We start from the raw sequence: 60,094 nt of genomic DNA, 5'->3' as shown, positions 1-60,094 counted from the left end.
AAAAGTTTTCTGCAGGTCAACTTGTCGAGGCCTGATTTCCATTAATTTGATGAAAAACCCTACTGTTTTCACCGCCAAATCTTCCAGGGGAGTCTTGGCAAAATTTTGGCACCATTTTTGAGGAAATTGGAGAACGTCAGATTTTTGGTGAAATTCTGACCGCGCGGGTTAGGGATTTTTTCAAAAAAAGTTTTTCCGCCGCTCAACTTGTCGAGTCCTGATTTCCATTAATTTGATGAAAAACCCTTCTGTTTTCACCGCCAAATCTTCCAGGGGAGTCTTGGCAAAATTTTGGCACCATTTTTGAGGAAATTGGAGAACGTCAGATTTTTGGTGAAATTCTGACCGCGCGGGTTAGGGATTTTTTCAAAGAAAGTTTTTCTGCAGGTCAACTTGTCGAGGCCTGATTTCCATTAATTTGATGAAAAACCCTTCTGTTTTCACTGCCAAATCTTCCAGGGGAGTCTTGGCAAAATTTTGGCACCATTTTTGAGGAAATTGGAGAACGTCAGATTTTTGGTGAAATTCTGACCGCGCGGGTTAGGGATTTTTTCAAAAAAAGTTTTTCTGCAGGTCAACTTGTCGAGTCCTGATTTCCATTAATCTGATGAAAAACCCTTCTGTTTTCACTGCCAAATCTTCCAGGGGAGTCTTGGCAAAATTTTGGCACCATTTTTGAGGAAATTGGAGAACGTCAGATTTTTGGTGAAATTCTGACCGCGCGGGTTAGGGATTTTTTCAAAAAAAGTTTTTCTGCAGGTCAACTTGTCGAGGCCTGATTTCCATTAATTTGATGAAAAACCCTACTGTTTGCACCGCCAAATCTTCCAGGGGAGTCTTGGCAAAATTTTGGCACCATTTTTGAGGAAATTGGAGAACGTCAGATTTTTGGTGAAATTCTGACCGCGCGGGTTAGGGATTTTTTCAAAAAAAGTTTTTCCGCCGCTCAACTTGTCGAGTCCTGATTTCCATTAATTTGATGAAAAACCCTTCTGTTTTCACCGCCAAATCTTCCAGGGGAGTCTTGGCAAAATTTTGGCACCATTTTTGAGGAAATTGGAGAACGTCAGATTTTTGGTGAAATTCTGACCGCGCGGGTTAGGGATTTTTTCAAAAAAAGTTTTTCTGCAAGTCGACGTCTCGAGGCCTGATTTCCTTTAATTTGATGAAATACTGTTCTGTTTTCACTGCCAAATATTCCTTTGGAGTCTTGGCAAAATTTTGGCACCATTTTTGAGGAAATTGGAGAACGTCAGATTTTTGGTGAACTTCTGACCGCGCGGGTTAGGGATTTTTTCAAAAAAAGTTTTTCTGCAGGTCAACTTGTCGAGGCCTGATTTCCATTAATTTGATGAAAAACCCTACTGTTTTCACCGCCAAATCTTCCAGGGGAGTCTTGGCAAAATTTTGGCACCATTTTTGAGGAAATTGGAGAACGTCAGATTTTTGGTGAAATTCTGACCGCGCGGGTTAGGGATTTTTTCAAAAAAAGTTTTTCTGCAGGTCAACTTGTCGAGGCCTGATTTCCATTAATTTGATGAAAAACCCTACTGTTTGCACCGCCAAATCTTCCAGGGGAGTCTTGGCAAAATTTTGGCACCATTTTTGAGGAAATTGGAGAACGTCAGATTTTTGGTGAAATTCTGACCGCGCGGGTTAGGGATTTTTTCAAAAAAAGTTTTTCTGCAAGTCGACGTCTCGAGGCCTGATTTCCTTTAATTTGATGAAATACTGTTCTGTTTTCACTGCCAAATATTCCTTTGGAGTCTTGGCAAAATTTTGGCACCATTTTTGAGGAAATTGGAGAACGTCAGATTTTTGGTGAACTTCTGACCGCGCGGGTTAGGGATTTTTTCAAAAAAAGTTTTTCTGCAGGTCAACTTGTCGAGGCCTGATTTCCATTAATTTGATGAAAAACCCTACTGTTTTCACCGCCAAATCTTCCAGGGGAGTCTTGGCAAAATTTTGGCACCATTTTTGAGGAAATTGGAGAACGTCAGATTTTTGGTGAAATTCTGACCGCGCGGGTTAGGGATTTTTTCAAAAAACGTTTTTCCGCCGCTCAACTTGTCGAGTCCTGATTTCCATTAATTTGATGAAAAACCCTTCTGTTTTCACCGCCAAATCTTCCAGGGGAGTCTTGGCAAAATTTTGGCACCATTTTTGAGGAAATTGGAGAACGTCAGATTTTTGGTGAAATTCTGACCGCGCGGGTTAGGGATTTTTTCAAAAAAAGTTTTTCTGCAGGTCAACTTGTCGAGGCCTGATTTCCATTAATTTGATGAAAAACCCTTCTGTTTTCACTGCCAAATCTTCCAGGGGAGTCTTGGCAAAATTTTGGCACCATTTTTGAGGAAATTGGAGAACGTCAGATTTTTGGTGAAATTCTGACCGCGCGGGTTAGGGATTTTTTAAAAAAAAGTTTTTCTGCAGGTCAACTTGTCGAGGCCTGATTTCCATTAATTTGATGAAAAACCCTTCTGTTTTCACTGCCAAATCTTCCAGGGGAGTCTTGGCAAAATTTTGGCACCATTTTTGAGGAAATTGGAGAACGTCAGATTTTTGGTGAAATTCTGACCGCGCGGGTTAGGGATTTTTTCAAAAAAAGTTTTTCTGCAGGTCAACTTGTCGAGGCCTGATTTCCATTAATTTGATGAAAAACCCTACTGTTTGCACCGCCAAATCTTCCAGGGGAGTCTTGGCAAAATTTTGGCACCATTTTTGAGGAAATTGGAGAACGTCAGATTTTTGGTGAAATTCTGACCGCGCGGGTTAGGGATTTTTTCAAAAAAAGTTTTTTCCGCCGCTCAACTTGTCGAGTCCTGATTTCCATTAATTTGATGAAAAACCCTTCTGTTTTCACCGCCAAATCTTCCAGGGGAGTCTTGGCAAAATTTTGGCACCATTTTTGAGGAAATTGGAGAACGTCAGATTTTTGGTGAAATTCTGACCGCGCGGGTTAGGGATTTTTTCAAAAAAAGTTTTTCTGCAAGTCGACGTCTCGAGGCCTGATTTCCTTTAATTTGATGAAATACTGTTCTGTTTTCACTGCCAAATATTCCTTTGGAGTCTTGGCAAAATTTTGGCACCATTTTTGAGGAAATTGGAGAACGTCAGATTTTTGGTGAACTTCTGACCGCGCGGGTTAGGGATTTTTTCAAAAAAAGTTTTTCTGCAGGTCAACTTGTCGAGGCCTGATTTCCATTAATTTGATGAAAAACCCTACTGTTTTCACCGCCAAATCTTCCAGGGGAGTCTTGGCAAAATTTTGGCACCATTTTTGAGGAAATTGGAGAACGTCAGATTTTTGGTGAAATTCTGACCGCGCGGGTTAGGGATTTTTTCAAAAAAAGTTTTTCTGCAGGTCAACTTGTCGAGGCCTGATTTCCATTAATTTGATGAAAAACCCTACTGTTTGCACCGCCAAATCTTCCAGGGGAGTCTTGGCAAAATTTTGGCACCATTTTTGAGGAAATTGGAGAACGTCAGATTTTTGGTGAAATTCTGACCGCGCGGGTTAGGGATTTTTTCAAAAAAAGTTTTTCTGCAAGTCGACGTCTCGAGGCCTGATTTCCTTTAATTTGATGAAATACTGTTCTGTTTTCACTGCCAAATATTCCTTTGGAGTCTTGGCAAAATTTTGGCACCATTTTTGAGGAAATTGGAGAACGTCAGATTTTTGGTGAACTTCTGACCGCGCGGGTTAGGGATTTTTTCAAAAAAAGTTTTTCTGCAGGTCAACTTGTCGAGGCCTGATTTCCATTAATTTGATGAAAAACCCTACTGTTTGCACCGCCAAATCTTCCAGGGGAGTCTTGGCAAAATTTTGGCACCATTTTTGAGGAAATTGGAGAACGTCAGATTTTTGGTGAAATTCTGACCGCGCGGGTTAGGGATTTTTTCAAAAAAAGTTTTTCCGCCGCTCAACTTGTCGAGTCCTGATTTCCATTAATTTGATGAAAAACCCTTCTGTTTTCACCGCCAAATCTTCCAGGGGAGTCTTGGCAAAATTTTGGCACCATTTTTGAGGAAATTGGAGAACGTCAGATTTTTGGTGAAATTCTGACCGCGCGGGTTAGGGATTTTTTCAAAAAAAGTTTTTCTGCAGGTCAACTTGTCGAGGCCTGATTTCTATTAATTTGATGAAAAACCCTTCTGTTTTCACTGCCAAATCTTCCAGGGGAGTCTTGGCAAAATTTTGGCACCATTTTTGAGGAAATTGGAGAACGTCAGATCTTTGGTGAAATTCTGACCGCGCGGGTTAGGGATTTTTTCAAAAAAAGTTTTTCTGCAGGTCAACTTGTCGAGGCCTGATTTCCATTAATTTGATGAAAAACCCTTCTGTTTTCACTGCCAAATCTTCCAGGGGAGTCTTGGCAAAATTTTGGCACCATTTTTGAGGAAATTGGAGAACGTCAGATTTTTGGTGAAATTCTGACCGCGCGGGTTAGGGATTTTTTCAAAAAAAGTTTTTCTGCAGGTCAACTTGTCGAGGCCTGATTTCCATTAATTTGATGAAAAACCCTACTGTTTGCACCGCCAAATCTTCCAGGGGAGTCTTGGCAAAATTTTGGCACCATTTTTGAGGAAATTGGAGAACGTCAGATTTTTGGTGAAATTCTGACCGCGCGGGTTAGGGATTTTTTCAAAAAAAGTTTTTCCGCCGCTCAACTTGTCGAGTCCTGATTTCCATTAATTTGATGAAAAACCCTTCTGTTTTCACCGCCAAATCTTCCAGGGGAGTCTTGGCAAAATTTTGGCACCATTTTTGAGGAAATTGGAGAACGTCAGATTTTTGGTGAAATTCTGACCGCGCGGGTTAGGGATTTTTTCAAAAAAAGTTTTTCTGCAAGTCGACGTCTCGAGGCCTGATTTCCTTTAATTTGATGAAATACTGTTCTGTTTTCACTGCCAAATATTCCTTTGGAGTCTTGGCAAAATTTTGGCACCATTTTTGAGGAAATTGGAGAACGTCAGATTTTTGGTGAACTTCTGACCGCGCGGGTTAGGGATTTTTTCAAAAAAAGTTTTTCTGCAGGTCAACTTGTCGAGGCCTGATTTCCATTAATTTGATGAAAAACCCTTCTGTTTTCACCGCCAAATCTTCCAGGGGAGTCTTGGCAAAATTTTGGCACCATTTTTGAGGAAATTGGAGAACGTCAGATTTTTGGTGAAATTCTGACCGCGCGGGTTAGGGATTTTTTCAAAAAAAGTTTTTCCGCCGCTCAACTTGTCGAGTCCTGATTTCCATTAATTTGATGAAAAACCCTTCTGTTTTCACCGCCAAATCTTCCAGGGGAGTCTTGGCAAAATTTTGGCACCATTTTTGAGGAAATTGGAGAACGTCAGATTTTTGGTGAAATTCTGACCGCGCGGGTTAGGGATTTTTTCAAAGAAAGTTTTTCTGCAGGTCAACTTGTCGAGGCCTGATTTCCATTAATTTGATGAAAAACCCTTCTGTTTTCACTGCCAAATCTTCCAGGGGAGTCTTGGCAAAATTTTGGCACCATTTTTGAGGAAATTGGAGAACGTCAGATTTTTGGTGAAATTCTGACCGCGCGGGTTAGGGATTTTTTCAAAAAAAGTTTTTCCGCCGCTCAACTTGTCGAGTCCTGATTTCCATTAATTTGATGAAAAACCCTTCTGTTTTCACCGCCAAATCTTCCAGGGGAGTCTTGGCAAAATTTTGGCACCATTTTTGAGGAAATTGGAGAACGTCAGATTTTTGGTGAAATTCTGACCGCGCGGGTTAGGGATTTTTTCAAAAAAAGTTTTTCCGCCGCTCAACTTGTCGAGTCCTGATTTCCATTAATTTGATGAAAAACCCTTCTGTTTTCACCGCCAAATCTTCCAGGGGAGTCTTGGCAAAATTTTGGCACCATTTTTGAGGAAATTGGAGAACGTCAGATTTTTGGTGAAATTCTGACCGCGCGGGTTAGGGATTTTTTCAAAAAAAGTTTTTCTGCAAGTCGACGTCTCGAGGCCTGATTTCCTTTAATTTGATGAAATACTGTTCTGTTTTCACTGCCAAATATTCCTTTGGAGTCTTGGCAAAATTTTGGCACCATTTTTGAGGAAATTGGAGAACGTCAGATTTTTGGTGAACTTCTGACCGCGCGGGTTAGGGATTTTTTCAAAAAAAGTTTTTCTGCAGGTCAACTTGTCGAGTCCTGATTTCCATTAATTTGATGAAAAACCCTACTGTTTTCACCGCCAAATCTTCCAGGGGAGTCTTGGCAAAATTTTGGCACCATTTTTGAGGAAATTGGAGAACGTCAGATTTTTGGTGAAATTCTGACCGCGCGGGTTAGGGATTTTTTCAAAAAAAGTTTTTCCGCCGCTCAACTTGTCGAGTCCTGATTTCCATTAATTTGATGAAAAACCCTTCTGTTTTCACCGCCAAATCTTCCAGGGGAGTCTTGGCAAAATTTTGGCACCATTTTTGAGGAAATTGGAGAACGTCAGATTTTTGGTGAAATTCTGACCGCGCGGGTTAGGGATTTTTTCAAAGAAAGTTTTTCTGCAGGTCAACTTGTCGAGGCCTGATTTCCATTAATTTGATGAAAAACCCTTCTGTTTTCACTGCCAAATCTTCCAGGGGAGTCTTGGCAAAATTTTGGCACCATTTTTGAGGAAATTGGAGAACGTCAGATTTTTGGTGAAATTCTGACCGCGCGGGTTAGGGATTTTTTCAAAAAAAGTTTTTCTGCAGGTCAACTTGTCGAGTCCTGATTTCCATTAATTTGATGAAAAACCCTTCTGTTTTCACTGCCAAATCTTCCAGGGGAGTCTTGGCAAAATTTTGGCACCATTTTTGAGGAAATTGGAGAACGTCAGATTTTTGGTGAAATTCTGACCGCGCGGGTTAGGGATTTTTTCAAAAAAAGTTTTTCTGCAGGTCAACTTGTCGAGGCCTGATTTCCATTAATTTGATGAAAAACCCTACTGTTTGCACCGCCAAATCTTCCAGGGGAGTCTTGGCAAAATTTTGGCACCATTTTTGAGGAAATTGGAGAACGTCAGATTTTTGGTGAAATTCTGACCGCGCGGGTTAGGGATTTTTTCAAAAAAAGTTTTTCCGCCGCTCAACTTGTCGAGTCCTGATTTCCATTAATTTGATGAAAAACCCTTCTGTTTTCACCGCCAAATCTTCCAGGGGAGTCTTGGCAAAATTTTGGCACCATTTTTGAGGAAATTGGAGAACGTCAGATTTTTGGTGAAATTCTGACCGCGCGGGTTAGGGATTTTTTCAAAAAAAGTTTTTCTGCAAGTCGACGTCTCGAGGCCTGATTTCCTTTAATTTGATGAAATACTGTTCTGTTTTCACTGCCAAATATTCCTTTGGAGTCTTGGCAAAATTTTGGCACCATTTTTGAGGAAATTGGAGAACGTCAGATTTTTGGTGAACTTCTGACCGCGCGGGTTAGGGATTTTTTCAAAAAAAGTTTTTCTGCAGGTCAACTTGTCGAGGCCTGATTTCCATTAATTTGATGAAAAACCCTACTGTTTGCACCGCCAAATCTTCCAGGGGAGTCTTGGCAAAATTTTGGCACCATTTTTGAGGAAATTGGAGAACGTCAGATTTTTGGTGAAATTCTGACCGCGCGGGTTAGGGATTTTTTCAAAAAAAGTTTTTTCCGCCGCTCAACTTGTCGAGTCCTGATTTCCATTAATTTGATGAAAAACCCTTCTGTTTTCACCGCCAAATCTTCCAGGGGAGTCTTGGCAAAATTTTGGCACCATTTTTGAGGAAATTGGAGAACGTCAGATTTTTGGTGAAATTCTGACCGCGCGGGTTAGGGATTTTTTCAAAAAAAGTTTTTCTGCAAGTCGACGTCTCGAGGCCTGATTTCCTTTAATTTGATGAAATACTGTTCTGTTTTCACTGCCAAATATTCCTTTGGAGTCTTGGCAAAATTTTGGCACCATTTTTGAGGAAATTGGAGAACGTCAGATTTTTGGTGAACTTCTGACCGCGCGGGTTAGGGATTTTTTCAAAAAAAGTTTTTCTGCAGGTCAACTTGTCGAGGCCTGATTTCCATTAATTTGATGAAAAACCCTACTGTTTTCACCGCCAAATCTTCCAGGGGAGTCTACAGCAAACCTTTTTAGAACTAAAATATCCACCTGATGAAGTTAAACAACAGATCGACAGAGCCGGACTGATACCCAGAGAGAACTTGCTGCAAGACAGACCCAAAAAAGAAAATAACAGAACACCACTAGTCATCACATACAGCTCCCAAGTTAAAACAGTACAACGCATCATCAGAGATCTACAACCTCTCCTAGACAATGACAGTTCTCTTTCTCAAGCTCTGGGAGGAAGACCCTTCATCGCATACAAACAGCCACCCAATCTCAAACAGCTCCTCACCCACAATAATTCAAAAACAGGACTCAACATGGACACTGGTACCAGAGCCTGCAATAAACCCAGATGCCAACTTTGCTGCCACATAAACCCGGATAACACCATTACTGGTCCCAACAACATCAAACACACCATCTCAGGACTATTTGATTGCTCATCTTCCAACATTGTGTATGCAATCAAATGCCAACAGTGCCCTTCAGCTCTCTATATTGGACAAACAGGCCAAACCCTACGCCAAAGGATAAATGGACATAAATCTGATATCAGGAATCACAAGACAGAGAAACCAGTAGGAGAACACTTCAATCTCCCAGGACATTCTATAAAAGATCTCAAAGTAGCTGTCTTAATACAAAGAAATTTCAGAAATAGACTGGAAAGAGAAGTGGCTGAATTGCAACTAATCACCAAACTTAAAACCATGGAGAAACCTGGTTTGAACAAAGACATTGGATTCTTATCTCATTATACATAACAAAGCCATCTTTAGCCATCTCACCCCTTGCCTTTCCCTGCGAGACTAATTGCAGCCGTTTAGAGTCGTCAACAGGTTTTCCACACTTATCAGCCTATCAGCCTATCACCCATTCCCACCACCCTTCTGAGTAATACCCCTCCCCACTCCCCCACTATATTTAAGGATCTGGTGACTTCTGTTTCAGTGTATCTGAAGAAGTGTGCATGCACACGAAAGCTCATACCAGGAAGAAACTCAGTTGGTCTCTAAGGTGCTACTAGAAAGAATTTTCGATTTTGTTTTGACTATGGCAGACCAACACGGCTACCCACCTGTAACTGGATTGAATGGTAAGCCATCTGCAAAACATCAGACCCTCTGCCCAGTGGCTACTGGAGCAGGATTACCATTGGCCTGATGTAAGCAACGGGGGCCTTTTGCAATTGGCTTGAGAAACAGAGGTTGCCAGGGTGATGGATTGGGGGATGCTGGAAGCGGAAGGGGAGGGCATAGCTGTCAACTTTCAGGTTTGAAAATAAGGGATCAGCAGTCTCACCTATCCCGGGGACAGTCACATGTCAGTGGTGGGTGGAGCCAGAAGCAAAAGTGGGCGGAGCAGCAATGTAAACTCCAAGCGGGCTCAGGCTTGGAGCGGAGCAAAGAGGAGGGCAGCCATGTGCTCCGTGCGATGGAGCCCCATTGTCTTCTTGTCTGATCCCATCGAAACAGGACAGGAAGCAGCAGCTGCTCAAAGGCAGCCAGGCTCCGCCCGCCAGCTAACCCTATTGGCCGGCTGAGGGGCTCGGCGGCAACGGATAGGGGCTGATGCAGGGGGAGGAATACACCCCCCCGTAAGCACGGGAAACGGTTCCCACTTGCTTTGAGGGCTGAGACTTTTCTCTCCAAGTAGGCGAGGTCTTCCCACCCAGTCCCTGGCCAACAGGGGAGGAGCTGCTTCCATTAAAAACGGGAAATTTAAGGGAAATAAAAAATAAGGGAGAGCAGCGGGAAACTGCTTGAAATAAGGGAGAATCCCGGGGAAAACGAGATACTTGACAGCACTGGGGGAGGGGTTTCCTGAAAATGATGCTGGGAAAGAAAAGGAGGAAGTGGGCAGAACTTCTATGGGGGATGGAAAGGCCAGGTAACCGCACAGGCTGGCTGGAGGGGCAATACAGAGAGACACGAGGATGGCGCTTAAGGTAAAGTGAAAGGACCCCTGGACAGATTAAGTCCAGTCAAAAGCTACTGTGGGGTTGCGGCACTCAACTAGCTTCCAGGCCAAGGGAGGCGGTGTTTGTCCACAGACAGCTTTCCGGGTCATGTGGCCAGCATGACGAAACCGCTTCTGGTGCGATGGGACAGCATGGTGGAAACCAGAGCGCACGGAAACACTGTTCACCTTCCCGCCACAGCGGTGCCTATTTATCTACTTGCACTGGCATGCTTTTGAACTGCTAGGTTGGCAGGAGCTGGGACAGACCAATGGGAGCTCACCCCGTTGCGGGGATTCAAACTGCCAACCTTCTGATCGGCAAGCCCAAGAGGTTTAGACCACAGCGCCACCTGCATCCCTACGAGGATGGTGCTTAGGCTGCCTCTGAATCCAATGCTGCTGGAGAAGACAAGCTGTAAAGAATTAAGTTTTTTTTTTTTTTTGGTAGAGTGACATTTCAAAACTTAAATAAAAATACAGTAGTCAAATGTATTTGACTATTAACACATTTATTGACTCATACAGCGGAATGTCATTCATGGTCACGTACATTAGAAAGAAAAGGTGCAAATTCTATGCTGGCAATTATTTTACATCCCCCTCCCTTTAATTTCTAAAAAAAGAAAATAAGAAAATAAGAGATTTTATTTTCACAGAAATGAAATACCAGAAACTAGCAGTGCTGCAAATCATTGCAGAAGTTTCAGGCAACCCATTTGGTTTATTAAGAAGCAGTATCAGAGCTATGGTAGTTCTTAAAATAGTGTACACTGAAACACTTAAGAAACAGGTGCTGCTACGCTTAACAAGTGCAGTCAAAAACTTACCATATATACTCGAGTATAAGTCGACCCAAATATAAGCCGAGGCACCTAATTTCCCTACAAAAACCTGGGAAAGCTTATTGACTCAAGTATAAGCCGGTTCACCTTTGCCACTGTGGTAGAGGAGGAACGAACAGCCCAAAGCAGCCCTTTGGGCTGCTCCTTCCTCTTCCTCCTTTGCTGCTGTGGAGCTTACCCCGTTGCAGGGTTTCGAACCGCCATTCTTCTGATCAGCAAGCCCTAGGGCTCTGTGGTTTAACCCACAGCGCAATGTTCCCTTGTGTTATTCAGAGAAGGCTGGGATCCTGTCCTGTTAAAGCAGGAGCCAGGGAAAGTGAGCACCTGTGGGGTTTTAATACTTCCTTAACTGATAGGCTTTCTGCCTTCTGGGGTCTAAAGTTTGCATTTATGTGAGCAGTTCAGGAATGGAACAAGCTGCCTGGGGAGAGTAAAGAACCACCGTTCTTGTACTCTTCTTAAGGAATGGTTGACTTGAGTATAAGCCGAGGGCAGCTTTTAAAGCACAAAAAGTGTGCTGAAAAACTAGGCTTATACTCAAGTATATACGGTACTCCGTCTCCAGGATGACTGTGGGTTTTTCAGCAGAGAGCAGCTGGCGGAAGTTTGGCTTTCAGCTGCAGAACCTGCCCAGAGCACTTTTACAAATGGATTTTGCTTTAAGAAACAGCAACAGGGTGACAAACAAATGGATAAACACATGCATGTTCATGTGTGGTACCTTTGTGGGTTTTAAAAAAACATCCCAATCCATTTATAAAATGCAAACTCATCTAGGACAGGGGAAGGAGGCGAGATCACAGCTAAAAGCCAATCAAAAGTTGTGCACGGTCAGCGGTGAGCCAATCAGCATTTTGGGCAACCTACATAAAGACTTGCAGAATTTGACAAAGCAAAAGGAAATCAGTATTTCCTTACTAATAGAAAACAATAAAAAACAAAAACATGGTGAGGTATGTACCTCTTCCAGATGAATGTGTTTAAAATTAAGGTGCAAGAGATTAAAAAAAAAATTCTCCCTGTAAAAAGATTGCTTTGACTAAAGACTTACAGACACGGAACACATTGGCCCAGCTCCACCAGATCCTAACGCACCAGCATGCACAGCCAGCTAGTTTGTTTACATTTACACTCCAAAACCTCCCATTAATGAAAACGCAAATTACCTTTCTCAAACTGCCAGGGGTTAAAAACATGGATAGCCTATTGGCAATTACACTGGAGTGCAACTATGAGCGAAAATGCACAGCGGGTGACCTTTTGTCTCTTGATTATATACATAATGTAGAACAAGTGGGACTAACTTAAATATGGTGGGGCCACAATCCAGAAAACCGCATGCACAACTGAATCCCACTGTCAGGCGCAGGCAGTGATGGCTGCCAATTTGGATGATGATTAGACATGGCGGCTATCCTCTGCCTCCACAATCAGACAGGATGCTTTGGTGCTGGGAACCACAGGATGGGATGGTGCTCTTGGGCTTTGGGGTCCAACTTGTGGGTTTCCCACAGGCATCTGGTTGGCCACTGTGAGAACCGGATGTTGGGACTACATGGGACATTGGCCTGATCCAGCAGACTCTTCTTAGGTTCTTAGACAGAAAGGCAAAGAAACTCAAACCGAGCCTGGCTCTGTTTCTCAATAAAGCTATTGAATCTTGATCACCGGGCATGAATGGCAGTCTTTGGTACCTGCTGCCCAGAAATTGGATGAGATTGAGGGTTAGGTTGCAGCTTCTCATACAGTGCAATGGGTACAGGAATAGTGAGTGTGGCAGCACACTCCTGTTTTAGAAGGAAACGAGAAAATCCTATAGTTTCCTATCTTTCTGCAGGTAATAGCACTGACCTAGGGATAATTTAAGATCTGGTGCATCAAAAGATTTCCCTTCTTTCCAAAAACTTCCCATCCATTTCAGCTACCCTCCCCCCCAATCCATGCACACAATGGCAGATGCTTGCTAACGAGCTATTTAAACGAAGGAGGCGTTTCAAAAGTGAGAGATTTACATGCGCCTCTAAATGGAGGGTGGTTTCCAGATTAGGGCAGATACGTTTCAGATCAAGTTGCTAGTAGGCTAACATTTAAAACATTCTTAGTTCTCTAATTTTTAAAAACAATATTTCAGAACCCCAGAATTGTTGCTCAATCTGTTTTAGGAATCTCTGTTCATAATAAAACGACATGCTGTAAATATGTAGATGTCGGGTGGTTTCCAACTAAGTCTTGTTCGGAGTAGAGCCACTGAAATTAATGAACCTAAGTTAGTCAAGTCCTTTAACTTCAGTGGGTCTACTCTGAGTAGGACTAGTATTAAATACCACCAATTATTCCTAAACTTTACACACACACAACCACACCCAAAAGGTACTGGTTTTTAAGTACTGCAAAATTAAACATTACAAAAAAGCTGGTCCAAAGGAGAAGTTTGATTTAGTATGTTACAAAATCTGATGACGAAGGCTAGCCAGGAGCAGAAAGCACTGTAAAGGGGGTGGTTCAGAAAAGCCTTTGTGTGCTCTCACACTTCTGCACAACACCAGAGAAAGAGGAGCATGTGGGCTCCTCTTTTGCTAGAATTCTTACAAGGAATCAGGATGACCAAGTGATATTCCCCTGGTGGGACTCAACTATGTAAACGTGAATAATAGTGGCTACCCCAATGTAAAATGTGCAAAGCCCGCCTTACTAGCACATAGACAAATTTCCACTACACACATTTAAATCACAGGATGCTCTCCAGATGCAAACTAGTAAACTACGACTGGTTGTGCTAAGCATACCCCGAATCACTTGCTTTTCGACCCGCCACATGTTAATGCAAAGCTACCTGTATATCTGCAGCTTTTAAAAACCCTGTAAAAGTAAATTGTTCAAAGGATGTCTGTTTGAAATACAACACTGAACATTTATGTCGATGAGTTCAGGAAACACACCCAAGTCAGCTTCTGGGAAAATTCATATGTTTTTGGGGCTGGTTTTTTTCTGATCGCTTCTGAGCGTGTTGATTTTCTTGGGACTAGTGAGCGCTGGGTTGGTGTTCTTCAGGTTTTGCTTTGGCATCCCGCTGCGCCCGGCGTTTCTAGCATTCTGGTTTTTATTTGGACCTGCCCGTTGCTTCTGTTCTTGGAGTCGCTGTTCCCATCTCTAGGAAAACGTAAATTAAGAAAGCGGGTTAGGAGGAGTCGGAGTCACATATGTATATCCTAATTTAGAGGTAGAAGTGAAAATTCAGGCTGACTTTCAGAAAGAAAGCCATCCTGTAAACATTGTAAACGGGACACGGGTGGCGCTGTGGGTTAAACCACAGAGCCTAGGGCTTGCTGATCAGAAGGTTGGCGGTTCAAATCCCTGTGACGGGGTGAGTTCCCGTTGCTCGGTCCCTGCTCCTGCCCACCTAGCAGTTCGAAAGCACGTCAAAGTGCAAGTAGATAAATAGGTACCACTCCAGCAGGAAGGTAAATGGCATTTCCGTGCGCTGCTCTGGTTCGCCAGAAGCGGCTTAGCCATGCTGGCCACATGACCCAGAAGCTGTATGCCGGCTCCCTCGGCCAGTAACGTGAGATGAGCGCCGCAACCCCAGAGTCGGACACGACTGGACCTAATGGTCAGGGGTCCCTTTACCTTTACCTTTAAACATTGTAAGAAATTTTGTATTAAGGCTGGTCTCCATCTAGCATGAGGGGGAAAGAGCCATGCTAGGGACAGAAATGCAGTACATACTTATTTCTAAAAGATTATCTCTCCACTAGAAGCCAACTTGGCTCCCCCCCCCCTCATGTTTTGTGAAGTGCAAGGAAAGAAGTCTCAGAGGGAATTTCCAGCAAGGCAAACAGTGGAAGACCAAAATTCCCTGGAACAGTTTGGAAAAGGGTTTTGACAAGACTGCCAAGGAAGTGGTCATTGCAATACAATAATATCCTCCTGAAATCTTGCGGTGCAGAAGGGGAAACTGCAGGGTTGGGTTCATACCATAGCAACTTGTTTATATACAGACAGGGTTTATGTTAATATGCTTCTTGATGCAGCTTCTTGTATATATGTTCTTAATTGTACCATCCACAGCAATAGCTGCATCCAATGATGAAAATGGGCACATGGTTCCCCCCCCTAAAATCCCCATATTTTATTTTATTTTTGATACTCTAAGCTCACTGAGGAAGATGGACAAAATGTTTTATTGAGACTATAAAGGTAAAAAGGTAAAGGGACCCCTGACCGTTAGGTCCAGTTGCGGATGACTCTGGGGTTGCGGCACTCATCTCACTTTATTGGCTGATGGAGCTGGCATACAGCTTCCGGGTCATGTGGCCAGCATGACCAAGCCACTTCTGGCGAACCAGAGCAGTGCAATTTACCTTCCCGCTAGAGTGGTACCTATTTATCTACTTGCACTTTGACGTGCTTTTGAACTGCTAGGTTGGCAGGAGCTGGGACCGAGCAACGGGAGCTCATCCCATCACAGGGATTCGAACTGCCGACCTTCTGATCGGCAAGTCCTAAGCTCTGTGGTTTAGACCACAGCGCCACCCGTGAGACTGTATACCCCCGTAATACATATACCTCTCCATACCAGCCCACTTTCCTAATGACTGCTGGCCACAGTTTTTAGAACATAGCTGTTGAAGAGTGGAGTGAGGCAATGCATCCTATTTTTTGAAGATAAAATATTGAGAAGTCTCAGGTGGTCTTACCTTAAATCGTTTACTCAGCGGATCCTTCCATTTTTCAACTGAGCAGCCATCAAGAAGCATTAACCTGAAACGTTAATTGTAGAATCAAGAAGAGCACAATAGAAATTTCATTTCCTGAATGTAGAATAAAACATTTAAAAAATGGTGGACTCATTTGAGTCAAAATCAAGCACTTCTAAGTTTCGTATATTTCTGTAGGGAAGATGTGCTTAAGGCTGAAATCCAACACCCTCCTACCTGGGAGGAAGCCCGACTGAACTCAGTGGGTCCAGTTTCTTCACAGAAATCAATGGATGGATTTCAACTGATTTTTACTTACGGTAAATCTATTGAATTTAATGGACCAAATGTAGCTACTGTATTTCCATGGGTCTGCTCTGAGTAAAACATAGCTGGCTACCACCCAGAAGAATTTATAGTGCAATTCCTTGTCTATCTACTAAAAGGTAAGTCCCTTTGAGTTCAGTGAGGACTTGTTCACATCAAACATGTCTAGGTCTGCAGTTCATATGCATTCTTAACTTTTCTGGACTTTGCCCACAATATTTGATTTAGTTTCCTTTTATCAATATTCTCATTAACAAATACAATGTAGACGAAAAGGTGGGGTTGAATAAAAATACTGATGGTTGTCTAAATTAACTGCTACAAGATAAAAGTCTCTTTATTTTGTTATTAATTCCAGAAGAATCTTACAGATTATTTGATATCATTGTGTTTATAGTAACATATAAAATACATTGCTTTGCTGTAAGGCTAGGCAACTTCCTCACAAATCTATTCCAGAAATGGTCTGAAGGAAGCTTATTTCTTTTAAGATTAAGGCCACATTAAGCTCTGGATAGGGCCCGGTCTGGTGCAATGACTCTGGAGATTCATTTTGGACTGGACTATACAAACAATAGAAGAGTCAGACTTGAAATGAATCTCAAGAATCTAGACAAAGTATCCAGGTTTCCTTCAGGATGGTTATGGATGACTTCTCCTTCTATGCAGTAAAAGAGAGTCAGTGCCAATTTTGTGTGTGTGGTGTTAAAACAGAGGGCACGATCAACAGGAAGTAATCTTATGACACAAGATCTATCTGGGCTTGCAGAGCGGCTGTTTAAAAGATGCAAGATATGAATCGCACAGCCTTTGCGCTGGCATATGTCAGTTCATTTTTAGATGAAATGTTTTGTTTTAGAATTATTATTATTATTATTTTTTGCTCCGCAACACATGTGGTAGACACCCTTTCACCCTGTACTGTATGAGTCTGAGCGTTTGTGATGAGTTTTGCTGTTGTGACTCCAGTCGAATGTGAGACTTCTGCGTCTTTGAATCCAAATACTGTATAATCAGAAAAGGGGAAAACTGCTAGAAACAAGAATGTGGTATTTCCTTCAGCACTTTTCCAAGCAAGAGACTGTTACTTCTAACATTTTTAAGAAGCCACTGTAACTCAAACCCTGTTTACATATGGCTAAGTTCAAATGAGAAACACAATATTTTGTTTTTGCTTTCTTTTTCAGATCCTTTAACAAAGCATATAAAACTAAAACCTCAGTGACCTTTAAAAACATCGCTGGCAAACTTGTTCCATGAAAAACAGAATTCTTTCTAATCTTTTCCTATTCCTCAGCTTAATTTCGAAAGCCTTCACACTGATGGGTTGGCATTCTCAGATAACTCAAGATTAGTCAAGAGCAGGGCCTTTTTTTCCCTAGAAAAAGAGGTGTCGGGGACTCACCATGAAGTTGTTACAGTAAAAGTACCGGTAAGTGCCACACTTTTTAACAACAACAAAGATAGGTATGTACCCTTAAGCACCCCCTGAGAAAAGGCACTGGTCATTCCCACCACCATCTCCAGAATCAAAACATACCGGTAGCAAGTCTTCCTTTGCTTAAGGGTTTTCTGTCCATCTTCTCTGGCTTCCTATCCCAGTGTTTTGCAAAGCTAAGCAGGGTCCAGTATGGTTTCAAACTGGATGGGGGACTGAGTGCTGAGATTTTTGCATGGCAGGGAGCTGCACTAGATGACCCTCGGGGTCCCCCTTCCAAATCTAGAATTCTGTGAAATCTTTAATAGAATCCCTCCTATGTATACAAGAATTCAGATTTGGAATCAAAGAATCACAGAGTTGGAAGGGACCCCAAGGGTCATCTAGTCCAACCCCCTGCAATACAGGATTTTTTTTTGCCCAACACGGGGCTTGAACCCACAACCCTGCGGTTAAGAGTCTCGTGCTCCACCGACTGAGCTATCTCTCCATATTATTACTAATTCTATTTCTATCCCACCCTTCCCTTGAGAAGTTCAGTGCATCATGCAACCCTACTCACTGGTAGGATAAAGTGGATTTTAGTCATTGGCTCAGGACCAGCCCTAGTGTAAAGGTAAATAACTCCTGACAGTTAAGTCCGGTCGTGAACAACTCTGGGGTTGCAGCGCTCATCTCAGTTTACTGGCCGAGGGAGCCGGCGTTTGTCTGCAGACAGCTTCCGGGTCATGTGGCCAGCATGACTAAGCCGCTTCTGGCGAACCAGAGCAGCGCACGGAAACGTCGTTTACCTTCCCGCCAGAGCGGTACCTATTTATCTACTTGCACTTTGACGTGCTTTCGAACTGCTAGGTTGGCAGCAGGTGGGACTGAGCAACGGGAGCTCACCCCGTTGCGGGGATTCGAACCGCCAACCTTCCGATCAGCAAGCCCTAGGCTCAGCGCTTTAGACCACAGCGCCATCTGCGTCCCTCCAAGGCCAGCCTACCATAAGGCAAAATGAGGCAGCTGCCTCAGGCAGCACATGCTGGAGGGTGACAGTACCAACCCCCTAGACCAGTGGTGGCTAAACTTGGCCCTCCAGATGACTACAACTCCCATCATCCCTAGCTAACAGGACCAGTGGTCAGGGATGATGGGAACTGTAGCCCCAAAACAGCCAGAGGGCCAAGTTTGGCGACCACTTCCCTAGGCATTCTTTGGTAGTGTTGCAAGGCAGCATCACTGCTGCTTACCTGACAAAGGAGGAGGTGGTGGCCGCAGCGGGTGATGTGGCCGGGCTGAGCATTTTGCTGGCAGGACCGCCACCAAACCAAGTCCACCACTTCAGCCATGGCACCCAAAGGCTCTCGGGTGCATCTGTGGAGCTGCCCTGCCCTCAGGGGCATTCTTACGTTTTTCAAGGGATGGGGCAGCTCCATGCATGTCAAAGGGTGTTGTTTGCTGGGTTTGCCAAAAATGCAAATAACAGCAGGCATCTTGGCCGCAGTTTCTTGCCCCCTGATCTTTGCTTACCTTGAGCGCCACTCATAACACATAATGAGGACATCTTGCTTTGGCAGAAGAGGGGGACATTGGCAGGAGGAATTTGTATGCAGAGGCACGAGAGAATGGGGAACAGGAGTTGAAGATTTCAATACGTCTTTCACGTCAACCATTGTGGTTATTTCATTGCAGCCTCCTCTCTCTACGCTCTTGACTTTAGCATGAATAACTGCAACACATAAAGCAAAGGTAAACCACAATGCCGCTTAACCAACAGCCGATACTATATATGGTTACTCAGAATCCAGTCTCGCTAAGTTCCACTGCAAGCGGCACATTTGCTACAGAGTAAGTCCCACTGAATTGTGAGACTTGTTCCTGATTCAACAGACTTCGGATCTCTCGCTGCAAGCCTGCAAGTACCATCTCTGAATTTATAAAACCTTTTAAAAAACATCTCTAAAATATGAAACAGGAAGGGATATTTTTTGCTTTAGGCAAAAGCTGGTGGAAGTTGAGACGACACTTTATTTAGGCACATAAACACACACACACACACACACTTATTTTAATTTTCTTGCTTGCTTCTGCCCACAGCTCATTCTACTGATTTCAAATGATTACACCAATGAGAAAGAATAGGAGACTGATGTGCAAATGACTGGTTTTCAGTTCCTAAATGCCCTGTGCCTAGAATATTTGAGGGCTGCCTGCCTGAGTAGGATTCCTACCTTCCCTGAGAGCTGAGATCAAGCACTGAAGCCCTATTGTGAATCCCATTACCTAGGGAGACAAGGTTATCGTCAACCAGGAACAGGGCTTTCTCAGTGGTGGCTTCTCCTTTGTGGAATTGCCTTTGAAAAGAAGCCTACGAAATCCATTCTCAGGGATCTTTTAGAAGGTCAGCTTAAACACTGGGCTTTTATCTGGCCTTCTGTGCTCCATCCTGTCTCATGCTCGCCGTGCATTTACGGGTGGCATTGTACCAGAATGTGGAGATCCATGTTCATTCAAATCAATAGCAGCGTCTACCTTTGAGACATACATTCTGATGCATGCTTGGAGAAACACCAGACCTCCGGCCACCATTCCTGATCCAATAAGTGAGACATGTGATGAAGCCTGCTTACTCTTTGGAATCATCAAATCATAACACTGTAGATTTGGAAGGGACCATGTGGGTCATCTAGTCCAACCCCCTGAAATGCAGGAATATTTTGCTCACCATAGGGCTTGAACCTGTGACCCTGAGATTGAGAGTCTCTTGCTCTACTGACTGAGCTATCTGGGGCTCTTGAAGCTCTCCGTCACTGCATCAGGTAGCTGATGCTTTAGTATTCTATTCAGAATTACTGATAACCACTTTGGCGACCAACTGTGCAATCCTATACAGACCTTCCCAGGAGTGGGTCTCATTGGGCTTATTTTGAGTAGGCATACATAGGATTGCTCTTAATTGTTGAAAAGTGCCACAGGTATAGGAACAACAAATGATATAATTTTGTTAATCCAGTCCTTGCAATATCTCCTTTCTCATCCCATTCCTGTGCTTCCACAAAGAGTGTAAACACAAAGGCAGGTGATTTTTTTATTTTCCCACAGAACCTTGTATTCTGGATATTGTCAAAAACAATGGCTTTAAAAATCTGGATATTGGCACTAGTTTTGCATTGAAACACATTCCATTTACATTTCACAGGATCAATTTATAAGAGATTTCTAGCAAAACTTAAGATTTATCCAGTGTGTTTGTCCTGTGTATGGATTCATTTATTTTTACCCTCCGTAAAATAATGCCCTGCTAACTTAATCATCTGAATTTATAAAGCTGGTATTTGGCATTTTAACACAGGGGTTGCTTTTATCCTGCTGTTGATTTCAGCAGAACTCAGCTGAGTTTTCATCTATGCAAGATCATATCTGGACATAAGAGATATGATTATATTTTGGGTGGGGTGGGGTGGGGAGGTGGATTCTGCTGTCCTCAAACAACTTGCTTGAGAGTAAGCTCCAATCAATACTTTTTGCCCACAATTCTATGCATATTTTTTAGAAAGCTAATGTTTATTAAACATAGTTGCTATTGAGTTTTTTATTCCCTTCAAGGTGATGGGACTTACACCTTGAATCCGTGCATGTTTACTCAGAAGTAAATACCATTGAGTTCAGTGGGGCATACTCCCAACCACTGAGTTTTCCAGTATTAAACATGGAGCTGTAAAACGCATGGATTTCACTGGCACCTAGCTTATTCAGGAATGCACCCAAATAACGTTTCTCTTAGGTATTAAATCAGAAGTATTACTACTATTTGAGAAACATAGTGCCTTCTCCGGTTGTTGTTTTTAAAGCAATACTTTTGTCTCTTGTCCAACAGAGACCCTAAAGTCTGTTTCGTGGCAATCCCAAGTGATTCGGGTCTAAGAAATAAGTTATTTCATTCTCTCTCCTTTTTTCCCCTTTAAGAAGAAATAACATGCATTTCAGTAAATCTCAGTGTCTCCGAAAACCACTGAAGGCTGGTTCTGATGTGGGAGAAAACCCAAAGTTCTGGAGGAAAGAAGCAACGGTAAAATCCGCTGCCAGATTCGTTTTGAATCGTGTCTTATTTATATGTATATTTTCTGTGAACTCGGATAATTAAAGGGATCAGATTTCCCGAAGAACCGAAGTCCGCTGAACGAAAAGGACAAAAAAAAGGAGATCCCGATGATACGAAACCAGCCACGAGATGGGAGAGAGGATAACGCAGCAATTTTTCACTTTTTAAATAGAAATAAAGTGTTGCCGACTGACTCACCGTAAGAGTAGTTTTTGGACAGATACGTCGCCAGAGTGGGCTTGACCTTCTTGCACTTGCAGCGCTCTGCATTGAAAGCAAAACAGAAATATATATATATATAATGGAAATACACATATTCCGGCGAGCTGATCGTGCCCGGTCTTAGAAAGAGGCGCTCACCGTGGCTTGAGGTCTTGCACTCGGGAAACAGAGGCTTTTCGTGGACCATCACGTCGTCAGATAAATCGATCCACTTCACGTCTTCTTCAGGAGGGAACACACAAAATGAAAAATGAAAAAAAAAAAAAACAGAAAAAAATTTGAAATTTGATGGGGGGGAAAGGAGAGGGATTTCCCTTTAATTTTTAGAAAATATATCCTCATCGGAAAAAGATGGTCTGACAACTTCTCAAACCCCAGAAGAGCGCGCCCGTTGGCAAGCTGAACCCCAGCGCAGTTACTCTCAAGTCAGCCCCTTCGCTTTCCATGGGATTTACCCTCCGAGCAAATGCGCTCAGTCCACGGGTCGCACTGCGCAGAGCCAGCTCGCTTGAAGGGTTTCCTTGGGAAAAAATTCCTCTGAAACTGTAGTTACTTCTTGTATGTTTTTAATAGATCTTTTATATATACATATAGTTTTAATTCTATTAGTTTAATTGTTTGTTTTTAGCTGCACTTTTTAGCTGTTCTTATTTAATCTGTAAGCCGCCTTGAGTCTCTGTCGGGGGAAAAGACGGGGCATAAATAAATATTAGGCTATTAATAATAATGGCGCGCACCTGCTGCCCTTGTTTCCGAGGGAGGTTGAACTTGCGTCCAGGTGGGACCCCTTTGGCAAGGCGTCCAAACGTCGAGGGAAGAGCTGACCTGCCTCGTTTCCTCCTCTGCGGGGAGGCTTGCTTCCGAGGAAAGCTACCCAGGATCAGGCCGCCAAGGGGAAAGGCAAGTCCCACCGAAATCGCGGGGGCACCTTTCTTCGGCAAATAGGTTGGGGTGCGCGCCAGCCTCATTTGGGGGGTTTGCCTGGGGGTCTCACAGACCTAAGTGCCATCGAACGCACTCCCAGGTAGATTGTATATATACAATCGTAGAATGGTAGAGCGAGACGGGACCCCCGAGGCTCATCTAGCCCACCCCCCGCCCTGCAGAAATCTCGACTGAAGCATCCCTGGCAGACGGCTATCCAGCCTCTGCCTCAAAACCTCCAATGGACTCGTCCTTGTCCGGGGCGCAGAAGGGCGCCCCGGTGCCCTCCTGCCCGCCCCGCCCCTTGTAGCTCTCTTCTGCTCTCCTCACCTTCCGGCAGATCCGTGACGATGGCCTCGGGGGCGATGCAGACCCCTCGGTCGTAGACGGGCAAGTCTTGGCAGGCCAGGGCTTCGGGCCAGCTGTGGTTGTACCTCTTCATGAGGGGCTCGCAGCCGTCTCGGGCGCGCTCACACAGCGCCTTGCAGGGCTTGATGGGGTCGTGCAGGAACTCGACGGCGCAGATGGGCGCGTACATGGCGCACAGGAAGAAGCTGAGCACCGGGCTGCAGCCGGCGGCCACCAGCTCGTGGTACTGCTCGATGGCCAGCACGGCGTTCTCCTGGGTGCTGTGGTGCAAGTGGTTGGGCATTCGGGTCATGTTCCAGGGCATGTGGCGACACATGGGGATGCGCACCGGCTCGCAGGGAGAGCCGGGCAGCCCCGACGTGGCGCGCCCCAGCCACAGCCCGAGCCACGCCAAGAGGGTCACCGTCGCCATGACCGGAGAGCTTCGCGGAGGGCGCGCCGTCGGTTTTCCTCTGGAGAGGCAGCGAGAGAGAACCAAGTGCCTTTGCCCTGCGCGCAACTCGGAGCCAGGAGGTTGCAGGCAAAAGCAGACTTGGCGGGACCCTCTTTATAAGCGGTGCCGCCGATGACGCGCGAACGGGGTCGCTCGCTCGGGGCCGTCCGTCGGGCCGGGGGGGAGATGGGGGCGCGCGGGTGTGCGCGCTCTTCTCCCTAGGCACGCACGTTGACATCACTTTCCTCGGCTCACTTTAATCCCGGAGCGACATCATCGCCGGCTCCACGTTTCTCCCTGGGCGTCTCCAAGCGGCGATTTGTTTCACCCCAGCGAGAGGTTTGATGCGCGCAATAAATCCTGGAAAGAGATTTGGGGGAAAGGTGGGTGGCAGCAGGAAAGGGAGGAGGCGAGCTGGCTCTCTCCCTCTGAGCCACAGCCACAAATTCAGACGAAGGAGTCGTCGCGGAGCCCGACAAGAAGCTTAGCTACTGCTGCTGCTGCTGCTGCTTCTTATTCAAAGCCAGATTTAAATTTTCCCTCCTCCTGCGTTTGAAAGCCTCGAAATGTTACATTTCCCCATCCCATCGCCTATAGGGCGCTACGTGGTATAGAATCATAGTCTAGATGGAAGTGCAATGGAACTTACTCCCAGTTATAAATATATACGACCACACAATCAGAATTGTACAGTTGGAAGGGACCAGGAGGAATGCAGGAACCTTTTTCTTTGAACCCACAACCCTGAGATTAAGTCTCATGCTCCACCGACTGAGCTGTCCAGCCACAGCAAGTATATAGGGGAATGTACATACATTTATAGATAGGTATACCCCTAAGTATTCCTGCACTAATTATACACCATCGAGCACATTAGGTTGCCATGTGGCCTCTTTTTCCAGGACATGTCCTCTTTTTCATGAGTAGAGTCATAATAGCGACCCATAGTTAAAAGTAGAAGTTGGCAAATATGTCCTCTTTTTTGCTCTTCAAAATATGGCAACCCTAAGCACTTAAGCTGGATAATTCCTCATTTGAAATAGGATAGGGTGGAAGTGTTAACTGGCAGAAGGGAAGCATATTTTGATACACCAATTACTACATATGCTAAAAGACCTCTCTTCAGCTTTGTGGAAGGCAGGAAGTCTCCTCAAATTGTTCATACCCACCACATTAAATAAAGGCAGTGCACCACATACTTTGGGAGATATAGGCCCTATGGACAAATTGAAAATTAAATCACAGGATCCAGAGGGTATCAACCTGAGAGTTCCTAAAGAACTCTAATGTGAAATTGCTACTCTTCTAACAAAACTATGTAATTTGCCCTAAGATCATCATCCATACTTGAGGACACGTTCTAAAAACAGGAAAGATCTGGGAAATTTCAGACTAGTTAGTTTAATATCTGTTTTAGGAAAACTGGCTGGAAGTATATTTAAAGCTAGAATTCCAAACACGCAGAAGAACAAGCCTTGCTGAAGGACCAGCATGGCTTCCACAAGGGTAAATCTTGTCTAACTAACCTTTTAGAGTTCACTGAATGTGTCAACAAGCATATAGATGGGGGCCATACAATGGGTATTATGTACTTAGACTTTCAGAAAACTTTTAAGGAAGTCCTCTACTAAAGTTGCCTAATAAGCTTGGCTAGTCCTCTTATTTGTTGTTGTTGTTTAGTCGTTTAGTCGTGTCTGACTCTTCGTGACCCCATGGACCAGAGCATGCCAGGCACTCCTGTCTTCCACTACCTCCTGCAGTTTGGTCCTCTTATAGTGATGAGCAAATGGTTAAAGAACAGGAAGCAGAGCAGGAATAAATGCACAGTTCTCATACAGAGATATAAGAGGTGGGGTTCCCCAAATATTCGTATTGGGACCAGTACTTTTAAACTTGTTTATAAATGATATGAGTTATGAGGATAAGTTTGCTGATGACACTCAATTGTTCAGAGTGGTAAGAACAAAAAAGTATCTCTCCAAACACCTGAGACCATCCAATAAAGCTGAATGTTGGAAGAATCAGGGCAAAATGAAGAATGTCATGCAGCGCATGTAGGGAGTATACTCAGGTCCTGTTTGTGGACTTCTCATAGACATCCAGCAGAACTCTTCTTGTGTTCTGATATGAGTGAACAGGGATTAACAGTCAACTATATAGCAAATTAAGGCAACCACCACCATTTCAAAACCCACCATCTTAGCGAGTTTCTCCTCTTAGGGTTCCAATTTTGATAGTCAAGATCCTTAAACAGAGGATTGCAGTGAATGAATGAACCTTGAACTTTCTACATGCAAAACATGCGCTGAGTTATGCACGTTCCTTTGCTAACTTACCTCCTCGATATGCAAGGAGAGGGATGTTGCGCCAGCAGTGAGCAAAATCTAATAGTAAAATCTGTTCGTTTTTTTGATATTTTGGAGACATGAGCCTGAACAGCACCAGTGCACTGACAAAAGAAAACTTCTCACAGATATGGAGATGGTAGGGTTATTATAGTGGTCCAAAGTACATGTAATCATTTTTTCCAGTCTCACTGTGATCATTAGTCAAACCAGTTCTGCATATTTTCCATCTAAGCAAAGTCTAAGCTGGAGTTCGTTGTCATGACTGTTCATATACATGTGCGTATGGCTACTAATTGGGTGATTTCAGTGATGAGGACCACACTCCATTCCCACTGAACCTGGAAAGTCTTGATCTGATTCAAGAGGTCAGTTCTTGTGTTCTTAATAGGTATGAGCACCAGAGCTGACCTTATGAATTGGATCAAGATCTGCTTAGTCCAGAATTTGTTTCCCAACTGTAGCCAGCAATCAGTTTCTGGGATGTTCACAAACAGAGCATGAAGGTAACAATCTCAACAGGGAGCATTTATTTACAGTGGTACCTCAGGTTACATACGCTTCAGGTTACAGACTCCGCTAACCCAGAAATAACGCTTCAGGTTAAGAACTTTGCTTCAGGATAAGAACAGAAATCGTGCTCTGGTGGCGCAGCGGCTGTGGGAGGCCCCATTGGCTAAAGTGGTGCTTCAGGTTAAGAACGGACCTCCGGAACGAATTAAGTTCTTAACCCAAGGCACCACTGTATTTGATTTATTTCCCACCCTCTTCATAAACAACCTTGGGGCAGGTCACAAGTCCATCCAAAGGTTTTTTTTAAAAAAAATCAACAACAACAACAACAACAAACTTTAAAACATCAGTGAGCACAACTCCTCAACTGTCTGGCAAATGTAGTCCCTTAAAAATATACAATCAACCCTAGAGTCCATTTTTGATGAGATAAAAGTTTTCACCTGGCACTGCCAACATCGGTAACACTAGTTTAACCTCAGGGAAGACAGTATTCCACGGGCTGGGTACCACTGCCAAGAATACCTTGACAAGTTTGGGTAAGCTCTTGGCAATGATGAAACCAAAATGGCTGCACCAGTAGATCTCACTTATCACCCGGGACAATATGCTGCCACTCACATGGAAGTTTCTGGTCAGCTGTCATGACTAATAGCTGCTGGTAGACCTCTGCTCCATTAATTTGCCTCCTTTTGTAAGCTACCTAAGTTAGTGGACATCAATCGCTGCTTCTTGTCACACTGAATTTTATTGATTGATTGATTTGCTAAATTTATATCTCACCTCTCCTCCCAAAGGAGCCCAGGGTGGCAATCAAGAATTGATAGAACAATAAAAACACATTTAAAACACATTAGAAGCAATTCCAATAGAGATCCAGACTGGTAAAGATCTCAGCTTAATACGCTCGTTGAAGAGGAAGGTCTTCAGTATGTGCTGAAAAGACTAAAGAGACACTTGTCCAGTATTCAAGGCCCAATTCCTATGTGGGGTTGGAAAGACCTCCTGATAAGGTGGCATCTGTAGGAAGCCCTCACCTGCAAAGTGCAGTGATTTATTAGGTAGACATAAGGAGTCTTTCATCCTTCAGGCATCCTGGTCCCAAGCTGTGTTGGGCTTTATACATCAAAACCAGCACCTTGAACCTAGCACACTAGCTAATTGGCAGCCAGTGCAATTTTTTAAACCATGGGGCAGCATGTTGGCGACATCCTGCCCCAGAGGGTAGTTGAGCCATTGCATACTGCATTATTTACAGATTCTGGGCCACCATCACGGGCAGCCCCACACAGAGTGTATTGCAATACACCAGCTCGGAGGTTATCAGCACAATTATCAGGCAATTGGCCAATTACCCAGACTCAGGACAACCCACCAACAGCACCTCTACCTTGCGAGGGTTCAGATTTAGTTTCTTGGACGTCATCCAGCCCACCGTTGAGACCAGACACTGGTTCAGGGTTTGCACAGCCTCTCTTGATTCATATGTTCCAGACAAGTAGAGAATGGGTATCACCAGCGTTCTGACGACACCTTGCCCTCAGATATCATAATGACTCCTCTTAGAGGTTTCATATAGATATTAAACAGCTTTGGGAACAAGATGGCACCCTGCAGCACCACACAACACAACTGCCAGTGGGGCTGAAAGACAATCACCCAATGCTATTCACTGAAACCAACCCTGGAGGCGGGATTGGAAGCACTGTAAAACAGTGCTTCTAATACCTAACCCACCAAGTCATCTCAGAAGGGTACCATGGTGAATGGTATCAAAAGTCAAGTAAGAATAACAGGGTGACACTCTCTTTGCCCCTCACCCAAAGGTAACCATCCCTCAGGGTAACCAAGTCCAATTTAGTCCCATGACAAGGTAAGGATAATCCTCCTTCTGGAGCAAAAATCAACTTGCACCCAGCTGTGTCACAGACTGGAGGCCATGAAATCCTGAGCCAGAACAATAGAGGCAGCCTCAGCATGGATGTTGAAATCACCCAGGAATATTGTTCTGGGTTCCTCCAACACCACACTCAACAACACCTCCAGGGCATTGGTCAGAGAAGGTGCAGGATGGACAGCACACCAGCAGCAGTCCTAGTCTCCTTTCTCCTGGGCCCAATATCAGGCCCAGGATGTGCCCTCAAAGCCAGCTCCAAGACAGAAAAATTCCTTGGTGATAGAAATCCTGGGGGCCATGGCAACTCCTCCCTCCATCCCACCAGCCTGTGCTGATGCTGCACCAAGTATCCAGGTGGGCACAGTTGGGTCTGATCATTTTGTCCATGCTCGCCCACACAGGTCTCAGTAATACACACCAGACTGGCACTAAATCATGGATAACGGTGGTGTTATCTTACAAGTAACCAGGAACCTGTCCATGGGAGGAATGGGAGTGAAGAACAAGACATAAATAGCCTTCTCCTCCTCTTCCATGGTAACCTATCACTTCCCATGGCTGGATCTTCCTCTGTCCATGATCACAGAAACTGAGGTAACATCACACATGTCTCTTCCTATCTAAACTTATCCCAAACACATTATGAAAACAACACCAACAAAATCTACCACAACCAATCTGGGGCAATCAGAATAAGACCCACCATTTGACTATTGATTTGAAACCCCAAAATGTATTTTATATAATTGACTTTTTATTTCTAATCTTTGTATATTGTATTGTTGTTTTATTGCTATGACCGATGGCTGACACAAATAAAGATTCATTCAGTTACAGGTGGGTAGCCGTGTTGGTCTGCCATAGTCAAAACAAAATCAAAAATTCTTTCCAGTAGCACCTTAGAGACCAACTGAGTTTGTTCCTGGTATGAGCTTTCGTGTGCATGCACACTTCTTCAGATACATTCATTCATTCATTCATTCTCATTCCCTCATTCCACAACCAAATATTTCAGAAAGAATTTGGATGGAACAGTGTTACTAAACACTGGGTGTTCTTAAGCAGAGCTTGGATGCCCACCTGCCATGCATGCTTTAGCTGAGATTTCTGCATTGCAGAGGGTTGGACCAGATCCCTTCCAACTATAAAATTCTGTGGTTCTATGAAAGTCTACAAAACCCACCAAGTCACAATCACTTCTCCCCACCATCTCACACCCAAGGAGGGCCAGCCTTCTGCCAGAAACAGACTCTCACTCTGAAGGCACCCGCAGACTATCTTCGGACCCTGGGTCAGGCAAGGAGTCCCAATCCTTGCAGTACAGTTATCAGGGACCTCGGCAGAGCATCCATAAGTTCACAGTAGTGTTCTATGAAGATGTATCCTTTATTAATGCAGCTCTTTAGAAAGAAAGAAAGAAAGAAAGAAAGAAAGAAAGAAAGAAAGAAAGAAAGAAAGAAAGAAAGAAAGAAAGAATAGTGCTCCTGAGAGTAGTACTTGGGGGAAAGGAGAAACTGGCACTCCACAACACAAGCGCTGCTGGACTAGAAGGGTGTACTAGTTGCTATAGGCAGGCACCTATTGGATAATGCCAGTGACGTCACTAGTGATGTAAAACACAATTATTTCGGCCATGTCACATTTGATTTTTATTCATTTGTATTATTCAATATGGTGAGATAGATATGCTTATCAAATTGTCTGGATTCATATTCATATTTGTGGGATGTGAAACACAGAGCAGTCGAGTACAACATCCCTAGAGTGGACATAAAAAGAGGATGTATGGACCAGCCAGTCGGAACTTCCTGTTTCCTCCTAGGCTGGGACAGACTTCCTCTACATGTGACCAGAAGTGGGGTTTGGTCAAGAGGTTATATTCATGTGTGACCCTTTAGATATTGCTAGGGTCTAGCACCCATTTGCTGTCACTGGTTATGCTGGCTGAGGCTGATGGGAGTTGAAGTCCAACAACACACCTGGGGACTACAGGTACTCCATTGCTGCACTAGTACTTCCCATATGTCATTGTACTGTCAAGTACTATGAGTACAAAGTACTAGCTGTAGTAAGAATAGTATTGTATGGGTTAACAATGGCAGTACACCCGTTAACATTTTGTGGATTCCCACTGTTAATTGATGTAAATATCATCTATCTTTTCTTCTGACCTCACTTTTTAATATTCCCCACCCCTTCGATCTGTTTATATAGCTGCAACTTAGTACTGTATAACATTTCATGCATCTGACGAAGCACACTCTGGTCCAGGAAAGGTTATGCCATAATAAATGTCTTAGACTTGGTTGTGTTGGCTACAGTAGACTACTGCAAGCCCTCTGGGCTTGGTATTCATAGACTAGAGTCGGATCCCAAACACAGAGCACAGGAAACTGCTGTATATCATGGGTCCACCTAGCTAAGGATTATCTCTAGCAGTGGTTCTCAAAGGGTGTGGCATGCCACACTGGATGCACAACCATAAACTGTATCCACACCATTCTCCAAGAGTGGTTATTACTCTACAATTCTTCAAGACATATTGCTGAGAACAGGGATTTTCAATTCTGACAAATATGAGAGATCAGAAAAGAGAAAGACTTCTTTGTGTTGATGAGATGAGTTTGTCTCAAATTAGTTAGTACACATACTTAAGGTGCGTATGTTTATCATCATATATTGAGAAAGGTACATGTTCTTATATAGCTGCATTGTTTTATACTTTCTGGGTTTTCCCATGGTCATATTATAAAGCAGTTGTGTTCTGTGTTATAAATCAAGCACTGCTAGGAGTTGTTTCTTTTTGTTTTCCAATGTGTTTCTTGGAATAAAAAAATGGGGGAGCAAATTTTTATTCTCAAAATATGGCCGCAACAAGAAAGAAGTTTGGGAACCACAGGACTATAGTGGCAGAAAGTGGATTTCCAGAGTTTCAGACGGGGCATTCTCAGACTTACCTGCAAGTGCTGGGCACTGAAACCGGGACGTTCTGCAGGTAAAGCAGACATGCTATTGTTCTACTGAACCAGAACTCTTCCCTCAAAAAATATAAGCATGATCTCTGTTTATTTTGAAAGAAGTCCTAGGGGCTTTACTGCCAAAAAAAATATTGTTCAGTGGCAAAATTGAGTTTGGTTCCAGACAGTGCTTTTTTTCTTAAGAGATGCTTAGAGGTGCTCCCATTTTCCTACTCATATTGAAATACTGCCCCTCAATGAGGCCAAACTTAGATTCACAATATGTTTAGGGGTATGCGTACCCCTGTGCCCCCCCCCCCCAAAAGCACTGGTTCCAGGACTAGATTGTTTGGTAAACAGCCACCACCCATGTCCAACATCTATGTCATTTGAAACAGGTTTGTGGGAAGTGGGGTGTTTTGGTTCGTTTTTGTTCTAGTTTTTATTGTGTATTTTGTGTTCTCATTCTGTATTTTAATGTTGTGAACCACTCTGTGATGTTCGGATGAAGGGCCACATTCAAATTTAAGAAACAACAACATCATCATTTGGGTTTTGGTTCGGAAATATGCGGTTTCCAGATTATATAGGCTACTGTTGGGGTGTGTGTGTTTAAAATCGTTTAATTAGGAACGCCCCACTAATCGCAGAGACAGACAACACACTTCAGTTTCGTTAGGAATACTGCATCCGACGCAGTATCGGGACCCCTTTTGGTGCCAAAATAATGGTGCGCAGCGACGGAGCCTCTCTTGGCGAGATGTGCTTCTACTCCGCTGCCGTTAGGAAGCGCAATACGGTGGCAGCGACGTTTTGCTGCCTTTCCAAGCCGAGGAAGGAGAGTGGAAAGGGCGCTCTCTTCTTCCCTGGCGCAGAGGAAGCAGAGAGCTTGTTGGGTAAAGAGACGGTGCCCGTTTGGGCTGCCGCGGGCTCCCTCTGCAGTCGCCGTCCCTCGGCTGGTTGCAGCAGCAGGCTCGGCCCCGCGCTCGCTCCCAAGCCGACCCAACCCGCCGGCACCGCCGTCCGAAGGGGCACTTGGAGACCGACCCGTCTCTCCTCTCTGGCACAGCGGCCCGGCGCCCTTGCAAGAGAGCGCGGCGAGGGACATGGCTCCGCTGGCCGCCTTCCCGGGGAAGCTGCTGCTGACGCTGCTTCTCGGCGGCGCCTTAAGCCTGGCTGGCGGCACCCCGACGGCAGCGAGCGCGCCGCCGGCCGTGCCTTGCCAGGCCCCGCTGCAGTGGGAAGGGCGCACGGTGGTGTACGACCACAGCACCGGCAGGAACACCCGGGCGGCCGTGTCCTACGACGGCCAGAACCAGCGCCTGCGGATCCTGGAGGAGAAGAAGGGGCTCATCCCTTGCAAGAAGTAGGTGCAACGGACGGCCGCCCCCCTCTCCGCGGCGCCCCGTCGCAGGTTCCTCCGCGCGCTCTCGGGGGGCGCAGCAGCCTCGGCAACCGAGGCGTGGCTGCCGCGCCGAGCGGGCTCCGGGGAGGGCTGTTCCCCCCCTTGGCCGCGCCTTCCGTGGGGTGGGGATGGGGATCCTCTTGCGAGCAGCCAATCTCGGCTCCCCTGCCGCTGTCTTGCGTATGGGAGCGTGTGGATGATGCGTGATCTCCCGGCCAAGCAACGACGACACAAGCCCACCAAGTTCCCCGGCCACGCTGGGGGGTGGTGTGTGTGTGTGTGTGTGTTTTCTCAGGGGGGGGGGGTGCCCTTCTTCTCTGCAGGCTTTTTGAATTTGGGTGGATGTCGTTGGAATGTGGCTCGTGAAGACTCCCAAGTCGGGGAGGGCTTTGCGCAGGAGTTCCTGTGGAGCCCCCAAAACGCAGGCGGTGTTTTCATTGACAGGGGTCGCTGAGATCTTGCAGGGTGTGAAACAGGATGTTGACAAGCGCAGTTTGCAGCAAATCTTTTGTGTGTGTGTGTGTGTGTGTGTGTGTGTGTTTCTCCTGTTTTGGATTCCAGCCACCCACGCCCCTTTCCAGGACACTCCATTTCATCAACCCTTACCCATGCACCCAGTAGAGATCTAAGTGACTGGAAAGATTCTACACTTATTGGGCTTTTTGTTTAGTTACCCACAACCCCACTTAGATTTCTCCCAATTCTCCCACGCAAACCCTATTTATTATTATTATTATTATTATTATTATTATTATTATTATTTTCAAACTTAAGAGATTCCCGCAAGCCTCTGTGTGGATGGTTCCATTTTGGCCATGTTTGGATTTATGACGGTGACAGATATTTGTGTCATTACTTTTGACTAGAACCACAATAGTCCAAACAAAATAAAAAAAAATTATTTCCATTAGCACCTTAGAGACCAACTAAGTTTGTTTCGTGTGCATGCACACTTCTTCAGATACAATAGTCCACCTATTGTAGAGACAGAGTCAACACATTAAAATATTAACCAGCCCATTTCCCCCCTTCTGAGTTTGTATCTTTGGTACCCTAGGCAGCAAACAAGGAAGAGGCCTATAATTCTTGCAGGATAATCTGAAATATATTACTTGTCTTCCTTCCCCACATGTTTTCCTTCTACAGTTCTTCCATTCAGATTCCCCCCCCCCCCCGATAATTTAATAGATACTTAGAAATGCATTGGATGCAGAACTGAGTCCATCCAATCACACTTATTAATATATGACTATGGCATTTAGCACATTTCTCTGCTACTCAAAGCAGTTTGTTTTACGATATTTATATACTGCTTTCCAACAATAATGGTTCTCAAAGCAGTTCACAGTAAATCAGATTTAGAAGCAGAGTGTTATAAAAAATATATATCCATAATTAAATTTCATGGAATAATTAACTGCTGTATGTTGAACTTGGTGATTTGAGAATGGGATGCCTGGGCTGGTCAGAAGCAGGAAGGGTCAGGGCTAGGATTAGCCTCCCTCCCAGGCCTCCCCAGCATATTTGTGTCAGTCCTCCTTCAGATCTGATAAGGAAGCACCATATGGCAGAGTGAAAATATAACAGCAAATGCCTGGAGAGCAGGAGGTACCTCTCAAAACAAACAGTGTGTGAGCAGGTGCCTCTTAAGTTGCTTAAGTTTAAGGATGTGTTATAAAAGGTGCAAATAGTTTCTCCTCTATTAAAAGCACAGTAAAATAATAATAATTTATTTATACCCCGCCCATCACTCTGGGCGGCTCCCAACAGATTAAAAACAGTATAAAACATCAAATATTACAAACTTCCCTAAACAGGGCTACCTTCAGATGTCTTCTAAAAGCCGGATAGTTGTTTGTTTCCTTGACATTTATGGGAGGGCGTTCCAAAGGGTGGGTGCCACCACTGAGAAGGCCCTCTGCCTGGGTTCCTGTAACCTCACATCTCGTAGTGAGGGAACCGCCAGAAGGCCCTCGGAGCTGGACCTCAGTGTCCGGGCTGGACGAGGGAGGTGGAGACTCTCCTTCAGGTATACTGTTCTGGTTCAGAAAACGTCACATTAACTTCAGCCGCTTAGGATTACATCTGAAATATTGTTTGCTCAATTGTGCTTCGGCGGTTTTTGCCTCCGGGTAGCTGTCAAGAAGAAGCCCGTCCTTCCTACACTAGTAGCAATTCCTACCAGTTTCAACTGCTTTCCCTTGAGAGTTATCCATGGATCACAATATCGCTCTGCAGAAGTGTGACCACCACCCCCATCTCTGCTTACCAGAGACAATGCACTATTGTTTACACCAGGCCCGTCCAATTCCAAAGAGACTGTGATCTACTGGAAGTATAACAAAATGGGCCGTGATCTACCCATTGTCATTGAGGATTGACCAGAGTTGTTGTGCTTTTTTAAAGGGGAAATGATATAAATCGCTCACCAAAAACTCCGTCAATAACTTACGCATCCAGCGCTAAAAACACCCATCATATTCCCAAACGCCAAGAGAAGATGCCTAACGCCGCCCACTTGACACGACGGAGGGACAGAGTGAGGGGGCAGAGACATTCATTCCCCAGTTTTTTTTAATCCCACAATCAATAAGGATCCCGCGATCAACCAGGATCAACGGGGATCTACCTGTCGACCTTGGTCGACCGGTTGAACATGTCTGGTTTACACCAATCCAAGAATGAAATAGATGATTTAAGAGTGGCTGATCGTTCATTGGCACTCTTTCGACTTGCACCAGGTTCCCAAATTGTAGATCTGTAGTATGGTTGCTAGAAGTGGGCTACCCAAGGAGTCTCCATCGTTGGAGACCCAGAATGGCGGGGAAATCAAAGGGGGATTTGAAGTGAAGTGAACTGATGGCATAACTTCCTTCTTGACCTTTGCAAACAGTGATTGAAAGGTGGGTGGTAGATTTAATTCACTTCATTTTGGGAAAGGGTGGGAAAAAAGTAACTTGGTAAGTGCAGCATTATTGATCATTATACTAGTCAGTTCTGGAAAACTTTGATCTTGGGAGATGTTGAGTCATTCTGGCCATTGTCCAGCTAAGCACTCAAGGATGGGACGAGCTCTGCACAGTTTAATGGAAGATCTGCCAGCTCTCTGGCACTGCTTTCTCCAACGTCAGTCAATTTGGCTTGGCACATAATCTGGTAGAGATACATGAATTGGTTTGTGGCAAGGACGATGAAAGAGCAGGAAATGGAATACTAGCATCCCCGCTAGTGCAGAATTGAGGGAACCCAACTGTTTAAAACTGTTTGGCAGTTGAATAAAACATTATTCTTTAGCTCCAAGGGACAGTTTATACAATCAGCAGAATCATGGAAAAGATTACCAAGCTGTAGGTAGAGTTCCATGTTTGAAGGCTCTCCCATTTCCTTCACAGTATGTTGGGGAGAAGGGTTCAGCCTCTCCCTCTGCCTTGTCTTTATAGGTCTGAAGTGCAGTTTCTTTTGTCTGTGAGGTGGATTATTCAAACATACAGAGCTCTATCTGCAGCCTGAAGTGATAAAGTAAAAGGTAAAAGTAAAGGGACCCCTGACCGTTAGGTGCAGTCGCGAACGACTCTGGGGTTGCAGCTCTCATCTCGCTTTACTGGCTGAGGGATCCGGCGTACAGCTTCCGGGTCATGTGGCCAGCATGACTAAGTCGCTTCTGGCGAAACCAGAGCAGCGCACGGAAATGCCGTTTACCTTCCCGCCGGAGCGGTACCTATTTATCTACTTGCACTTCGTGCTTTTGAACTGCTAGGTGGGCAGGAGCTGGGACCGAGCAAAGGGAGCTCACCCCGTCGCGGGGATTCAAACCACCGACCTGATCGGCAAGCCCGAAGTGATACAGTCTTCATCAATTATTCTCCGGATCGAAAACTACCTGAAAATGCCAAGCGTGCCTTCCTCTTAGCACGTTTCTCCCTTGCGTCCTGAGTTCGAGTGTCTTCAAAGCCCATGACACCTTTGGTAAAGGCTGTTCTCCAATTGGAGCGCTCGCAGGCCAGTGTTTCCCAGTTGTCAGTCTTTATACTACATTTTTTAATATTTGCCTTGAGACGGTCTTTAAACCTCTTTTGTTGACCACCAGCATTACGCTTTCCATTTTTTAAGTTTGGAATAGAGTAGTTGCTTTGGAAGATGATCATCAGGCACCCGCACAACATGACCAGTCCAACGTAGCTGATGTTGAAGAATCATTGCTTTGACACTGGTGATCTTTGCTTCTTCCAGTACACTGATATTAGTTTGCCTGTCTTCCCAAGTGATGTGTAAAAAAGGTCGGAGACACCGTTAATGGAATCTTTCGAGGGGTTGGAGATGGCATTTATAAGTGCTCCATGTTTCACAAGCATACAGTAAGGTTGGTAGTACAGTAGCTTTGTAAACAAGCATTTTGGTTTCCCTTCGAATGTCCCGGTCCTCAAACACTGCAATTCAATCGGGAGAAAGCCACACTAGCAGAGCTCAGGCGATGCTGGATTTCAGCATCAGTGTTGGCCCTTGTGGAAAGATAACTGCCTAGGTAGGAGAAGTGATTGGCACAATGCATGGAAGAATGTAGCAGTACCCACTGCTGGCATGCAGCCCTCCGAAGGAGAATGCAACTTTCAGGCCAAACAAGTTAGCCACCCCAAGCTACGCTCAGGACACACTGCGTATTGGGAGTCTGGGCTTTTGGATTGTTGGAAAAGCCCCAAAACCAACTTCGCACACAAATGGAGTCCAGTAAGCTTCCTTCTGCGTTTTCCTGCTGTACATTCTCACTTGCTTCTCCTGTGCCATCCACAGAGCATCTTCTCGTGCAACGGTGTGTGTGCATGCCAGCAATTACAAACAACAGAGTCCAGCTTCTTTTCTAATCTAGAAGCTTTATTTACAAGGCATAAATTACATCCCAGGAGAGACACAAGACATTTTGCCTTCTCCTTTCTCCGGCCAAAAACGAAAGAAAAAGATACAGAAACAACAAGTATCACATTACACAGAGTCTTCCTCTTGTGGGTGGGACGACCTGGTTGAGCTTGTTAACCATGAAAGCTCCAAACCTCTACAGAGAGCTGCACTCTTCATGATTTTTAAAAATAGATTGATCTTATTTCCGGCACTCTTAACTTTTAACTCTGTTTAATAACAGCATAATCCAAAATCGATTGAACCAATTGATTCAAATTACCTAGTCTTCAGATTTGCATTTTGCTTTAGGATGGTTTGATTGGTGGGATTATAGTCAATGGTCTTCGCCTTACATTTGGAGAGGGAGCACAGTAAATATAGATTTTTGAACGCTCCCTGGAAAGGGTGGTGAACTGGAGGCGGTAAATAGTAGCAGGTGTTGGAAGACCTAGAGTGAGATCCTTAAAGGTTGCCTGCGGTCTTTTGATTGAAGTGGGAAATATGGGAGATAGGAGGAATGTGTCTGAAATTGAATCTGGAGTGAGGATTCCGAAGGCGCCAGGTTCTCCGAAAAGAGCTCAAGAGAAAGATACAGAGATGGCCTTTCCCGTAGTATCTGTTAGAAAGAAACCTCAAAAGAGGTGCTCAACTCTTCAGGCAGAGGTGGAAAAATAATATTGATGATTATCAGAAAACCTAGTCTGCAGCTGAGGCCCATGAAGTGTATTGTGTATTGTGTGGTACACATGAATGAGTAAAACTGTTAAGTATCACTGGATGGAAACCATTAAATCTGGTATTCAACAACCTTCACTTGCTCAAAATAGGCTTTCTAGAGTTACACACTCTGGTGGGGCTGTATCAGATTTGACTGTACCTTGTTGGGTAGGACTGGACAATAGAAGTCTCCCTTGCTTTTCCTCACCCTGTAGCTCTGTCTACAGCCCAATTTCCTCTACTTGACTTGTTGTTTAATTCCCCAACTCTCCATTTTACCATTTATCTTGCTTATGAAGTTGGCTTGAAGGTAGTTAGAGGATTCTGTGCTATGGGGGCCTAACAGCTGTGCTTCAACCCTTTTCTCTTGAACCTGAGAATATGGCTGCCTCTGAGCTGAAGCAGGGCACATGTGTAGCCAATCTGTGACAATAGGAATGGAGATGGTGGAAGGGGCATTGAGAACAATGTACGGTGAAACCCCCACTTCTTCTGCTTCTTCTACCACAAAAATTCTGATATTTGTGGAAGATCCGGAATGGATCATCAATATTTTCATTTGTCTGGCATGTGCACAAACATAGGTCATGGTTTATGTGGGGACTCTGTTGCACCATTTCCCTGCCAATTTGCAAGCCCAGTTCAGAGGAGATGAGTGGCAGGTGAAGGCAATGGCACTGAATCCAAATATTGCCCACGATAGCAGTCTCTAGCTGAAGACAAAATTTCAGCACAGTAACCAGGTTTACCATAACTTGGGTGGGCACAGAGTTATCCTCATCTCCTATGCTCCCACAAGATTAGAATTCTGCAACACTAAGTATTCATAATGCTGTGGTACCTTGATCCCCAAATTTAATCCGTTCTGGGAGTCCGTTCGATTCCCGACATAGTTCGGAAACCAAGGCGCAGCTTCCGATTGGCTGCAGGAGTTTCCTGCACTCAATCGGAAGCCACGTCTGACGTTTGGCTTCCAGAAAACATTCACAAACCGGAACACTCACTTCTGGGTTTGCGGTGTTCAGGAACCAATTTGTTCAGGAGCTAAGCTGTTTGATTACCAAAGTAAAGGGACCCCTGACAATTAAGTCCAGTCGTGAACGACTCTGGGGTTGCGGCACTCATCTCGCTTTAAAGGCCGAGGGAACCAGCGTTTGTCCGCTTCCACAGACAGTTTTCCCAGGTCATGTGGCCAGCATGACTAAGCCGCTTTTGGCGAACCAGAGCAGTGCATGGAAACACCGTTTACCTTCCCGCTGGAGCGGTACCTATTTATCTACTTGCACTGTGTGCTTTTGAACTGCTAGGTTGGCAGGAGCTGGGACTGAGCAACGGGAGCTCACCCCATCGCGGGGATTCGAACCGCCAACCTTCCGATCGGCAAGCCCAAGCGGCACAGTGGCTTAACCCACAGCGCCGTCCGCGTCCCAAGGTACCACTGTACAACCAAGGTACCACTGTAATAAAAAAAAGAAATGAAAGTCTTATTTCCATGGACATGCTTATAACTCGGACATTTGTGGACTAAAGGAGCACGAAGGCATGTAAGGGAAAACACCACACTCTAATAACAGCAGACTGCTACAAAAGGGGCAGGCAATCAGCTGCAAATTCGCTCTTTCGAATGTTGGCTCAAACAGCAACTGTACCACAATAAAACGGTAAGTGTGGAAAGAGTACTGCCACAGAAAACTACATTTATTAAATCTGCCGTTGTGAGCACTTCCATGGAACAGAGTGGGGCACTCAGGATGCATGGCTGTTTGTTACATCGAAGTCCAAGAGCAAAGAATCAGAGTGAGCTCCAAATCTTTTCTTTCTTTCTGATTTTCTCCAAGCCTAAATACACGTTGTTAGAGTGGGGAGGCAATTTTCTTTATTAGGAGATACTAAAAAGTAGCCAAAAGAGCAGTCTTAAAATATACTGGGTTTTTGCAACCGGATATTCCAAGAGCAGGTCTTTGAACTTTTCCTTCATTGTGCCCCACTGTACTGACAATTCCTTCTAGTTTCCTGCTACTATTTAGGCTTAAAATTGCATCTGTCCAATTCATGTCCCACTCTTTAGGTTTCACCTGACTTGCTTTTGAATTCATGTCATCTAGAAACTAATAAAAGTGTGCTTTAAATCTGCTTAGGGTTATCTAAACACGCTCAGTAGGTTCACTGACCTTTTCCTGACCAAGAGAGAACTTGTAACAGTGACAGGCTATATTTGTAAACCAATATTATTTACAGGTCTTGTCCCCCTTGCTATTATATCTTGGGCCTGTCCTTGGGTGAAAAATAAATGTGTCATTCTTGATTTTTACTCACACCTGCTTCCTTAATACAATTAAAACTAGACTTTTTGTTTCTTTGAAATAGAAATGTATTTTTAGCCAGTCTATAATAGGAAAGGAAGTCCGCGTGTTTAGGCAGCAGTTGCCTTTGAATATTTTTGGAAGCGTTATTAACAGATAATGTTATGTATATATTGAAAGCAGTTATGTACTTCTTTTCAGGTGAATCTCACAGAGCATTTTACATTAATTTGATATTTATACCACACCCATCTGGCTGGTCCATGGGTTTACCCAAGACTCCTTGGATTTGTAGTTTGTCAATGGTGTTTAAACTCTCCTATTTCAAATCCCTTTCCTCCCAAGAACTACAGTCCTAAGGGCTCCCATGAGCCAGTTTAAACCTCTGGGGTTGAGATGCACAATCTGTCGCATAGTGATGTACACCCAAGAATTCACAGATATTACCTTTGCTCTTGGTCTGCCCCTTTCAGATTTTTTGAATATATCTACCTCTATAAAGACATGGTGATGTTCCAGATTGAGCAAGTGACAAAGCTGTGTTCCAAGATTGCCTTGACTGAGCCTTGGGATCCTTACGATATTCCCGACAACTCAACCTACGAAGATCAGAACTACATTGGAGGGCCTGGGGACCAAATTATGGTACAGGAATGGTCTGACAGAAAACCAGCTAGGAAATGTAAGCATGCTTTGGTTAATAAATTAATTGGGAGGGGCCTTTTCTCTTTTTTTGAGAGAGAGAGAGGCTGGCTGATGGAAATGGATCACAGAAGGGAAATTTGTTGTTGTTGTTGTTGTTGTTATTGGTGTATTGTTTGACATTTGATATGGTTTAAAATGATTTTATATGTTGTAAGTAGCCAACATGAGGCTACCAACATGAGTCTGACCAAACTGCGGGTGGCAGTGAAAGACAGGCATGCCTGGCGTGCTCTGGTCCATGGTGTCACGAAGAGTCAGACACGACTAAACAACAACACAACAAGTAGCCATGAGAAGATAGCATTTTGGGGCACACCCGAATCTCTGAGCGCCAATGCCTGCGTGTAACCAGGGTTTTGGTTGTCCTGGTTAAGCAATTTAAGTGGATAATCCTCAGCAGATCCAAGAAGAGCTGAATTAGCATTGACTTTTAAGTTGAAAAACAGCTTGAATTTAAAGCAAGTCTCTATCTTTTGGGACTAAAGTCCTCCCAAGGATTACTGCAAAGCAATCCCACAGAAACTGATGGGAGTTATTTCCAGACCAAATGGGCTTGACGATTGTAGTATTAACTCTTCATTGGGGGGAAATGACTTCTTCTTGCTGGCCTAATGAAAACTTGAAAATTATCTATGCTACTTTACCTACTTTACCCGAAAGTAGGAATTAATGGGGATATTATTATGAAGGCTGACTACGGTACTCTGACACCAGAGGGAAAACGGTTTATGAGAATGGAAGAAATATTTAGGTATTTGTTAAGATGCAATGTTTTTTATATATCTGAAATTGGAATCAGGAAAGTATAGGTTACAGCATAACAAAGTTAAGTGAAAAGAGGATATAAGAAGTTAAGATGTGGAATCTGATGTTTTATTAGATAAGAATAAGATTTAAAACTTAAGATATTTTGACTATGATTGTTAAATTAAGATTAGATGTAAGAAAGTAGATTTTACAATGTTACAAAGTTACTAAAGAAGATTAGAAATGAACGCAAAAGAGAGGATGCGAGGAAGTCCCAAGCTTAGGATTATAAAGAAGATGAGGAGAAGTAAATAATTGTTTTGTTTGTGTCTATTTTGTGTAGTTTATGTAGTGTCTGTATTTGTTTTTTGTGTATTTTTACTGTTAAAACCCAATAAATTCTTACTAAAGAAAAAAGAAAAAAAAGAAAATTATCTATGCTTTCCCCATAGAAACTCATACTTTGTGTGCTTTGTTGCAGTTGAAACCTGGGTTGGCGTATACACTGTCAAGGACTGTTACCCAGTGCAGGAGACCTACACCAGGAACTACAGCGTGACAACCTCCACCCGATTTTTTGATCTAAAGCTTGGGATAAGTGATCCATCTGTATTCACGCCTCCCAGCACCTGCCAGACAGCACAACCAAACAAGATGAGCGATGGGTGCTAATCATGGAGATGGGCTTTTACATGCAAACATATGTAATATAGATTATTATCATTCATTAATCCTCAGCTGCTGATGTCAAACATGGTGGTTGCGCTTTGCAGAATGGAGGGCTTTGGGAATGAGATCTCTCGTTGACTAGAAAAAGCGAGAACACCCATCTCTCCACCAGAGTCTCATTTAATATTGTCCTCACATTGTACACTTACCCGTGAAGCATTTCTTTCAGCTGCTGCAGTTTTGTTTGAAGAACCTGTTGGCTTATATTTCCCAAGAGACACATTGTGCTCTTTAAAGCATATTAAAATATCACGTGCATTTGCTCGTTTTGGAGAAATGAGCAGACTTTAAGACATGTAGCAGAGAAGGCATTTCCATAACATGCCACCATTAACCGATTATGTAGAGAGATTTCCTTAACGTCTTGAAAGTCGTTACAGTGAATGAATTTGCTTTTTTTGGGGGGGGGAGGAAATCAAGAATAACTATTCCTATAATAAGTGACTGGTGTGATGCTACAAATACTACAATGATGCCCAAGTGTTCTACTTAATACTGCTTTCATGGGATCTGATGGGATTTCCCTCTTTTATGCACCCCCATATTAAATATGCTTTGTTAAAGCAATGTTCCTTTGAATTTATGCAAAAAAAGGATTGCTTTACTTGTTTAACAGTCTCTCATTGAAAACCTATAGAGCTGGTGTCTTGTCAGAAATATATATTTGGCAACATTAGATATATTTAGGATTCAAGTGCACTGCACCCAATGAATATATACCGGTATATATACACTATAGTATTTATTGTATTTATTTGTAGTTAACCTCTGCCAACAAACTTCAACTGTTCAACAGTCCCTTGCACTGAAGTCTGCTGCTATTCATGAGCTTTGTTCTATTTTTAGGATTGTTTTAATTTTGTTGGCATTTGTTTGTAAGGCATGTGTGAGTTTGGTTTTCGTCAGAGAAAGTATGGCGCGAATAAGTCAGTGGGGGGCGCTCTTGGAATTGCAGGGGCCTCTGTGTGCTTGGCAGTCAATCTGCAGAGCTCTGGACTAAGCTGAGCATTGGTATTATTTTAGGCGTCTCAATGAAATTGGGGGTCATTTACCCTTAAAGGTAAAGGGACCCCTGACCATTAGCTCCAGTCGTGTCCGACTCTGGGGTTGCGGCGCTCATCTCGCGTTACTGGCCAAGGGAGCCGGTGTACAGCTTCCGGGTCATGTGGCCAGCATGACAAAGCCGCTTCTGGCGAACCAGAGCAGCACACGGAAGCGCCGTTTACCTTCCCACCGGAGTGGTACCTATTTATCTACTTGCACTTTGACGTGCTTTCAAACTGCTAGGTTGGCAGGAGCTGGGACCGAGCAACGGGAGCTCACCCCGCCGTGGGGATTTGAACCGCTGACCTTCTGATCAGCAAGCCCTAGGCTCTGTGGTTTAGGCCACAGCTCCACCCGCATCCCATTTAACCTTACTGGCTAGGAAAAGAAGACGATCATCCTTTGTCAAGAAAGCAGGAAGGCCCTGCTCCTTTAGTACATATAAGAACTAGACACCCACCAGTGGTGACGTAGGATCTTCTGTAGATGTTCCCTCTGTATGTTCAGTGATTGGGCAAGGCCTGCTTTCTCCCAGTCTCCGCATGTTCACTGGAAGCATGAAGGAAACATAGCACCTATCACTACTTTTGCTCAACACATCAAGGTTGGAAATGGGGCTTTAGGTGCAATCCTGTACCCTAGTTACGCACTGACTGAAGTCGTGGAAAGGGAGGGGAGAAAGGGCCCATTTCTTGCACCAGACAGGGTCAAAACAAGAGTGCTTATAAGTGCCTTTAAATATGACGCTTGTGTGTATTACTATATAACAACATTGCACTTTATGGAGTCACAAAGACAGGTCCTCGGCCTGGGCAGTTAGCAATCTAAAGTTTGAAACGTGGAAAAGAGGGGGTAAAGATGGCGGATGAGGGTAATTGGGAGTGTTAACACTCACTTTGGTCACACATACTTGGCTTTGCCACCGAAGGTGATTTTGAGGAAAGATTTGAAGGAGGAGAAAAGCACAGATAAGTGTTCGAGGAGGGAGGTTTGGCTGTGAGAAGCAGCAAGGAGAAAGCGCAGAGTTATTTGAGATAGCAGGAGACCTTCAGGCAACTGAGAACAGCGACATTGGCGGCTTTTGTGGTAAAGGAAAAGGAGCTTGTGCTGGATCCATGAGGATTTCAGGAAGGCTGAAGGTGAAAAGAGACGAGTGGTTTTGGTGGCAGAATTCTGGGTGGAGGTGAGAAGGCCAAGGTGTGGTACTAGAAAGTCGGATAGGAGGTTGTGACAGTAGAAAAGGAGGGAGATAAAACAGGTACCATATAAAACAAGGGTGAGGAACAGCCAGCTTGCAGTATGGGGCTTCTGTTTCTGGATTGTGAAATCCTTCTGTTTGAGGCCACACATACCCACCCACCCACCCCGCCAATTAGGTTTGTAAAAAGCCATCTGTTGGGGTTAGCCTTTCCTGTGTGCTGTGCCTACTTGCCGAAAAGGCTGTCCTGCCACAATTTGATAGTGGTTGGTGGCAGGGGGAAGCCTGCAGTGGAAGCCTGTTTTGCAAAGGGGTTATGGAGGTGGGGAGGATCTTCCTGGAGATTGCAGTAGGAGAGGCTGGGGGTGATGGGAGGGGGAGACCAGAACATACCGGAGGGCATCAGGTTAGCATCGGCTGCAATACAGAAATAGTTTTACAAGTTAGTGGCTTGCCCTAAACAACTTAAGCAGCACAGCATATATAATAAACTGTCAAGAGTTATTGACACATAAATTCAGGTAGTCTTTGCTGAAAGCAGATGGGTAATAAACATACTCAAATGTTTATCATTTCTCAGATGTTACTACTAATAATTTCCTCATACATGAGCCAATGTGTTAATGTTTGTTGTTGTTGTTGTTGTTGTTGTTGTTGTTTGTATTTAACCTATGTGGCCAATGTATTTTTGAACCGCCTTGTGTGTAGCAATACAGGAAGACGGTATACAAATTAAAAGTGAAACACAATTAAATGAACAAATAGCACATTCTGGCGAGACAGAAAACATCTCCCCTTCATTAAAGTGGCAAAATGTACTGATAATCTTGATTAAAAGCTATGGAACTGAGTTTTTTTTAATGGTTTTCATATAATACACTACATATTGTAAATTAGGGTGACGGTGGTTCCTGTCTATTGATGATAATTGTTCTTAAAGGTAAAGGACCCCTCACAGTTAAGTCCAGTCGCGGACAACTCTGGGGTTGCGACGCTCATCTCACTAGGCTGGCCGAGGGACCCAGCATTTGTCCGCAGACAGTTTTTCTGGGTCATGTGGCCAGCATGACAAAGCCACTTCTGGTGAACCAGAGCAGCGCACGGAAACGCCGTTTACCTTCCCACCAGAGCGGTACCTATTTATCTACTTGCACTTTGATGTGCTTTTGAACTGGCAGGAGCAGGGACCGAGCAACGGGAGCTCGCCCCATCGCGGGGATTCGAACCGCCGACCTTCCGATCGGCAAGCCCAAGGCTCTGTGGGTTAGACCACAGCGCCACCCACGTCCCTATAATTGTTCTTAGTTTGTCATAATAATCATTCTAGCTAGTTTATTTTATGCACCTTTGAATAAAACACCTTTGAATAGTGCAAACACCTTTGAGAAATGTTGCAGTGGGAGCTGGGTAAGATCAATATAGACTCTCACCTAGGGAATTAAGTCATTTCTCAGTTCTGTTCTGCCAACTAAATAAAGGTGTGTGTGTGTGTGTGTGTGTGTGTGTGAGAGAGAGAGAGAGAGAGAGAGAGAGAGAGAGAGAGAGAGAGAGAGAGAGAGAGAATGGAGAGGGTTGGACTTATCCTTCGTCCAGATTTCTGATGATTGTATTTGTCTGGGTCTTTGGAAACCAAGACCCAAGTCTGAGGAAAGCACTCTTTGGTGAGAGAACCCCAGCAGATACTTCATGTTGCATAACACGTAGCAAAGGTAAGTATGGAAATATACGCTGTAAAGCCTTTAAAATGTGCCCTTTCTATTGTACTAAAAAATGCCTAGTTTGAATAATTCCTTCCAAAGTATCCCAATACCCTAGAACAGAAAATGACCACGCATTCAGTAAGTTATCAAGTAGTTTACTTACAAAATTCTTCAAAGGTAAAGGTCAGAATAAAGGGGCACAGGAAGTAAAATGTTGGTTGGTTACAAAAGGTAAAAGTGCCTAAACTATTTGTAAATATAAATATAAATATATTAGTATTGCCCATGCTCTTCAATATTAGTAAATAAAAAATTGAACCACTCCACAGTCAAGCTTGCAACATATGTCCAATAAGCTTCTTACTGTAGTTCTGCGCTGCCTTCTGTAAAAATACCCTGTAAAGTCAACTGTGGTGTTGCCTCATTTGCCACACTGACCATTTGAAAATCCTTTGAGACAGCGTGAGGCTAACCAGCTTCACCATGTGTCTGTATTCTGTACCTGATGGGCGAATTCTACTTGATTATTTGTTTAATTTATATGAGCAGCCTGGGGTGAGGGAGTTCACCCCAGGATTATCACAGCGCTTTGGGTCTCAGTGTGGGGCTAGAGCACGGGAACACCAGCTAGCCTAGCCCTACGCAAGACGAGGCGCTCCAATGAAATCAGGATTTTGCTGGAACATTGCCTTGGCAGCAAATGATCCCGACTGCTTTTAACTAAGGGCTGGATAATTTTAGTGCAGAGCATGAAATTCAAACCCCTCGCCTTTTGAAAGTGACGCGAACTGTAACGCAGAGTGTCAAATGAGCCAGGGAGGGCTTCCAGGGCGTCAGGACTGTTTGTTTGTTAGAGCTGGCCAAAGCCACCCGGTGCGAGGCCCTTGCGCAACCCTTGCCAAGTTTGCCCAGCCCAGCTCAAACCCAGGATGAGTTCAGTGAAAGCGCACAGACTCTTTTATAAAGCCCTGCAGACAAACACACACACATACACACACACACACCTTCTCCAAAGCACCTTTGAGGCTGCAATCCCATGCATGCTTCTCTGGGAATAAGACCCACTGAAGTTCTGTTGAAACACACATAGGTTTGCGCTATAGAGATGGAACAATAATACACAACTGTGCAAAGATGGTATTGTGTTTGGTGTCATCTAGACCTTTGTAGACAGCCCACACTTGCTTATAAAAATGTTACTAGTACATTAATACAAAGCGTGCTCTCTCTCTCCCCCCCCCTCTCTCTCTCTATATATATTTATCAGGGGTGGCCAACTCCTAAGAGGCTGCAATCTACTCAGAGTTAAAAACTGGCAGTGATCTACCCCCTTTTTGGGGGTTCAGGTCAAAGTTGTTGAGTTTTTTCAGGGAGGAGGTAAAATGTTGAGCTTTTTTAGGGGAGCCACAGTTGTTCAGCTTCTCCCCCCCCCCAAGAAATTTATTTATCTTTAATGAAGTTACATAAACAATGAAACAAAGAAAAGAAAAAAGAAAGAAAATTATTTCTCAGTCCATATAATATTTTAATTTTATACCCAACCCATCCCCTCCCCCTCCCCCCTCTGCTTCCCCTCACCCAAGTGTGATTTGGTTCCTAAATTTTCCGTTTCTGTTACTTTCCCAGTTGCTTTGTTACAAAAATAAATAAATCAATTTTATTTCACATTGTTTCTTGTCATTTTTTACCCGTGCACTTTTTCAGCTCCTTTTTACCACATCGTTATTTCAGAACAGTACCTTTCCATGTATTCTTTAAGCCCTTCCCACTCTGTAATTATCTCTCGATTTGAGCGACCCCTGATGTTAGCTGTCAACTTAGCCAATTCAACAAATTCTTGTTCAGCTTCTTTGGGGGAGCCAATGATCTACCAGTGATCTACTGCAGACGTCCAGTGATCTACCATTAGATCACGATCTACCTGTTGGACATGCCTGATATATATAAAAGGTAAAGGGACCCCTGACCATTAGGTCCAGTCGTGTCCGACTCTGGGGTTGCGGCACTCATCTCGCTTTACTGGTACAGCTTCCGGGTCATGTGGCCAGCATGACAAAGCCGCTTCTGGCGAACTAGAGCAGCGCACGGAAACGTCGTTTACCTTCCCGCCAGAGCGGTACCTATTTATCTACTTACACTTTGAAGTGCTTTTGAACTGCTAGGTGGGCAGGAGGTGGGATCGAACAACGGGAGCTCACCCCGTCGTGGGGATTCGAACCGCTGACCTTCTGATCAGCAAGCCCTAGGCTCTGTGGTTTAACCCACAGCGCCACCCGCATCCCCCCCCTCTATATACACCTCAATATCAATTCATTTTCCTTCTCACACACCTCAGTCTCCGGGTTCTCACATACAAACTCAGCTCACCTACAAAATTCCAGTTACAGGTGGGTAGCCGTGTTGGTCTGCCATAGTCAAAACAAAATCGAAAATTCTTTCTAAGGTGCTACTAGAAAGAATCACCTACAAAAGTCTCACAACGAGGAGACTTCCTGGAAATAGCAGGCCTCACCCTGCTCTCTCACTCTAGACTTGCTTTTTATGGGCAGGCCCAAGTGGATGGTACTTCTTCAAGCTGCCCACAGCCATCCCATTCATCTGGGTTCTCCACACCCAACTCCAGATACAGCAGGTTTGTTGAGTATCCAAGGGGTCTAGAGGATGGCAAAAGGGCCCCCTTCCACCCGAATAGCTACATGGGAAGAGAAATAAAATCAAAATTAGTAAGTTGTTTTGAACACGTTACATAGAATTGTGGCTTTAAATGAAGTTTTTTTTCCTTTGATTGTCTTCCATGAATATGGTCTTAACAGTGATTCCGTAAGTGACTGTGGAGGCCAATTCTGGATCCTCACGTCCTTCCACAGTGGGGACATGGGTTTCCAGGTGGGAGTTGATCATGGTGTGGGTTTGCCAAGTGTGCCGTCCTCTTAGCACGAATCTCCCTTTCATCCTGAGTTCGAGCGTTTTCAAAGTCTCTAAGGTGCTACTGGACAATTTTTTAATTTTATTTTTTTATTTTGACTGCGTCAGACCAACATGGCTACCTACCTGAATTCAGAGTCCATGACACCTTTGGTAAAGGCTGTTCTCCAATTGGAGTGCTCACAGGCCAGTGTTTCCCAGTTGTCAGTGTTTATACTACATTCCCAGTGTTTCCCAGTGTCAGTGTCAGTGTTTATACTACATTCTTACAGTGTTTATACTACAGTTGTCAGTGTTTATACTACAAGCTCAACATCAAAAAAACTAAGATCATGGCCACTGGTCCCATCACCTCCTGGCAAATAGAAGGGGAAGAAATGGAGGCAGTGAGAGATTTCACTTTCTTGGGTTCCATGATCACTGCAGATGGTGACAGCAGTCACGAAATCAGAAGACGCCTGCTTCTTGGGAGAAAAGCAATGACAAACCTAGACAGCATCTTAAAAAGCAAAGACATCACCTTGCCGACAAAGGTCCGTATAGTTAAAGCTATGGTTTTCCCAGTAGTAATGTACGGAAGTGAGAGCTGGACCATAAAGAAGGCTGATCGCCGTAGAATTGATGCTTTTGAATTATGGTGCTGGAGGAGACTCTTGAGAGTCCCGTGGACTGCAAGAAGATCAAACCTATCCATTCTCAAAGAAATCAGCCCTGAGTACTCACTAGAAGGACAGATCCTGAAGTTGAGGCTCCAGTACTTTGGCCATCTCATGAGAAGAGAAGAATCCCTAGAAAAGACCCTGATGTTGGGAAAGATGGAGGGCACAAGGAGAAGGGGACGACAGAGGATGAGATGGTTGGACAGTGTTCTTGAAGCTACTAACATGAGTTTGGCCAAACTGCGAGAGGCAGTGAAGGATAGGCATGCCTGGCGTACTCTGGTCCATGGGGTCACGAAGAGTCGGACACGACTGAACGACTGAACAACAACATACTACATTTTTAAAGATTTACCGGTACCTTGAGGGAGTCTTTAAACCTCTTTTGTTGACCACTAGGATTAAACTTTCCATTTTTAAGTCTGGAATAGAGTTGTTGCTTTGGAAGACAATAATCAGGCATCCGCACATGACCAGTCCAACAAAGTTTATGTTGAAGAATCATTGCTTCGACACTGGTGATCTTTGCTTCTTCCAGTACAGTGGCATTAGTTTACCTGTCTTCCCAAGTGATGTGTAAAATTTTTCGGAGACACCACTGATGGAATCTTTCGAGGAGTTGGAGATGGCGTTTATAAGTGGTCCATGTTTCAAAAGCATACAGTAAGGTTGGTAGTACAATAGCTTTGTAAACAAGCATTTTGGTTTCCCTGTGAATGTCCTGGTCCTCAAACACTCTGCACTTCAGACGGGTAGCTCCAATCTAACAACTGGAGCATCCATTATTTCTGAATCTTACTTGCCTTTTAAGGATGCCAAAAACCCCAGCAGGATCTTTGTGGTGTTTGTTTTCATTCATTTACTCCAGGCCTTGCACTTTTAAGCAAAAGTCATGATAGAACTTGCATTTTCTCTTGTATGTCATTTGTTTAGTTTTACACACCTCCAGACTCTGCTGTTTTTATGGTTGTTCACAGCATCTTGTAATAGACCACCTTTCCCTTTTCTAAACCAATGCATCTTTAAAAGTCTGGCATCTGCTAGTGAAGCTAGTTCTATTTTAACTTTTCGTTGTAATCAATCCTGGAAAGAGTTATCTGCATAAAAAGACCTCCTGCCTTCAAGGCCTGTTTGATGGCACCCTGCTATCCTGGTGAGGTTTTCCTCTTAAGCACAGAGGTCTTTGCAGATGGTGTGAGCTCATCATTCCCATTTCTTGCGCAGTTTGGGTGTTTGCTGCTGGTTCCAGATGATAAAGATGAACTAATAGCAAGTTTTAAATGTGATACTTAACTAGCATGGAGATGGGAAAGAGAAATTCACAACCATTAAATTACAAATCTCCCATATACCGTATTTTCCGGCATATAAGACGACTGGGCGTATAAGACGACCCCCAACTTTTCCAGTTAAAATGTAGAGTTTGAGATATACTCGACCGCAGATTCTCCACCCGGCGGCGTATAAGACGACCCCCAACTTTTGAGAAGATTTTCCTGGATTAAAAAGTAGTCTTATACGCCAGAATATACAGTAGGTTCTGAGATGGCAAAAATACTCGTCTTGATTATTTTTTTTGCAGCCAGCTATGTTTTCCATCCTATTCTGAGTAGATCAGGAAACAGAGTGCCATCAAGTGAGTTGCATCACAGCAGAAAAGAGTGCGAAAATGATTCTTTCCTGGAGAAACCCAGGCTTTTTTGAGCTTGAGGCTCAAAAGCATGGTCAATGAAACATTTATAGTGATGCAAAGGTTGCCCCTCCAATCCCGTGTTTCATGTGATGTGTGATTATTCCTCCAGAATATCTAAAGCTCCCTACTACAACTCCCATCATCCCTAGCTAAGAGGACCAGTGGTCAGGGATGATGGGAATTGTAGCCCCCAAAAATCTGGAGGGCCAAGTTTGCTATGCCTGATCTAAAGCTCTGGGCAAGTTTCCATTTCTACACATGGAGTGACCAATGCTATAAGCCAGGGTTCAGCAACCTTTTTCAGCCGTGGGCCGGTCCACCGTCCATCAGACCATGTGGGGGGCCAGACTATATTTTGAAAAAAAATATGAACGAATTCCTATGCTCTACACATAACCCAGAGATGCATTTTAAATAAAAGGACACATTCTACTCATGTAAAAACACGCTGATTCCCGGACCATCCGTGGGCCGGATTAAGAAGACGATTGGGCCACATCCAGCCCATGGGCCTTAGGTTGCCCACCCCTGCTATAAACAATAAAATTTGCCTTACACCAAGTCATTGCTCCATCTTACCCAGAATTTCCTACACTAACTGGTAGTGACTCCCCAGGGTTTCGGGCAGGAGCCTCTCCTATTTTGAACTCTACCTGGTGCTGTGGGATCCAGACTGAGCCCACAGCCCTGGAGAAAAGTGGTCAACCTTAACCCCCCTCCCCACCATCAGGGTTTATGTCAAAATCTCTGCTCTTTACCCTCAAAGGGGAAGGTCCCATCAGCACCATCAACTTGGGCTCTTAATACTTAGCGGTCCTAGAGGAGTGGTGGGTTACATGAGGTGTTAGGGGAGTGGTATGACCTCTGGTGGGGGACATGTGCTTCTGGAGTAGTTTGCACACCTTTGGTCCCCACACTGCACTCAGCTCTCACCTGTGGCTCCAAGAAGCTGCATGGATGCAACAGTGGCCACATCCCAGGAGTGGCTACAAGTGGCTGGCTAAACCAGCTGAGGGGAACCGATGGGTCGGAAACCCTCGGTGAGTTAGGGACTTCCCTGCATGTGAGGACAGGCTCTGGCGGAATGAGCAGACAAGACCAATATTGGGTCCAACAGTCAAGAAGGTGGTTTCTGCACGTGATGTAGAGGGAAGCGAGGGGACGATCGGGCTCGCCAACCTGGGAAGGTAGCCTATGTAGGAGAAGGAAAATGCTGATCCAACATCTCCACTGCCTTGTGGGGGTATCTTCGGGAGAAGAAAAGGTTAAGGGGTAAATCCTACACAAATCTGGAGTAGATTTGTGTTGGACGGTGGTTGGATGGTGGTTGTACGCCTCCTTCCAGCCAAACTAGTGCCAAATGTCTTGCTCTGATTTCCTTTGGACTCCATCAGCCAGGCCCGCAGAGGTCACTTTGGAGCAGTGTTTTGCCTTCACCTGCAGAGGCGCACATCAGTGAGGTCAAGAGTCTTGTTGGCTGGGGCAGCCCAGGACCTCCATACACTCCAACCAGGCCTGCACCCCAGAGAGATCACTTTGGTGCTGCTACTGCAGCAGTTTGACTTCACACCCGGAGATGCCCTGCATTGTCACTTAAGACAGATGGATGCTGACAGAAACTAAGCAGGCCTGGGTCTGGTCAGTGCCTGGATAGAAGATTGTACACCAACTTGAGTTCCATGGTGGAAGAAATCTGGAAATAAATGAAAGAAATAAAAATTAAATAAATTGAGCTGAAATCTGAATTGGTGGCACCCATGACAACAAGGACTAGTTTTACTGCTCTTTAGGAAATCCTTTCCTCCCTCTTTTGCAAATTCACCAACATCATTCACGGAGGCTCCACATATGCAAGATCTGGTAGGTCAATTAGGATTTAATCTAACTGAGTCGAAGAAGTATCTTCGTCAGTTCCCCTTTGAGAACTGGATAGATCCCATTGTTCTAGGATGGAAAGCCATAACCTCCCCTCACCCCCACAAGGGGCAATGACTGTCGAATGGGAAAAATGGGTGCTTTTTACCTCATAATTCCTGTGGTGTCCGCTGGTTCTTCTCTGGTATTAGGAAAGCAGAACAATTTAGCATCACTGATGGACGAGGGTACCCTGGAAGCTACGGCCGGCTCCCTTTCATCCTGCAAGGCACAGTGCGTGCTGGAATTCTCCAAGTCTGCATAAACATACGCCATTGAAGCGTTGAGAGCAACATACTGGTGTGCGACAGGGGCAGCACTTCCAGTCTTGTAATTAATGGAAGCTTAGCAGGAGGCTGTCAGGAATTAAGTATCGCATAAAGCTGGCATGCGGCACCAATCAGAGGTGGCAGCATTTCTCGCAACATTTCTTTCTTTCTTTCTTTTTAACAGTCTGCTATTTCGATTCCTGGTACACTGAGCCTGTGCACATTGTTATTGTTGGGATACCTGGCTGCATATAGGCTCACCTAGGCAGACTAGGAATTTTAGGAACGTGACACGGATGATTACAGATGCAAACTCTGCAAACTCTTACCCCTGGCTCCTCTCAATCTTCATATGTTGGAAAAACACCCAGAGCAACAAGGAGAAGAGTGGTGCCATCTTCCAGTGCAAGATGAAAGGGAAAGATGGAGCAGGGGAAATGTGATTCTGTTTTTTTTTTTTAAGATTTTATTATTTTCTACATTAAACAGCAAATACACAATACATCATACAAAAAACAATTGACAAAAAACAAAAAGCATAACAAACACATTAAAACAACGAAAAATAACAAAAGAAAACTTATACATACCTACACAGGAACACTAAATGAATAATTATTTAATTCTAATTTCAAATCTTATCTGGGGACTTCCCCCGTTCTCTCGACTGCGTTCAGTACTAATATACTTTGGTAACTTTGTAACTATTTTCTTATCATTCACCATTATTCTTAATAAACTTTCAAAATACTAACTAATCATATATATTTCATTACTTAAACAACATAACCTTAAACATTTCTAAACCATTCATAACATTACTTCTAATAGACTATTTTTGTCTAACATCATCTAGCTAAAGCCACTTAAACAAACTGATTCTGCTTCAGATATCTAACTTTTCACGATTTTTTAAATAGTCCTTAAATTTCTTCCATTCATCTTGCACCTTCTCCTCCCTCTGGTCTCGGAGTCTCGCGGTCAGTTCAGCGAGTTCCATAAAGTCCATGGACTTTAGGGGAAATGTGATTCTGATATGGGGGTAAGCCTGATCCAGTCAAAGCACATTGGCCTAAGACCACCTGCAAAGGCCTTTTGCACCCCTTGTAGCTGTAATAAACACCAGTTGCTTCAGAGGAAAAGGAGGCCTTTCCGCACTGATTCCTTTTGCACACCTGTGCTGGTGTGTTGTTGTTTTTTACAGTATATTACGGTACAGATTAATGGCTGGTCACATTTTATGCTTGCTTCGAGGACTTAATTTTTTTGACATTTGTTTTAATTGACCGTCCTCCTTGTTCTTGCTGGGATTAACTGCTGGTCCACCCCTGTTAAACTGGCTCCGCTCTTTCACTTGTTCCTTGCATCATGCCCATTTTCACAGCCAGCGGCCCAATTATTCTTAGCCAGAGGCCCCTCCAGCTTCGAGCTTTCGACACACACCTTGGCGGCGGGATCATGTCAGCTACGCTTTCCAGACACCTCTTTGTCACTGGAGAATTGGTGACTGTGGGGCGGAAGAATTTTAATTTGTGGTGTTACAGTAATGACTGGCTTTGCGTCGGAGTAACCTCAGGGCAGAGGGTTTGGCAAGCTGTCATCGGTCGGTCCTGCTGACAAAGTGACAGAAGCAGCTTCAGCCTGAGTGGCGGGGAGAGGGACACACTGAGACGGAGGAACAAGCAAACACAACACACACTTTGCAGTGGGGCAGGGAGAGGAAGGGAGAGATCAGGCTGCAGGAGATCCATTAGCAAGAAGGTGGCAGAACAAGGTTAGTCAGTGATCATGTTTACTGTAGCGAGGTGCTTTCTCTGTGCAAGAGGAACCTTAAATAATACAGTATACTGGGTATACAGTCGTACCTCGGGTTACGTACGCTTTGGGTTGCGTACTTTTCAGGTTACGAACTCCCGTAACCTGGAAGTGTAACCCACCGCGCTCGCGATCCACGCATGTGCAGAAGCATTCTGCGCACTTTGCGCATGCACAAAATGCATTGTTAGGGTTACGTACAGCGACCCGGAACCAATTACTGGTAAGTACGTAACCCAAGGTACGACTGTATTAATCTATCATACAGCTGGATCCAGATGCAATCCTACTTTGAGAAGGCCAGCTGAAATCCAAAGGTCTTATGTTGATTTCATGTCCACTCACTTCAATGGGTCAGACCCAAAGCAAACCCTCCAGATGTCCCTATTTTCCAGGGACAATCCTGGATTTACAGAAGCCGCCCCATTTTCTGATTTGAACCCAGAATGTCCTGCTTTTCCTTAGGATGTCCCTATTTTCACTGGAGAAATGTTGGAGGGTATAGAGTTATGTAACCCCCCCCCCCAAGCCAAGGAGACAAGTAATTATACAACTGTTCAAAGACATCTGAAGGTAGCCCTGCATAGGAAAGTTTTTTTTTTAATGTTTAATGCTTCATTTGTTTGTATACATGTTGGAAGCTGTCCAGAGTAGCAGGGGCAACCCAGTCAGATGGGCGGGGTATAAATAATAAAATGATGATAATGATGGAATAGGAAGCCCCTATTTTCATCAGGGAAATGGTGGTGGGTATGCCAAAGTGAGAGCTGGACCATGAAGAAGGCTGATCGCCGAAGAATTGATGCTTTTGAATTATGGTGCTGGAGGAGACTCTTGAGAGTCCCATGGACTGCAAGAAGATCAAACCTATCCATTCTCAAGGAAATCGGCCCTGAGTGCTCACTAGAAGGACAGATCCTGAAGTTGAGGCTCCAGTTCTTTGGCCACCTCATGAGAAGAGAACACTCCCTGGAAAAGACCCAGATGTTGGGAAAGATGGAGGGCACAAGGAGAAGGGGACGACAGAGGATGAGATGGTTGGACAGTGTTCCTGAAGCGACTAGCGTGAGTTTGGCCAAACTGCGAGAGGCAGTGGAGGATAGGGGTGCCTGGCGTGCTCTGGTCCATGGGGTCACAAAGAGTCGGACACGACTGAACGACTGAACAACAAAATGCCAAAGTCTGGATCCAACCATATTTTGTTGTTGTTGTTGTTTGTGTGTGTGTTGTTTTCCTATGGAAACCCCAACTCTCATCTCTATGCAAGTCCCTTTTTTCATATTCTGTAAAAACAAACAGAGGCTCACCATTATCGATTCCAAAGGCTGGTGTTAGGCTGTGCCTCTCCATCCAAGCTCAACCTCTATGCAGGTTTGTAAATAAATGCAAATACTACAAAATGCCGAGCTCCTCCTGTGACTGCCTACCAGGAAGGCAACAGAACCCTTTGACATTCTCCTCAATCAGAGAACTGGTTTGCCCTTGAGACTATTCATTGGCTGCATGTGACTGGATCATGTAGTTTATAACTGGATTCAGTTGTTTATAACTCAAATTATTGCATCTTGCACTCAGATTCTCCCCACCAATCCCCTCCGCAAACCCGTATAGACTGCGTCTCGGTAGGTATGCTGCAAATCTGTCACCAGACCCCAGCTTCACAGCAACCTCTGGTGGCTAACAGGAGGAACTGAAGCCTTTTCAACCACTCATATCAAATGTACAGGGACTTAGGAGGCTGCCTTATGCTGGGGCAAACTCCTGACCCACCCAGATCATTGTCAGCGGCTCTTCAGGGTTTCAAATGAGAGTTCCCCCCAGCTATACTAGAGATGTCAGGGACTGAACATGGAGTATGGCTGCTGATGTTGGCATCCTTCTGTACTGAGAGTCAATGGAGTGCACCTTCGGGGGTGAACTCAAAACGCTGCTGCAAAGTGACTTATCCCGGATGCAAGTCCTGGGCTAACCAGATGACAACCCCCACCATCACGGCCTCACTGAGGTGGCCCAAAGGAAAGCAGAGCAATATGTTTGGTACCAGCTTGGCTGCATGAGTTGCAGGAAGGAGACTTACAAGATGCCATCCAACTGCCTTAGGGACTTCACTACAGATTTGTGTAGTTTTCACAAAGAGCCAGTGTGGTGTAGTGGTTAAGAGCGGTAGACTCGTAATCTGGGGAACCGGGTTCGCGTCCCCGCTCCTCCACTTGCAGCTGCTGGGTGACCTTGGGCTAGTCATACTTCTTTGAAGTCTCTCAGCCCCACTCACTTCACAGAGTGTTTGTTGTGGGGGAGGAAGGGAAAGGAGAATGTTTGCCGCTTTGAGACTCCTTCGGGTAGTGATAAAGCAGGATATCAAATCCAAACTCTTCTTCTTCTTCATGTACTCTAGCACCGAGCTACAGACACTTTCCTGTGCTTTTTCCTAATGGGGAATTGAAAGCGAATAGGCCAGGATACAATATTGCTTATCAGCCATAAACTTTCAGAGGTAGCCAACATGGTGCCTGCAGACATTGTTGACTACAACTCCCATCAGCCCCAGACAGCATGTCCAGGGGTCAGGGATGATGGAAGGTGTAGTCCAAAAAATATTTTATTTTATTTATTTATTGCATTTATAGCTCACATTTTTTTTCCAAGCAGCTCAAGCTGGCACGCACACTTCTCTTTATCATCACAGCAACCCTGTAGGTCAGGGTGAGAGGCCGTCATTGGCCCAAGGTCACCCAGGGAGTTTCAAGGCGAAGTGGGGATCCAAACTCTGGTCTGCCCCATGTCCTAGTCTGACACACTAACCATTACACCCCCACATCCGGAGGACACCACATTGACTACTCTTGGACAAAGCTAGAATTGCCCAGCGCACACAGATACATGTACAGTGGTACCTCAGGTTACAAACTTAATTAGTTCCGGAGGTCCGTTCTTAACCCAAAACCGTTCTTAACCTGAGGCGCGCTTTCGCTAATGGGGCCTCCGCACCGCTAGTGCGTGATTTCCGTTCTCATCCCGGGGCAAAGTTCGCAACCCGGAACAACCACTTCTGGGTTAGCGGAGTTTGTAACCCGAAGCGTTTGTAACCCAAGGTACCACTGCAAAGAAGAAAAAAGAGATCTTTATGCAGGTAACAGTATAGGCTTAGCAGCAGACAGAGTCCAGGAGTCACGATTCAGGAGTTCAAGCATCAAGCATGACGTTCAGAAGTGGATCAAGGCAACAAATACCTCCCAACTGTTTGGGTGCCCTGCTCACCAAGCTTTTTAAAGGTAAGGCATGAAATGCTCACTCCCAAGGCTCACTCGCTTCGAAAGAACGTTGGGATGGCACATTGGATGGATCATCTAATCTGTGGAGGCAGATCCTGGTTCTGTGGGATGTAAACACAGAGCAGTCAAACATAACATTGCTAGAGTGGACATGAAGGGTGTCTCAGTCCTCCAGCCGTAACTTTCTGTTTACCTGGACTGAGACAACTTCCTGTGGGTAACTAGAGGTGGGTGTGGTCTCACCTGTGTACAAAACTCTTGGGACCAGACGCCACCTCTCTCTTTCTGACAACATTCTCAAAGGGACCACGTCGGTATGAGGGTCTCTTGGCTCCCAGCCAAGAGAACAAAGGAGCTATCCTCCCCTATGGAAATAGTCTCCACATGTAACTTCTATTAAGCTTAAATCTGCCTTCTTCTGGGATCTTATTGTGATCAATTGATGATTGTAAGTAAACTCTTTTTATATCTTTTATAGAAGACTGTGTAGCGTCTTATTTTGAAAGGGGAAAAGGGGGAAATACCAGGATATTATTTTAAGGAGATTCAAACGAATCTAAGCAAAGCTTTCGCTGTGTGTGACTTTAAAAGGGGAATGTTAGCTCTGCTAATTTCTGGGACTTGTAAACACAAGTCGGAATAGGATATGTTAAACAATATATCCTATCCCACATTCCTTAACATTCCCACAGGTTCCAGGGGACAATCCTGCACCCACTTGTTCAGGCTCCCGATCAGCTGGAAATGCAGTCTCTATCTGGCAGTATTCCAGCGCTGGCAACGCTGATAATGCAACTGACCGAAAACAAAGACAGAACAGCCAACAAAACTTTGCTGACTCACAAATGTTAGAGGCACAGGAAACTTAGCTGGCTTTTGTATTTGTTTTAAAGCTGCAGACATGGTGAATGACTCCTGCAGTTTATTCTGGGCAAAACCTCCTTTCTCCTGCAGTGGTTACCGTTAAAGGCAATAAAGCATTCTCCTTTTCATTCTGTCTAAATA

At 44.4% G+C, this 60,094-nt stretch overlaps 2 protein-coding genes across 2 annotated transcripts; one reads left to right on the top strand and one right to left on the bottom strand.

The window, feature by feature from the left end:
* Nucleotides 1-13,734: 13,734 nt before the first annotated feature.
* Nucleotides 13,735-23,368, bottom strand: SFRP4 (secreted frizzled related protein 4). Its single transcript, XM_033165498.1, has 6 exons — nt 22,918-23,368; nt 21,802-21,885; nt 21,640-21,705; nt 18,870-19,068; nt 15,590-15,653; nt 13,735-14,042 (listed from the first exon to the last, which is right to left on the bottom strand). The coding sequence occupies exons 1-6, from the start codon at nt 23,366-23,368 to the stop codon at nt 13,854-13,856; spliced, it is 1,053 nt and encodes a 350-aa protein (XP_033021389.1). The 3' UTR covers nt 13,735-13,853.
* Nucleotides 23,369-32,096: 8,728 nt separating this feature from the next.
* EPDR1 (ependymin related 1) lies at nt 32,097-43,523 on the top strand. Its single transcript, XM_033165702.1, has 3 exons — nt 32,097-32,467; nt 40,893-41,101; nt 42,353-43,523. Exons 1-3 carry the CDS (start codon nt 32,208-32,210, stop codon nt 42,541-42,543), a joined length of 660 nt encoding a protein of 219 aa, XP_033021593.1. The 5' UTR covers nt 32,097-32,207; the 3' UTR covers nt 42,544-43,523.
* Nucleotides 43,524-60,094: the final 16,571 nt, after the last annotated feature.

The sequence above is a fragment of the Lacerta agilis genome, chromosome 12 (genome assembly GCF_009819535.1).
Source record: "Lacerta agilis isolate rLacAgi1 chromosome 12, rLacAgi1.pri, whole genome shotgun sequence".
Lineage (NCBI taxonomy): Eukaryota > Metazoa > Chordata > Lepidosauria > Squamata > Lacertidae > Lacerta > Lacerta agilis.
The sequence above is the reverse complement of the archived record's forward strand: the minus strand, read 5'-3'. Positions and strand labels throughout refer to the sequence as shown.

What these genes read in the sequence shown, in the direction of transcription:
- SFRP4 (XM_033165498.1), bottom strand. Translation starts at nt 23,368, where the DNA reads ATGGCGACGGTGACCCTCTTGGCGTGGCTCGGGCTGTGGCTGGGGCGC. An exon ending in CGTCACGGATCTGCCGGAAG is followed by an intron (nt 21,886 to 22,917) that starts GTGAGGAGAGCA and finishes TCCCTCCTGAAG; the next exon opens with AAGACGTGAAGTGGATCGAT. An exon ending in TGTTATGAGTGGCGCTCAAG is followed by an intron (nt 15,654 to 18,869) that starts GTAAGCAAAGAT and finishes TTAACGTTTCAG; the next exon opens with GTTAATGCTTCTTGATGGCT.
- EPDR1 (XM_033165702.1), top strand. Translation starts at nt 32,208, where the DNA reads ATGGCTCCGCTGGCCGCCTTCCCGGGGAAGCTGCTGCTGACGCTGCTT. An exon ending in GGGCTCATCCCTTGCAAGAA is followed by an intron (nt 32,468 to 40,892) that starts GTAGGTGCAACG and finishes TGCCCCTTTCAG; the next exon opens with ATTTTTTGAATATATCTACC. An exon ending in CAGAAAACCAGCTAGGAAAT is followed by an intron (nt 41,102 to 42,352) that starts GTAAGCATGCTT and finishes GCTTTGTTGCAG; the next exon opens with TTGAAACCTGGGTTGGCGTA.